The sequence below is a fragment of the Lygodium microphyllum genome, chromosome 15, assembly GCF_053477565.2.
Source record: "Lygodium microphyllum isolate KBCC chromosome 15, Lygodium_microphyllum_v1.1.10, whole genome shotgun sequence".
In the NCBI taxonomy this organism is placed as follows: domain Eukaryota; kingdom Viridiplantae; phylum Streptophyta; class Polypodiopsida; order Schizaeales; family Lygodiaceae; genus Lygodium; species Lygodium microphyllum.
Window position 1 is genome coordinate 20,219,083 of NC_141149.1, and position 72,089 is coordinate 20,291,171.

Below are 72,089 nucleotides of genomic sequence, written 5' to 3' on the forward strand. Positions count from 1 at the left end.
TCCTTAGCTTTTACCTTCTTCTTTGGTACCACCTTATTGGGGTCAATTTTTCCATCAACAGCTTTTAGAGAACCGACTTGTACATCAGGGTTAAGGACTTGCATCCCCTTATAATCTTGTTTGGGGTTTATCTCAACAAGTTTTACATTATCCTTGTTACCTTATTTAGCATTTTGGCCTCTTGTAATAGCTTGCAAATTGGAAGCCTTAATGGCATTAGCATGTACAGCTTTGATAAGGCTGACACCACTACCACTAGGCAGCTCCTCTACAGTAGTGTTTTCTCTTTGTAGTATTTGTTTTGGTCTTTCATCTCACTAAAGATTGTTCCCTTGTGCTTGATGATTTATTGCATATGGTTGGTTACTCCCTTACTAAAGAGCGCTAATCTTTCTCTAGCAAGTACTAGCTAAATAGTCGGACTTTCCACATATGTCACACTTGACATTAGGGTATTTTCTTGGAAAGTGCTAACCATTGCACCACTTACAACAAGTGAATATTGATGGACCACCCTCTTTATGGCATCGAGTTCCTATCAAGTTCTATTTTTCCCTTGCCTAGTTGCTTGTCAAATGTAGATAGGTGAGGAGGGTGCCTCTATACTAGATATCACATGAACTTCATGATCCAATAAAGATTGTCTAGTGTGTGCTTGAGCCTCTTCAACCCATCCCCTCACCTTCTCCATGATCTCCATTTGATGTCTTGGGTTAGTGATACTCCCCCATCTTATTAGTCCTCTTCTTTTTTGTTTTTATTGTAGATGTTTTGGGTTCTGCATCAGGTAATTGTAGTCTTGATGTTAATGTTGTAGCGATGTCTTATCCTTCCCTTCTACTCTCTTCTTCTTTTATTCTTTTTCTTTTTCCCAATAGATGAAACATCCATATTGCTAGGCCCATGCAATGACCCTCCGATCTGCTTGGCTTGTGCCCTAGTCATCACATTATGTTGTATGGGCATTGCATCATCATCAGAGAGTCTCTATTCCAAACAATCTTAAGGGAAGTGATGGCATGTTTGAGCCACTTTTTGATGATTTTCTTCTAGGACAATTTGCATACAAGTATGTTATGTTGCACTTAGGGCATCACAACTTAGCTTTGTCTTTGTTAGTGTGTTCTTTCTTAGGGAATCGAAAAGAACTGTGTCCAAGATGACTGCAATTCTAGGATGTCACTAGTTCATGTGTATACTACTTTCCTCCAAACCCTTGTCCTCTTCCTCTACCAAATGTTATCATTGTGATGGCCTTGTATTCCATAAGGACTAGGTTCCCTCTTCATCATATGAGATGTAGGGGTTCACATAAGGCTCCTCCTCAACGGCTTCTTCTACATAATGCACCATAGCATCTCTCTATGGAAAAGTAATTATTAGTGTTAGGGGTCCAGGTATGCCAGTTATTGCCCTTGGTGTAGCTAGTCTTTGCTCATTGAGCAACACTAGGAGAGCTAATGGAGCTTCTTGACCAAATTAGAATGGGCAATTCCTCGGTTACTATGGTTGATAAGGTTGCTAGTATAGCAAGCATCGAGAAAGCCTAAAATGGATAGCTTCATGCCTATACCTGCCATAATTAGCACAAGTCCTAGGCCTTGGTTATTCATGATACTCTACTTGCAAATGATTGCTACCACAGTGCACATATTGAATGTTTGTTCCAATAGGTCTTCACAAGGCATCTTGAAGCTTGATAATCTCTAGGTTAAGGTTAAACATATATTTGAGGGACATCCACACTCTTGCCTTTTTCCTATGCTTTGGATGTTTTTTGCTTGCTACAAATGGTGGACCTTTTACTACGAACAATGATAATTCCTATCGATTGTGTAGCTTTACTACTTCTTTTCTTTAATAGATCATCCACCCCTATGGCTTCATCAAACACATTAGCCAAAAAATCTCATTGCAAACTTGAGCTACTAGCAAAAGCCTTATATAGTTCTTCATTTTTTATCTCATTGATAAATACTGTTGACAATGCCCTTGTTGTGGGTCTCTCAAGTTCTAGGATCTTCTTACAGAGGCTTATCACATGAGTGATGTAGTCTTGGATTTCCTGTTTGTCTTTCTAGCTCACATTCATGACCTTGACGATTAGGTTATCAGAGTACCCAACCTCCAAGAAGTGCTTAATGTGAAAAAATTCTTGTGAGTATCGAAGTTGTTCTTTTCCATGTCATCGAGGCTTGTGAACCAAATTCGGCCTTTTTTCCCAAGACACAACCTAAAAAGCTTGTACTCTCTTATTGGAATCCATGTGGTTATTTTCCTCACTGACTTATTCAAATTGATCAATGAAACTATAAGGGTCATCCCCTACCCTAGACTTGTCAACTTGCTTTGTGAAGTTTAGTATCTTCATTTGGCTTCTATTTCCAAGTAGTGTTGCTCCCAAGCTAGTCAAAGCTATCATAACAACACTACCCTTTTCTATTTCTAGTTGCATCTTCATCTTCATGTGAGTATCTTCATGACAAGATTTCATTAATTGCCTTTCCTTTTAAGATATGCACTCAACTATGTTGAGTTGAGATCACTTTGATCACATGCACTTAACCATGTTCAAACAAGAGTACTTGATCACTTGCAATATGTTTATTAATTAGACTCAACACTCATTGCATATAGTCTAAGGTAGTCACCCAATGCCCTTGGTTCACTATACACATTCAATCACTTTATCTTTGTTTCAAAAGACCAAGCATACAAATGCATACTTTTCACTCCATGTGCATGTGATCTTCACCTTGATAATACTTCTGTCAAAAACTAGGGACATACAAAATGTAGTTGGGGCATGGCTTTTTATGTTGTGAGTCTACCATTCATGAATGCATGGATACTTTTACATCTTTCTACTAGCGATTAAAGTTAATTTGGTGATTTTACATTGTAAAGTATAATATTGGACTATATCATTGTAGCTATAGTATGAGCTACATTATTTTTCCAAAGGCTATATCTAATTTGATCTCCATTGTCTTCAAAGGGTCATGGGGATGTTTTGAGTCACAATACTTGTATCTATTCCCTTTAGCTCATCTAGGACCATGCAAACACATTGTCAAATTCCCTTAGGAGATTTATGAAATCATGCTCCTCCTCCTTGGTTAGGTCATCTAATATGTACACAGGTTGAGGCACGTCCTCCCCCTCCACTAGGTTGAACTCCTTAACCTTGGCTTGTCCTTCGTGTTGATAAACATGGGATCTAGAGCATGGCAGAAGCTATGGAGGATGGAAGATGAATGTACAACTCACGATGACATAGATTTAAATAAACTAATTGTTACACAAGTGAATTGGGTCCAAGATAGATTAGCTTGGACTCACAAACACATGCTTGTGTAAGATGGACAATGACACTGATAGTGACTCAAACTGATAGTTCCATTGCCTTGTTATGAGTGTCAACCAAGCACATGCCTTTATAGCTTTTTCAATAGTACCATTCTCCTCATTATGCATATGGGATTCTAAACATCTCTTCCTAGAGCATACATCATTGTCTCTCTCTCATAGAAAGCCATTTATGGGAAAGCCTCTTTTAGGCACACATCTAGCCTCTGTGGGCATACATCATTCGATTTCTCAACACCCCCCTCAAATGATGAGTCTCTACCCTCACTGGATTTTTCCTTGTAATGGTTCCATGGGATCCTCCATGGGAAACCCCCCCTTTTTAAACTAAAAAGAAATTGAAAATTTTTAAATCTCCCCCCTTGTCCTCATCAAATAGGTGGCAGGGAGGGAGACGATGTGATGACATCAAGGGGGAGGGAGCACGCGATGATGACTTACAGTCAATGATAGCATAGGGACTATGATAACGAGGAAGAGATGTTGGTGACGGAGCTGACAAAGATGGCAAGCAGGCAATCACCACGAGATGGTGATGAACTCAACGAAGCAAGGGCACACATCCGCTACCCCCCTCCCCCCACCTCTTTTCCCCCAATAATACCCCCCTTACCACTTGTAAAATCCCCCCCCCCCCCTTGCGTGTGTAGAAAGGAAAAGGGAATTACCACCTTAATCTTCCCCCCCCCCCCTTGCCATTGAGAGAGAGAGGGAGAGAGGAAGAGAGAGGGAAAGGAAGGGAGAGGTGAGAAGAGAGAAAGGAAGATAGATAAAGGAGAAGAAGAGAGGAAGAAGCAGAGGAAGAGAGAGAGAGAAGAAGAAGAAGAGAAGGAGGAGGAGGAGGAGAGAGAGCGAGAGGGAGAGAGATCTAGGGGAGAAGAAGAGAAGAAGAAGAAGGAGAGAGAGAGGGAGAGAGATCTAGGAGAGAAGAAGAAGAAGAAGAAGAAGAAGAAGAAGAAGAAGAAGAAGAAGAGGGAGACAAAGGGAGGAGGAGGAGAAGAAGAGAAGAAGAAGAGGAGGAGGAGGGAGAGATAGAGGGGGAGAGAGAGAGAGTGAGAGCGGAATTTAGGTGACGGGAAGTGCTTAAAAATAGCTAAAAATTATGAAGATCAAGGGAAAAATATCCACCGTCAAAGGCGGCGGCTCGATCTAGGACGATTTTAAGCGCCAAAGTGCTTTAAAGGCGCCCAAGCGACACTTGGTGATTTTTCATAATTTTTCAGACAGTCGTGCGGGTTGATACAAGCTACTGGCCAATGCGGGATGCTAAGTCGGATGCCCAGGATTTTTCAGAGCTCGATTCGGAGTCCGGACGGGGGAAAGGCCACAAACCGGTCAAGATTTGAAAAGGTGGACATGAGTTTGGCCAAGTGGGCATGACCCTTGGGAACCCAACTTAAAATGTCACATGAAACTTTGGGAGAGGGAGATGAAAAAAATCGTGATGAAGATGAAGAATACGTGATCAGGAATGGCGCCGATTTTTGCGCTCAATGTTGATCATGGCTCCTCCCTGCCTGCAAACAACCCCCCTATCTGACATTGGCCCTTGCCTACACTCCGTATGCTGATCATATCGCCGCCCTTCGCCCGTGGAATGGTGGCCTGGTTTGGAATTTCTGATTCTAGTCTTTCTCTCTCCTCCCTCTCTCTCTTCTAAAGGCAAGATCATGTGGGGAGAAGAAGGAAGAAGAAAGAATGATGGAGACTTGTCCGGCATGGACCGGATTGCTACACGGGCTGAGAATGGTGATTTGTGATGTTGCTGGACATGAAGTGTTGCTGTTTTCCAAATCTACAGCCATGGGTACAAAACCCGAAACACGCGTTTAAGCGGTAAACTAAAAAATTACAAAGAAAATTTAGTGTTTTATGCTTTTGATTGATGGAATGCCGTTCATATGGACTAAGATTTGATTATGTTGCTGATTCTTCTGAGTTCTTACTGTTTATAACCAGAAATTATGAAAAACATGCATTTCATGGCTCGAAATAATGTCAAGAAACCCGAAACCCATGAAAAATGGGGAAAAACAAGGGTTTTGGGCGTATAAATGGGGAAAACCGTCGATACACATCAACTAATCTTTCAATTTTGTTGCAAATGAACTAAGGGCCACAGCCCACAAACTGGTTTCAATTTTCAGCAATTTAAAAAATACAAGAAAATGAAGAAAATGGCGGGAAAATGATAAAAAAACCATGAAAAATAGGGGAAAAATACATTTGGGGCTACGAAAAATATAGAAAAATAGGATTTATGTTTGTTGATGTATAGCAAGGCTGGGGCATGAAGTTATGCTTCAGTTCAGCCTTGTTTATATGTTTTAGTGCGTGTTTCCTTCCTTTCTCCACATAAAATGACAAGGAAACCCTAAAAGAAATGAATGCAATGATGCACTATCAACGGGGAAGGGTAGAGTTGTGGAAAAATGGTTAAATGCCGCTGAGCATGAGGAATAATTTGCTGATTTTATATGCATTGCATCTAGGACGGAATAATAATGATAAAAAATTAAACCCTAGTAGCTCGAAGATCACTTCGGTGCTAGGTGTTGCAGCGAAGCACAAAGCGGTTAGAAAGAAAAGCATGAAAGAGATGTTTTGCACTTGCACGCTGCTGGTTTTCAAAATGTTTGAGCACTAGGCATCCACCTCTTTGCATGATCATTTAGAGGAAATTAAAAGTATCAGAGTTAGCTCCTAGATATGCATAGCAATTGTTTTCAGTAGGCCTGTGACCCACCGTTGAGAGCGTGAGGTTCCTATGCTGTAGGCTAGTCGTGGGATCATAAAGGGGAAGTCAAGTGAGGGAATGGTACATTCCTGGATACGTTTATTTGGTACCTTGAGCGACGTTTGTGCGAAATGTTTAAATGTTGAGCGACGCATCGAGGGGCCAATCCCCAAGGTGTAGGAGAGTCGCAGAGGGTTGACGGCATTCAGCCGTAGGAGGAACCCCATGTGTATGTGATTCGAGCCTTTTGGCTATGTGGAAGGGACTCCCTCTGAGGAGCAATATTGGGTTAGGATCAGTTGGACTACAACGTATTACAAATGCAATGTTTAGGAAGGCAGAGATTTTGATAGACGCTCCTGGCCGCGAGGCCGAGGGGTTGTCTTGCGCATAGTGACGAGGTCCGGCTAGTGCATGAGCCAGTGCCGGCCCGTTTTTAGGTCCATCAGTGGTGCGTCTGCCGGGAGCTGCTTAAAAGTGGCGGTTCTCGAATCCTGGTTGTTTAAGGACCAACTAGCAGTTTATGCCAGAGGATACTGAGCTTGACCCGTTATTTATTGATAAGCATCGTCTAGCAGAAATCCAAAAGCAAGAAAGAGACGAAAGAGCTAGGCGACGTGCTGAAATTTTTAGGAGATATTCCCCTAAGCGTAGCGGTGCTGAACCCTTACGAGGGAGTGGATCTAGTGGTCTTAGGACCACAAGCAGTAAGTTAGGAGAAGGTGGAAGCTCTAGTGCTCCCCTTCCTTCCATAAGCCAGTCCACGTCAATTGCGGGAGGTGTAACCCCACCGTTCCCTATTCCTAGTGCAAATCCAATCCTCGTCATGGCGCAGCCTATTGCAATTCCAGCAGGAACGACGGATTTGCCGGCTCTAGGTTACCCGCTACCCATTTTTAATGGGCTAGTTGAGGAAGATGCGGAACTCCACATTAGGGAGTTTCAAAAGCTGATGTTTAACTGTCGCATTCAAGAAGAAGGGCATTTAATGATGTTCTTCAACATGACTCTCAAAGGAAGAGCTGCTATATGGTATCACGGTTTAGAAGCCGGAACCATATTGAACATTGATGCATTTTATGGAGCTTTTCGAAGGGAGTTTGCCCCTGAAAGGGGTGGGCAATATTGGTTGCGTGTACTCAACGTGACCCGCCAAGATCCACACGAGGATATTCGTGCTTATGCGAAGAAGATAAAAGAGGTCTTCCGTAAGTTGGACACCTCTATTCCTATCCCCGCAGCTGCCCAATTGCAATATTTCCTACATGGTTTGGACTTTAATATCCAATTGCAGTTGAGTAGTGTCCCCTTGGGGGATATAGATACTGCCATTACACGAGCACAAGAGGTGGAATCCCGACTACAAGCAGCCTATGCTTCTAGAGGCAATTCGAACATGGGTTTAGTATTGGGAAACAATATGGCAATAGCCAATGGCAGTAGTGGCCAAGGGATAGCGATGGCTAACCCTAATGGGAGAGGGAACATGATACAGAATGTCCCTTTATTACCAGCTCCCCCTAGCATGTCGATGCCTACGGGCAGTCAAATGGCTCCAAATGGTGGAGGCCAGGCGGTCAATTCTAATACCATGCCTGTGGCTCAACAACCAGTGCCTAATCAAATTGTTAGGCCGATGGAGCGACATGGTAATGACCAAGGCTATGAGTCGAGTTCTTCCAATGTTCTTGGCGAGGTTAAGGACATGATGAAGCATTATACCGACATGATTACGGAACAGTATCGACAAATAGCCGTTGATGTCAACTTCCTTAAAAAACAACAAAATTTGATAGGAAGTAGATACCCAGAGGAGGGTGCGCCGTCGAGGTTTAGTTGCAAATGGTGTGGTGGGCAGCACTATCCAAGGAATTGCCCAAATGTTAAGTGCGACATTTGCGGAAAATCTGGCCATTTAGCAGCTACTTGCTGGAGTAAGATCAGTTCCCTCCAACGAGGAAGTCGGCAACCAGGGCCTGTCAATCATCGTGGCCAAGGAAATGATTCCCAGCCAGAAAATGGGCCTAAACAAATACTTCAACGACCAAAGACTACAGTGGAGGAGCTACCAAGTGGTAGTGGGGTTAGTTTGATTGAGGTTGTACGCGTTAATGATGCTGAAACCTCTAATCTACGAGCTGTCCTTACAAGAGGTAAAAAGGGTAGAGAAGCCGACATGGATAAGCCTGTCGACGGGAACCCTAAACAAGGCGACAAAGGAACGCAAGTTTTGGATCCTGCCCTAGAAGGGGGACCTTTGAAGCCCGTAGAGAGTAAAGTCGATAAGGAACCACCAAAGAAGAAGGTGAAAGTTAAGAAAGAGGCAATAAAGCCAGTTCAGCGACCTAAAGAGCGGATGGTTTGGCGTGAAAAGCGAGCTCTATCGAACTATCATGAATTCGATTTGGCAAGCTCTCTTTGCGAAGTCAAGCCGGATGTGAACCTCTTACAGCTTATTAAGCTTTCCCCAGGAGTACGCAAGGAATTTAGAAAGATCCTACGTACCGGGTATATTGTAGAACCTTTGGGTATTGCGCGAGTTGGTGATGACTGGTTCGAGCATGCTGAGAAGCATTGCCCAAGGGTTGCAGCCTATGTCGATGGGATATTAGTAGATTATGCCATTGTCGACACGGGATCATCTGTTAACATTATGAGTTCTGAACTGATGGAAAGGTTGGGTCTTGCGATTCAGAAAGATACTTCCACAATTCTCAGAATGGCAGATGACAGTTTGAGACAGCCGGAAGGCTGCATTACTAAGGTCCATGTCACTGTTGCAAATGTAGAATGCATGTTGGACTTTAGGGTGATTCGTTTTGCAGGGCGGCCAAGTTACCAAGTATTACTTGGACGACCTTGGATCTTGCAAGCGGATTGCCAAGTGGATATACCCGCCGGTCGATTGATATTCGGCAGAGGTGCCCAGCGTGTGGTGGTTGATGCTTATCCTGAGTCCCCGCTGAGTGAGAGAGCTCCTCTACCTTCTACAGAATTGGAGACATTAGAAGATTTATCTGGCAGTGAGACATCATCGAGTGATGAGTCCAAGGAAGGATCCACCACAGAGGACATCTATCAGATCACTTTGAACGAGCCGATAGAGGCCCAAGATCGTATAAGAGATGCAGATGTTATCGAGCTAGACCTTGGTACGCTTGATGATTCGCGGCCAATCAAATTAGGCTCTATGCTCAGCACAGCAGAAAGGGAGGACTATGTGGCCTTGATCCAGGAATTCCGGGATATCTTTGCCTGGAGTTATGATGAGTTGAGAGGCATCCCTCCTAGTCTTGCTGTTCATACAATTCCGTTGAAAGAGGGCAGTCGTCCTGTACGGCAGAAAGTAAGGCGTATGCCTTTCGAATTGAGGGACGGGCTGTTTGAGGAGTTAGAGAAGCTTCGAAAAGCGGGTTTGATTTTTCCTGTGCAACACACGGAATGGTGTTCGCCAGTTGTGATTAGAAAGAAGAAGAATAATCAGATCCATTTATGTGTAGACTTTAGGGAGCTGAATAAGCAGACAGTTAAGGACTACTACCCGTTGCCATTTATTGACCAGATTTTGGATCAATTAGCGGGTAGGGAGATATATTCATTTATGGATTGCTTTGCAGGATACAACCAAATGGCAATCGCAGAAGAGGACAAGTTGAAAACAACTTTCATCACTGTATTTGGTACTTTTGCGTACCATGTGATGGCCTTTGGTTTATGCAATGCGCCTGGTTCGTGGCAACGAACAGCAGATAAGACATTCGGTGACATATCCCCTGAAGAGTTGAGGGTGTTTATTGATGACTTAGGGGCCGCCACCGTGAGAGAAAGGCAGTTGATCATTTTGAGAAAATGCTTTGAGCGCTGTAGACAATTTTGCATCGCCCTAAACCCACGGAAGTGTGCTTTTGGAGTACCTTATGGGCTATTGCTGGGCCATGTGGTCAGTTCGGTAGGAATTGCGACAGACCCCGAGAAGGTCAAAGTTATAGTTGCCATGGGTCCACCACGCACTCCGAAAGAAGTTCATAGCTTTCTGTCTTCGGTTGGTTACTACCGTAGATTCATTAACGCCTTAGCAGAAAGAATGTTGCCGCTTACAAATTTATTGTCCTTTAGCTGTTCGTTTGATTGGGGTGACCCTTGTAAGGTAGCATTCGAGGATGTGAAACAAGAGCTAGCAAGAGCGCCCGTTTTAAAAGCACCTAAAAGAGGTGAGGTGTTCTATATATTTTCAGCAGCCACCATGTATAGTATCAGCTGCTGTTTAGCCCAAATTTGGGAAGAGAAGTGGTACCACCCGATTGCTTTTGCTAGTCGGAAGCTGGGGGTATCCGAAATCAATTACACCTACATGGAGAAGCTGTGTCTAGCGATGGTCTTTGGGACCAAGAAATTTAGGCATTACATTCTGTATGAGAAAGTCATACTTTATACGAAGGCGGAGGGACTTCGACTATTGATGAATAAGCTACAGCCGCCTGACCGTCTAGCGAAGTGGTTAATCACTTTGCAGGAATTTGATTATGAAATCAAGAGTAAGCCACCAAGGTTGCAAGGCATCGTGGAATGTCTAGTGGACTTTGGGGAGCCGAAAGAATTTGTGGCTGAAGGTAGTGACATGGAGATGATATTTAAAATAGATACGGCATCTATTCCCTCCTGGTATGCTGCAATAACGCATTATTTATCAACGGGGGAGGCGGGCTCCGAATTATCTAAGGCTGAGAAAAGGAAAATTAAGCAGCAAGCGTTAAAGTTTGCCTTGATCGCAGGTACATTATATCGGCAAGGGGTTGATGACATCTATCGCCGGTGTGTGATGCCTGACGAGGTGCCATTCATTTTGGAAGAGTGCCATGATTCTGCTTGCGGTGGCCATTTTGCTGGACGGCTTACAGCACAGAAGGCTTTAAGAGTAGGTTATTGGTGGCCTGCCATCTTCCAGGATGCGTTTGCGTATGTTAAGCGATGCGATATTTGCCAACGACATGATAGTCGAGAGAATAGGAAACGACCACTCACCCCTATTATGGCGATACTTCCATTTGAGAAGTGGGGAATAGACTTTGTGGGTCCTATTACTCCGTCGTCGACTACGCAAAAGAGGTACATCATTGTAGCAACTGACTACTTCACAAAGTGGTTAGAAGCACGTGCAACAAGGAAAGATGATGCTAAAGAAACTGCTAGTTTCCTTCTAGAGCAGATAATATGCCGGTTTGGTCCGCCGAAAGAATTAGTGTCGGACCGCGGAACCCATTTCCTGAATAAGGTGATCAAAGGTTTGACAGAGTTGTGGAACATCAAGCATAACAAGACAACCCCATATAATCCGCAAGCCAATGGGCAAGTTGAAAGCACCAACAAGCAGCTTGTAGGCATCCTGTCCAAAATTGTGTCGGAAAAGAAACGGGATTGGGATAAAAAGTTATACGTGGCAGTGTGGGCTTATAATACGACCTTCAAACGAGCCACTGGCCATACCCCGTTCAAGTTAGTATATGGGGAGGAGTGTGTCTTGCCTCTAGAGATTGAGCTGCCGACTATTCGGTTTGCCATCAATCATTCTTTGAGCGATGAAGACGCTCTTTTTGAGCGCTTGACGACACTGGCACATTTAGATGAGCTTAAGTTGCAGAGCTTATTGCACCAAGAAGTGGCGAAGCGCCGAATGAAGAAGCTACACGACCTCAAAGCCAAGAAATACACCTTCAAGAAAGGACAGCTTGTTCTGTATTATGACGCACGACGAGAATTATTCCCAGGCAAGCTAGAACCCAAATGGGATGGGCCCTATAGGATCGTTAGGATAGGAAAGAATAAATCCACAGTTTTGTTAGCTGACCTTGAGGGGATAGAATTTAAAAATAAGGTTAATCTTAATAAGATTAAACCTTATTATTTCTGATTGCACTAATGCTATGACTGCCTTGCAGGTCTAGGCACGATCGATCCAACATCTGCAAGGAAATCGGGATAGAGGTTGATGGGTCGTCTGATCCCTTATTTAGAACACCCATATTTGGAACAGAGGTATCATCAGGGAAAGCTCATTTGGTGGAGCAAAGGATACAAGGTGATTGAGCAAGAAGGCGGGACATTTATTTGGGAGATCAAGGTCTTCTGCCATCACTGCCTACAAATTTTGTCGAGCATCCCTGTTGCATTCAATGATGATGGAGGGATGGAGCCTACAGTCCACCCGTTGAATATGCTGAATTTCGATTACCATAATTACGCGTAGAGTCCAGGATGGCAGGATATGTAAACCCTTTATGGACGTACACCTTGTACTTTGATGGGGCGTCCAGGGGTGCATGCAAAAAAGGAAGTGTAGGAGTTGTCATCCGAGACCCCCGACGACGCATTGTCATGAAGTTAGCTGCTTATCTCGGGGCGAATTTCACTAATAATATGGCCGAATACAAAGCCCTGATCATGGGTTTGAATATTGCAAAGAAGGGTGGTATCCGCCAGTTGTTGGTGAAAGGGGACTCTCAGTTGGTTTTAAATCAACTCAATGGGACGTACATGGTGCGGAACCCGATCCTTTGTATGTACCATCATACTGCCATAGCCCTGCTAGACGAATTCGATCGAGTGGCTTTTCAGCTGATTCCACGAAATTGGAACCAGTTTGCCGATTCATTGGCTAATCTTGCGTATGAAGAGGACCTCTTCTTTAATTGTGGCCCTTGTCCCGATATATCTATTGATGGTGAGACAGGACCTGGTCGTTTGTGGGGTATGCTTTCTGAACATGCCCTCTTTGGCAGACGATGGTTGATTTGGGTGATGCAGAGGGTAAGCGAGACTCATCTACCTTTATTATCTCAGACTCATAGACTGATTAGACGACATGTGATGCGAACACCTCTTGCGATATACGCAGGAGGGATAGGTCATAATTTAATGCACCTAGTTTAGGGCTACAAGCCCTGTTTCCCTGGGAATAGTATGCTTTGCTGTCTATCATAATTGTTTCCAGGAGGATGTTATGCATAGTATTGTTTGATTTCATTAGGCCAAGAGGGCCGATTCAGTTTTGTAGCAAAGTCATGTCTGATTTCATTAGGCCAAGAGGGCCATTTCCCTGTCTAGTGCGGGTGCGTTTAATTGGGTTTTTGTTTTAGTGTTGTGCTGGACAGGTTTTGCGGGTTGTGGAATTTTGTGGAGCCTGGAGGAGCCTTTGCTGCGATGGAAGCTTCTTTTTGGGCCAATCCAGGTGATATTTCTCCTTTACGAGTACCTTTCTTTCCTGTTATATGTGTATTTGTACTTGTTGAGGGGATACTTTTTGTTGGGGACCGGCGACCAAGGCATGAAGTCCCAGGTTTAGGCTAAGTATGTTTGAGGGAGGTCGGAGTAGTCATTGCCTCCTGTAAAGACATTGTTAGACATTGAAAGATCTGTTTTAGAAGGAAGCCCTAGTGGCTCTGTTCTGCTAGCCTGCTAGGCAGCCGTTCTAGGAGTTCTTGTTAGTAGTGAGGCAGTTAGAGAGGCCTGCCCGAAGATAATAATGATGATGCCAAGGAACCCTGAACATCCCAAACGATGAATATAAATACGAAGGTGTGTAAAAAGGGGTTCTAACCCCTCTCTAAGAAATGAAAAGATATAAGCAGTTGATCATTGCCTTGCGAGGGCCTGGTAGGTTCCTGGGGACGAGTCAGACCCGGGGCCGATACCTTGTCTTCCTAGGGGTGGCTTCTTGCTGGAAAAAATAATATCAAAACCAGGAAGGTTGGAGCGAAAATAAAAGTGAGCGTTAGAAAAGGATTCAGTGTCGCCTTGCGAGGGCTTGGTAGGTTCTTGGGTGCCGAGACAGGTTCTGAGGCCGATGCCCTGTTCTCCTTGGGTCACTACGCTCAGCTCCCTCCTTTTTACATGCCCAAGTCTGTTCATCCAATAAAAACCCTAAAAGAAGAAATATACTGGATGAAAATATTCCTTTGCTCAGGCTATAGGAGTCCTCGCCTTGTAGGAGCTCCTAGTTGTGTTGTCTTTAGTTGGTCAGTAGTTCAGACTACCACTTAGGGCAACCTCTTTGGCAGTTCTTTTTAGTTTGGCTGTGTTGGAGCAGCTGGTTAGTGACTCACTTCGGATCTTCTATTAGATGATGCTAGGCCTACTCCTTGTGGATGTCATGCCTTGGTTCTGTCCAGGGGTAGGGGGAGCATTGTGCTGAGTTTTATGATGATAATTGTTTTGTATCAGTTTGATGCTTCTTTGGTTGTTTATGTGCAGATATGTTCGTGTATTCGACGGGCTGAGTCGCCCTATCCCGTGGTCGCCAATGAGAGCGGAATTTAGGTGACGGGAAGTGCTTAAAAATAGCTAAAAATTATGAAGATCAAGGGAAAAATATCCACCGTCAAAGGCGGCGGCTCGATCTAGGACGATTTTAAGCGCCAAAGTGCTTTAAAGGCGCCCAAGCGACACTTGGTGATTTTTCATAATTTTTCAGACAGTCGTGCGGGTTGACACAAGCTACTGGCCAATGCGGGATGCTAAGTCGGACGCCCAGGATTTTTCAGAGCTCGATTCGGAGTCCGGACGGGGGAAAGGCCACAAACCGGTCAAGATTTGAAAAGGTGGACATGAGTTTGGCCAAGTGGGCATGACCCTTGGGAGCCCAACTTAAAATGTCACATGAAACTTTGGGAGAGGGAGATGAAAAAAATCGTGATGAAGATGAAGAATACGTGATCAGGAATGGCGCCGATTTTTGCGCTCAATGTTGATCATGGCTCCTCCCTGCCTGCAAACAACCCCCCTATCTGACATTGGCCCTTGCCTACACTCCGTATGCTGATCATATCGCCGCCCTTCGCCCGTGGAATGGTGGCCTGGTTTGGAATTTCTGATTCTAGTCTTTCTCTCTCCTCCCTCTCTCTCTTCTAAAGGCAAGATCATGTGGGGAGAAGAAGGAAGAAGAAAGAATGATGGAGACTTGTCCGGCATGGACCGGATTGCTACACGGGCTGAGAATGGTGATTTGTGATGTTGCTGGACATGAAGTGTTGCTGTTTTCCAAATCTACAGCCATGGGTACAAAACCCGAAACACGCGTTTAAGCGGTAAACTAAAAAATTACAAAGAAAATTTAGTGTTTTATGCTTTTGATTGATGGAATGCCGTTCATATGGACTAAGATTTGATTATGTTGCTGATTCTTCTGAGTTCTTACTGTTTATAACTAGAAATTATGAAAAACATGCATTTCATGGCTCGAAATAATGTCAAGAAACCCGAAACCCATGAAAAATGGGGAAAAACAAGGGTTTTGGGCATATAAATGGGGAAAACCGTCGATACACATCAACTAATCTTTCAATTTTGTTGCAAATGAACTAAGGGCCACAGCCCACAAACTGGTTTCAATTTTCAGCAATTTAAAAAATACAAGAAAATGAAGAAAATGGCGGGAAAATGATAAAAAAACCATGAAAAATAGGGGAAAAATACATTTGGGGCTACGAAAAATATAGAAAAATAGGATTTATGTTTGTTGATGTATAGCAAGGCTGGGGCATGAAGTTATGCTTCAGTTCAGCCTTGTTTATATGTTTTAGTGCGTGTTTCCTTCCTTTCTCCACATAAAATGACAAGGAAACCCTAAAAGAAATGAATGCAATGATGCACTATCAACGGGGAAGGGTAGAGTTGTGGAAAAATGGTTAAATGCCGCTGAGCATGAGGAATAATTTGCTGATTTTATATGCATTGCATCTAGGACGGAATAATAATGATAAAAAATTAAACCCTAGTAGCTCGAAGATCACTTCGGTGCTAGGTGTTGCAGCGAAGCACAAAGCGGTTAGAAAGAAAAGCATGAAAGAGATGTTTTGCACTTGCACGCTGCTGGTTTTCAAAATGTTTGAGCACTAGGCATCCACCTCTTTGCATGATCATTTAGAGGAAATTAAAAGTATCAGAGTTAGCTCCTAGATATGCATAGCAATTGTTTTCAGTAGGCCTGTGACCCACCGTTGAGAGCGTGAGGTTCCTATGCTGTAGGCTAGTCGTGGGATCATAAAGGGGAAGTCAAGTGAGGGAATGGTACATTCCTGGATACGTTTATTTGGTACCTTGAGCGACGTTTGTGCGAAATGTTTAAATGTTGAGCGACGCATCGAGGGGCCAATCCCCAAGGTGTAGGAGAGTCGCAGAGGGTTGACGGCATTCAGCCGTAGGAGGAACCCCATGTGTATGTGATTCGAGCCTTTTGGCTATGTGGAAGGGACTCCCTCTGAGGAGCAATATTGGGTTAGGATCAGTTGGACTACAACGTATTACAAATGCAATGTTTAGGAAGGCAGAGATTTTGATAGACGCTCCTGGCCGCGAGGCCAAGGGGTTGTCTTGCGCATAGTGACGAGGTCCGGCTAGTGCATGAGCCAGTGCCGGCCCGTTTTTAGGTCCATCAGAGAGAGAGAGACTCTTTGAAGGATCCCATTCCCCTTCCCCTCCTTAGAGGGTGACTACATGCAATTACCTATAGTCTCATCTCTGCAAGTTTATCTCTGCCCCCTTTTTTGCAATAGAAGTGAGTAGCTTGGACACGCCATTCTCTCTGACAAGGGAGAGGGAGAGGGAGATTTGTAGGCTAAAGGTATGGCTCCCAAACAAAGGGAGAGTAGCCCAAACACGCCATTCTCTCTGACAAGGGAGAGGGAGAGAGAGATTTATAGGCTAAAGGTATGGCTCCCAAACAAAGGGAGACGTGCACCAACAACAATCCCACATCAAACAATGGAGCCACTGATCAGGGCATTACCACTAATGTGAATACAATCTTGGGTACATATAATTCATCTCCAAATACCCATGTATTAATTGCCATCTTCTCTATTCATGAGTCATAGGCTATATCGCTTTGTTATGCACATGAAGTCATGTAAGGGAGTAACTTGAATTTATCTCTATTGTTATGATTTGGCATTTTGATTGTTCCTTTTAACCTAACTTGGTTGCATACGACTTATTTGATGATAGGGAAACTATGAGGAAGAATTAGCCAAGGGAGAAAATTAGCATAATTACCTTAAAAAATAATAATTAAGAATCGTGAATAGGAAAGTCCCAATTTAAAGTTTAGATACTCCAAAGTACTTAGCCTAAGAGCCCAAATAACAAGGAACCCAAGATTCTAGTCCAATGCAAGGCATGTTAGATTCCAGTTACCTGAGATTATCTAGCACTTATCTTATCAAGTGTTTACACATTATTCCCATAACATGTTTGATATATGGAAATATTTTCCTATTGCTTCATGGATTGAATAGGGGCTAGTACAAGAAAAGAATCATAAGGTTTGAAACTAAGGTGCCTTAAGACCCGTCTATTAACTATGACTACCATCAATCCAAGTCAAGGTTGGATTATCGATCAATTTAAGTGACCTATAGAACTTACTTTGCATAGAATGTTTGAACCCTTAACCTATGCCTTAGCCGAGGGAAGGAAATGTTTAAAAACATTTTGCATAGTATCATCCTTTGATCCCAAGGGGGAGAGCAAATGTGCTAAGGAAATGTTATCACATCTATTCTTGAAATTTCAGAAAAGAATACCATTGCTTTATTGATTGATCAAATAACGTCCTAAATGCTTTTGCATTAAAATGACTATTGGGATGTGATTTGGATGATTATTCCAAGTGCTAGTGCTTGATGGTAAATGCATGGTAGGGGCCTGTGATGACAAAGTCACCATGGGAATAAAGGAATGTTTTCTTGGAAGATGATATTAGGTTGATTGCCTTGATTGTGCTTGAATCCTTAATTGGATTAATTAAGGAAGGATATTTTGTGCAGGTGGATCATCTCCAAGGTCACGTTACGTTTCAACCCAAGAGGGCACTGCTCGATTCACAGGCCGAAGGTCGAGTGGTGAAAAGGCCAACCTTGAAAGTAGTGTCTCACTCCTAGGTCACTTGGGGTCAGTGGAACTCTAAACACCCCTTGCTTAGTTCAAAACAAAGATGTAGACCACCGTGAACTCAACATCCGAGGCATTGGAAGATCGGATTCTAGATACTAGATGGAAATTATGGTGCCATGTGATTTGGACCGTGTACTTCTGTTGGACAGAAGGGATAAATAATTTCTCATATATGGATATGAGACAAAGATTAATGTGAAGATATGTTAAGGAATTTGTTTGAACTTGTTTGTCAAAGGATTGCTTGTTCTGTATTTGTGTTTGTGCTATAAATTACGCGAATGAACCTTGCTCCCTAAAGGCTTAATTAAGGAAGCTAGTTTTAAATGGCACACGTAATTGTCATAGGACCTAATTAGAAAACTAAAGCTATCAAGGGAAGCAGGTGGACAGAACCCCGATGACTCTGGTCCCAAATAATTGGGAGGCTTCTCACAAGGTTTAAACATCATTCCTACTTTAGGTATTGTTAATCTAGAACCCAATTCATGCCGTTTTAGGGGACCAGAATGGGACTATGCCCTAAGGGTAGAGAGGTTGAGCAGCGCATCCCTCTCATTTTCCATTCTCTTTAAACCAAGTGCAGTATGAATCTACTTCGGCTTGAGTATCTCTGTGTAAAGTAGGATGTCAAGAACCTGACGCTAGAATGTTGTTAGGAGACCTTGACCCATAGGAACCCATATTTCAGGTCGATCCTAGTGGGTTTCGGTCACAAACATTCTATTGTGAGGTGGACTCGGGAAACCCCAAGCGAAAAACCCTAGAACATTCCATGGGAGTTGTGGGCAGTGACATTTAGATTTGTTTCTTAATGGACTGCTAAAATGTGCTTGGATAGCCGATATGTGGGCACGTTACAGTTGGTATCAGAGTGATACTTTATAATGATGCGTGATTGATTAGCGTATGGTTCATAGGCATATCCTAAATAGAATAACCTAAAAGGTATGGCTTGATTGTCATGCACCTTTTGCACCCGCGAATGCTGACATTCAAGATAAAAAATTCATTCTCAAGCAAATTAAGGCACCCAAGTTTGGTGGAAAAGGAATAGATGTCGCAGCTAAGGCAAAGATATGGATTGTGTCAATGGATGATTTTTTCTATGCTTCGAGAACTGCCTCCACAAATCAAGCAATGATAGCCAAACTTAAGTTAGTTGGCCAGGATCAGTTATGATGGAAGAAATGCTGCAAAGATCAGGGTATTTCTAAAGTAGTAGTCACTTGGGCTCAGCTGAAAGATGTTGTATGCAGACGATACCTTCCGCCAACCTACCAAAATTTGAAAATGAATAAATTATTCAATCTCAAGCAGTTGGAATTAATATTGGAAGCCTACTACTCGAATTTTGTAACCCTTCTAAAATATGCACCACCTATGGATATTGCACAAAAAATATCCAAGTTTTGCCATAGCCTGAACACTCCTCTAAACCACTATCTTGAAGCAATGCGTGTTGAGATGACAAGCTCAACACATGCAGACATTAATGATGGACCGCCTGGTTGGATCGGTCCACACGTCTACACTTAGCACGTCGGTGGTCATTATGACTCTCACATGGCCACTGATTCATTACTTATTATATTCAGGTTGTTACACCTATTTACAGCTGGCATAGTTATAGCACCAGTTGACTAGTGTAGTCTGTTATGCACCAGTTGACTTAGTAGGCCACTTTCCTTTATGTTGTATCTTATCTATACTTTGTGTACATTGTAAAGAGTGTGAAAGAAGAAGAAGAAACCAGTAAGAAAACGTTTTGGCCTCCATCTCTCTTCTTGTCTCTTAAGTGAGCTTCTTCTTGTGCATTGTGTGTGTGTTTGGCATCGCAACTCAAGCAAGTCCCCCCACCACACGATTCTTCATATGGTATTACAGTCGCGCCACTAAGAGAGGCTGATTTCAAAGGCTGAAGTGAAGGAGAAGAAGCAAGGTTCAAGCAAGCAAGCCATGGGTAAGAAGCTCTCCCATTCTTCCACTCTTTCTCTTGGATAGTGCCTATGGAGGCACCAGAAGCAGGGCAGAGCAAAAATCTCAGATTGTAGTGAGATTTAGTGTGCACGAAGAGTGTTGTGTATTCTACAGACAAGCCCTTTAGGGCTTATACCGCTGCTATTTTGGCTATCCGAGGTCATTTCAGGCCCCATTTTAGAGCCGCAAGGTTGCGGACAGCAATTCGAGATACCCTGCAATTTCAGTTGTGTCTATCGTATACAGGTGCACATGTTACAAATTTTAGATTTGTAAGTTCAAATGTGTTTATCAACGAATAAATACAAGGTTTATCTGCAAACTGGTTGCAGATTGCATGTATTGTTGAGTAGATAGTGAAAAAGGATGTCTGGTGTATTGCTGTGCACTACAGGTTGAGGGTTGCAGAAAATTTGCTTGCTGTTTGGTATTAGTTTTGTGATAATGGCAGAGAATAGTGGAAATCCCATCATTGAGAAGCTCGACAAGAACAACTACCCTTCATGGAGGTTCCGTGTCACGAACTTCCTTATTGGAAAAGGCCTCTACAAGTTTGTTTCATGTGAAGAAAAGGAGCCGGAGGTGAGTGATCCTCCAACTGCAGAAGAGACAGAGGCAAGAAAAGAATGGAATGCAAAAGACAAAAAGGTCATGTATTGGTTGTCTGTAGTAATTACAATAATATGTTGGGACATATTAGAAATGCAGAGAATTCATATGCAGCTTGGACCATACTTGAAAGTATGTTTTCCGTAAATACAAAGGTACGAAAGATTCAACTCAAGCAAGAGTTAAATAAATTGAAGAAAGGGAAGATGTCTATCAATGAGTATGCACTGAAGGTAAGGAGCATTGTAGATGCCTTGGCAGCGATTGATGCAGTGCTCGATGATGATGATTTGGTATCGTCTACCTTGGGTGGACTTAACAATGAAAAGGCTTGGAAGTCTTTTGTAACTTCCGTATATGTGAGAAAGCCATTTCCAGATTTCGATGAGTTTGTCTCCCTTATGATCATTGAAGAGATCAACATGCAAAGTGAGACATCTGAAAGAAGTGGTGAACAGGTCCAAGCTTTCTACTCCAATTTAGGAAGGGGACGTGGTAGGTTCTTTTCAAGAGGCCGTGGTACAAGACCTGGTAGTGACAACCAACAAAATAGATTGAATCAGCAATTTGGCGATATGCAGGTTTCAGGAGGTCATGGTAACTTTAGAGGAAGGGGGAGCTTTAGAGGAAGAGGTGGATGGCAGAACAGAGGTTCTAACAACTCTGGTATTGCGTGTCACTACTATGGCAAAATAGGTCATATTGCAGCCCAATGTTATGCTAAAAAAGATGATATTTGTAGTGGTAAGTTGCAGCAAGAAAACTATGCATCATCTTCGTGACAAAATGAAGACAAAAATGAATATATGTTTGCTATGCAGCATATGGTAAATGCTGTTACAAGAAAGGAACACATAATGATGTTTGGTATGTTGATTCAGGTGCATCCAATCATATGACCAGCCATGCAAGAAGGTTTGGAGAGATGTAGGATTTGCAAAATGCAGGTTATGTGCAGACGGGTGATGATTCATGCCACCCAATTTCACACATTGGAAAAGTTTCCTTGTCCTTGCATGATGGTAAGACAAAGAGTCTTTCAAATGTATTACATGTTCCATCTATTGCAAATAACTTGGTGTCAGTCGATCAGATGGTAGAGCCAGGGCTGCAAGTTAGATTTAATGCAAATGGTTGCTTTGTAGAAGACTTCAATGACAAGTGTAGGTTGTTTGCAAAGGGAAGTAGAGTTGGACATATGTTTACTCTAGATGTTGGAATTCCTACTATGAATGCTAAAGGAAAAGGTGTTGTTGCAAATATTGAAATTTAGCACAAATGCATTGGACATACAAATGTACAAAGGTTGAAATTAATGCAATCCAAAGGGTTGGGTTATAGGTTTGCCTACATTTAGAGTTGCAAAATTTCATAAGGTATGCGAAGCATGTCAGTTTCGTAAGCAGGCAAGACAACCTTTTTCACATGACAGAGATGTAAGCAGAAATATCCTTGATGTTGTGCATACAGATATTTGGGGGCCTACACAAAATGTATCTCTTGGAGACTATTCATACTTTGTCACATTCATTGATGATTGTTCTAGAAAGTTGTGGGTATACTTTATGAAGGAAAAGAGTGAAGCATTTGAGCACTTTAGAACTTTCAAGGCTACAGTTGAAAGAGAAACAAGCTTGAAAGTAAAGTGCTTGAGGTCAGATGGAGGGGGAGAATACCTCTCAAATGAGTTCAGTGATTTTCTGAGGTCTCATGGGATAAAGAGATAGTTCACATGTAGGTATACCCCACAGCAAAATGGGGTTGCAGAAAGGAAAAACATGCATATTGCAGAAGTTGCATGCACCTTGGTGGCTGAAAAGAATATGCCTAAGCATTTTTGGTCTGAGGCTATTCATACTGTTGTTTATATTATGAACAAAACTCCCATAGCTGTAGTTCATGGGATGAATCCTAAAGAATGCTTTACTGGCAAGAAGCCTGATGTATCACACTTGAAGGTATTTAGTTGTATTGCATATGTTCATGTACCAGATGATCTACAGAAGAAGCTTGATTCAAAGGGAAAAAAATGTGTCTTTATTGGATACTCTTTAGAGCAAAAAGGGTATCGCTGTTATAACCCTGTCACATGTAAGTTCAAAGTGAGAAGGGATGTTAAATTTGATGAAATGAGTAGTTGGTATGCATCTAGTGGTGATGCATTGGATGATGATAATGATCATGACACTCATATGCAGGCTCAAAAGTAAGAATTACGGACTCTTAGTGGACCAGAGACATCATCTGGTAGTCCTTGGCCTTGGAGACTAAGGAGTAGCTCTACATCTTCATGTGTTGAGATATCGAGCTCTACTGGTGATATGCCATGGTGACCGTTGTGTATTTATGTCATCGACTTGTCAGTTGCAGATGCGGTTGGTACACCACCCATGAATAATAGCTAGATGATATCTATCCTTATCTACTCTAGTTCGTGGATCAGTTAGTATGCCACCTTAGCTAGTTGAGTTTGGTTTGAGACCCATATATAGGGTTCTTCTATTTCTATGTACTAGAGTTCTTTTTGGCTTACACAACTAAGAAGAGGAAAACTTTTTTCAACCTCCACCTTTGTGTGTATTCCCCCATTGTGCAAGCAAGAAAGCTACAAGTGAGACTCCTTCCTTCTCTCCCACAATCTTGACATGCTATCAGAGCCTTGTTCGTGGTAAGGAGCTCAAGAAAGCAGACCAAGTTCGTGGTGTTCTAATAAGAGGACCTGTATTGCTTTTATTTTTCTGGTTTGGGAGAAAGTCTCTGCAGGTAGCACAATCGAAAAGTGTAAGAGTGCATTATCTCAGGTTGAGACGCCCTTCTCGGTGAAGCAAGAGGGCAGTATATGCTGCGGGTAAGGGCTTTAGCCCTTAGTGACCCTGTTTTTTTTATTTGAGGCCATTTCGAGGCCTATTTTGGAGGCGGAAGTTTTTTGCACGCACTCGAGAAAAGGCCCAGTTTTATGCTGTGCGACCACTGTTCTATAGGTCGGTGAAAAGTTACTGTAGAAGTTGCATCGTATGCTTGTGCGCAGAGACATTGGGAGTTACAGAATCATCCTTATTACCTGTTGATGCAAAATCATTACTAGGAAGTGACTGTGTGGTCAAGTACCACTTTCATCAGTTTTGCAGATTTGCCCTTGTGAGGGTGAAGCTGTGTTCTTTGCAGTGACACAATTTTTTGCAGTGTTCTGTAATGGCGTCAGATTCTCTTTCACAGATTGTCACTGAAAATCTTGACAAGAATAACTTTCAAGCATGGAAGTTTAGAATGACGAATTTCCTTATGGGAAAAGGATATTGGGAATTTGTTGTAGGAAATGAAGAAGGACCCGTTCTTCCTGATGTTCCCAATCAACAGCAAATGCAAGCATTTAAAGCATGGCATGCGAGAGCCAGAAAAGTTATGTACTGGCTGCCTATCAGTATTTCAGACTCTATGATTGTGCATATTCACGATGCAAGTATGCCAAAGGAGGCATGGGATACTCTGCCAAAAATGTATAGCACAAATACGCAAGCCAGGAAAATGCAGCTCAAGCAAGAGTTGCACAATGTGCAAAGAGAAAGTATGAGCATCAATGACTACCACATGAAGGTGAAGAAGATCGCAGATGCACTTGCTTCCATTGAGTCACCAGTGGAAGATGATGATTTAGTTTCCATGACCTTGAATGGTCTAGGAAAGGATTATACACAGTTTCGAACATCCATTTCCATCCGTGAAAGATTTCCTGATTTTGAGGAGTTGATTGCTCTTCTAATTTCTGAGGAGCAGAGAAATGGTGGTGCATCTTCTTCAGGAGGAACTTCAAAAGAAGCTGTCTTCTACTCAAATACTGGAAGAGGTAGAGGTAGAAGTAGAGGAGGCCGATCTAGAGGCCGTGGTAGAAATCAGAATATGCAGCAAACTCAAGAAAACCAGTCCTATGGAGGAGGACGTGGTAACTCTAGAGGCAGGGGGAGCCAAAGAGGTCGTGGTGGATGCCAAAGAGACCAAAATCCAAACAGTAATATTGAATGCTACTACTGTGGTAAAATGGGTCATATGGCTAAACGCTGCTATAAAAAGCAGAATGACATCATGAATGGAAAACTGCAACAAGGGAATTATGCATCTTCTAGTAGACAGGGTGATGATAGAAATGAGCATTTGTTTATGGTGCAGCACATGAACAATTCTGTGACAAGTGCAAAAGAAAGAAACGATGTATGGTATGTTGACTCAGGTGCATCAAACCACATGACAGGTCATGCAGAATGGATGGAGGATGCATGGAAAATGGAAAAACCAGGATTTGTGGACACTGGTGATGATACTGCACATCCTATTGTGCAGATTGGAAAAATTTCTTTGTCTATTCAGGATGGGAAAAAGAAATACATGTCCAATGTATTTCATGTCCCAAATATCATCAAGAATCTGGTTTTTGTTGGTCAAATGGTTGAGCAGGGCTTGCAGGTCAGATTTAATCCTCATGGATGCTTTGTTGAGGATATGAAAAATAAAGGTCGCTTGATAGCAAAAGGAAAGAAGAAGGGCAGAATGTTTACATTGGATGCAGACATGCCTGAATTGAGTGCAGCAATGTTTGCACATGGGACCGGTGTAGTTGCAGATATTGATATCTGGCATAAACACATTGGTCATGTTAATGTACGCGACCTAAATCAATGTAGGCCAAAAATATTGTTGCAGGATTGCCTAAATTCAAGGTTGCAAAAATGCATAAGGTATGTGAAGCCTGTCAATTTGGAAAACAGGCAAGGAAACCATTTCCTAGACATGTTCAAGAGAGTAAGAAGCCATTGGAATTAATCCACTCTGATGTGTGGACTACTAAAGCTGCATCTCTTGGAGGCTGTCATTATTTTGTCACTTTTATTGATGACTATAGCAGAAAAGTTTGGGTTTATTTCATGAAAAAGAAAAGTGAGGTTTTTGGGCATTTCAAAACTCTTAAAGCTATGCTTGAAAAAGAAACAGGCCTGCAAATAAAATGCCTAAGGTCAGATGGAGGGGGAGAGTACCTCTCAAATGAGTTTGCAAGGTTCTTGCAGGAGCATGGTATAAAGCAGCAATATTCATGTAGTCATACCCCACAGCAAAATGGAATTGCAGAAAGAAAAAATAGGCATATTGGAGAGGTATCTCGTGCCATGCTCAATGAAAAAGACCTGCCAGTATTGGGATGAGACAGTTGCTACAGCAGTCTACATAATGAACATGACTCCCACTGCAGCAATACATGGCATGACTCCAGAGGAGAGGTATACTGGTAGGAAACCAGATATTTCTCATTTGAAATTTTTTGGTTGCATTTCCTATGTTCATGTGCCAGATGAGTTGAGATCCAAGTTGGATCCAAAAGCTGAGAAGTGCATCTTTATTGGTTATTCTCTACATCAAAAAGGGTATAGATGCTATAAACCTTATACTCGTAAGTTTATAGTGAGTAGAGATGTTGTTTTTGATGAGATGAGTAGCTGGTATAAACCAGTAAATGTGATTGATAATGTAGATGCACAAAATGGTAATGCTGCACAAAATTCACAGCAGCAGTCACAAGATATTAGTGGACCTGGAGTGTCCTCTAACAGTGGTTCACATTCTTTGCCATGGACAGGCAAATTGAGATCAGGAGAATCTTCTCAAAGCAATGTAGATAGTGGTATGCAGGTATCACGAAAAGGAAAAGAGAAGGTAGATCAGCCCATGTTTGATGTGAATGCAGGTCACTCTTATGTGGATCCAGTGGCTCAGAACAGAGCATTGATAATGAGTTGGGTATTCCTTCTATTGTTACACTTGGAGTAAGGAAGACCAGGGATGTTTTGAGAGCACCTGGGAGTGAACCTACTTTGCGCAAGTCTACCAGAGTTAGGTATCCTATGGATAGGCTGAAATATGATGGATTTACAGCCATTCACTATGCATATATGGTCAAAGTGATACAGGAACCAGAACCCACTTCTTTTGAGCAAGCCATGGGAAAATAAAAATGGGAGAAAGCCATGGATGAAGAAATTGATGCCTTGGAAGCAAATGCTACATGGGAATTGGTACCTTTGCCTAAAGGTAAGAATGCAATTGGCTGTAAGTGGGTTTATAAGGTGAAGCACAATGCAGATGGTTCTGTGAACAGATACAAGGAAAGATTAGTAGTCAAAGGATATGCACAAACATATGGCATTGATTATGAAGAAACATTCAGTCTGGTTGCAAGCATGGCAAGTGTAAGAGCAGCCATTGCTATGGCTACATCAAAGGAATGGTCTTTACATCAAATGGATGTAAAGAATGCCTTCTTGCATGGTGATTTGCAAGAAGAGGTCTATATGGAGCAGCCACCAGGTTATGTGCATGCTATTTATCCTGAGTTTGTTTGCAGGTTGAAGAAAGCCTTGTATGGCTTGAAGCAAGCACCTAAAGCATGGTCTGACAAGATAGGACAGTATCTTATCACTATTAGCTTTCAGATTTCCAAGGCAGATTTCTCACTTTATGTGAGAAAAATAGAGAAAGGTATTATGCTGCTTGTCATTTATGTTGATGATTTGATTATCACAGGTGACAGTGATGAAAATATCCTTCATGTGAAAATGCTATTGAAGCAGAAGTTTGAGATGAAGGATTTGGGAGAGCTACGTTATTTCTTGAGCATTGAGGTGATTAGATCACCAAGTGGGATACAGCTCTTGTAGAGGCAGTATGGATTGGACATGCTGTCCAAATATGGGATGACAAGCTGTAAGTCTATTTCAGTTCCTTTGGAGCAGAATGTGAAGCTGAGCGCAGATGCAGGTGAGCTTTTGGAAGACCCTACTATGTATAGACGCATAGTAGGAAGTTTGATTTATATGACTATTACCAGGCCAGATTTGAGCTATGCTGTTGGATTGGTAAGTCAGTTTATGCAGGCTCCAAGGAAACCGCATTTGGATGAGGCTAGATGCATACTCAGGTATGTAAATTCCACATTGCAGTATGGACTACTTTATGACACTGGGGTTCAGATACAGTTGCATGGATACACTGCTACTGATTGGGCTTGTAGTATTTCTGATAGACGATCTACTAGTGGATATGTGTTCTCTTTTGGGAGTGCTGCAGTCACTTGGAGCAGCAAGAAATAGCCGCGTGGCTCAGTTAGTATGCCACCTTAGTTAGTTGAGTTTGGTTTGAGACCCACATATAGGGTTCTTCTATTTCTATGTACTAGAGTTCTTTTTGGCTTACACAACTAAGAAGAGGAACACTGTTTTCAACCTCCACCTTTGTGTGTATTCCCCCATTGTGCAAGCAAGAAAGCTACAAGTGAAACTCCTTCCTTCTCTCCCACAATCTTGACATTAGGTGCATCTAGTAGCACTACGGGTAAAGACAAAGGAAAGAATAAAGTTTTATATGGCATTGATGTAGTTCTTGATGGAGACTCTAGTGGCTCAAAGAGCTTGGATGATGAGCTTGGTATTCCTCCTGTCAGAACACCAGGTTTACAGAGAGCTCATAGTAATGTAAAGGCTCCATTGAGTGATCCGGTGGTATGCAGATCTAGCAGGGTCAGATACCATGTTAAAAGATTTGGTTTTGAAGGTTATATAGCTTACCATTATGCTTATATGGTGAAACTAGTTGAGGATGTTGAGCCCACATGTTTTGAGGAGGCTGTTGGTCATGCTCATTGGGATGCAGCAATGGATGAGGAGATGGCTACGTTAGAGGCCAATAAGACTTGGGATCTAGTATCATTGTCGAAGGGCAAGAAAGCTATTGGATGTAAGTGGGTTTATAAGATTAAGCAGAATGCAGGTGGTTCTATTAGTAGGTACAAAGCTAGGCTGGTTGCAAAAGGCTATGCATAGACATATGGCATAGATTATGAAGAAACCTTCAGTCCAATTTCTAGGATGGCAACTGTTAGATGTGTGATTGCTTTGGCAGCAGCCAAAGGTTGGAGGTTGCAGCAAATGGATGTGAAGAATGCCTTCTTGTATGGTGATTTGTAGGAAGAAGTGTATATGGATCAGCCAGCAGGTTATGAAGATTTAGAGCATCCCATGTATGTGTGCAGGTTGAAGAAGGCGCTCTATGGGCTCAAGTAAGCACCTAGAGCATGGTCTAACAAGATCATAGAGTATCTTGTCAATATTGGATTTTATGTTTCTGATGTCGATCACTCACTTTATGTGAGAAAGGGAGATGCAGGTTTGGTCATCATAGTCATCTATGTGGATGACTTGATTATTACAAGTGATAGTGATAGTGGGATTGCTGAAGTCAAGAACTTTTTGAAGAAGAAGTTTGAGATGAAGGATTTAGGTGAGCTAATGTACTTCCTTGGCATTGAGGTGATCAGATGTGATGATGGTATATGGCTGTCCCAAAGACAATATGGCTTGGATATATTGTCCAAGTATGGTATGACAGCATGCAAACCACTTTCAGTCCTGTTGGAGCAGAATGTAAAGTGGAGTGCTAATGTTGGGGATGAGATAGAAGACCCTACTATGTTTAGGAGGATAGTGGGGAGTTTGATCTACATGACTATTACAAGGCCAGACTTGAGCTACGTTGTTGGTCTTGTGAGTCAGTTTATGCAAGTACCTAGAAAGCCACATTTGGATGCAATAGGACACATATTGAGATATATGAAGTCCACATTACATTATGGACTTTTCTATGAGGCAGGTACAGATCTACAGGTATTTGGATACACAAATGCAGACTAGGATGTCTGATAGAAGATCTACCAGTGGATACATGTTCTCTCTTGGTAGTGCAGCTGTTACTTGGAGCACAAAAAAGCAATCTACAGTTGCTTTGTTGAGTACAGAGGCTGAGTATAGAGGTGCTGTTGTTGCAACATGTGAGGTAGTATGGCTGCAAAAGTTATTGGTTGACTTAGATGTGCAAGTGGAAGGTCTAGTTGTCATTTATTGTGACAACATGAGCAGTATACAGCTGGCTAGGAACCCTGTGTTCCATGACAGAACAAAACATATTGAGGTACACTACCACTTTGTGAGAGAGAAGATACTAGCAGGTGAGATTGACTTGGTGTATGTCAGCACATATGATCAAATAGCTGACATCTTCATGAAGGCATTGGGTAGAGAGAAGCTTCAAAAGTTTTGAAGCTTACTTGGAGTAGCAGAGATGCAATTGAGCTTGAGGGGGAGTGTTGAGATGACAAGCTCAATACATGCAGACATTAATGATGGACCGCTTGGATAGATGGGTTCACACATCTACACTTAGCACGTCGGTGGTCATTATGACTCTTACATAGCCACTGACTCATTACTTATTATATTCAGGTTGTTACACCTATTTACAGCTGGCATAGTTATAGCGCAAGTCGACTAGTGTAGTCTGTTATGCATTGTTTGACTTATAGGCCACTTTCCTTTATGTTGTATCTTATCTATACTTTGTGTAGATTGTAAAGAGTGTGGAAGAAGAAGAAGAAACCAGCAAGAAAATGTTTTGGCCTCCATCTCTCTTCTTGTCTCTTGAGTGAGCTTGTCCTTGTGCATTTTGTGTGTGTTTGGTGCCACAGCTCAAGCAAGTCCCCCCACCACATGATTCTTGACAATGCATCCGTCGGACTTGCAAGATGCATTACTTTGAGCAAAGAAAATCATCCAAGAGCTTAATTCGGGCAATTGTGACAAGGATGATTCCCGAGACTAGGGGTAAGAGATGGCATACATGTGGAGAGATTGGCACATCCATAGGAGATGTCCCTACCATCAATGCTTTCATTGTAATGAGCTAGGACACATCCAAGCAGACTTCCTTGACCTAAGTCCAGAAGACATTGATCCTCCAAGAAAATGAAGCTACACATGCACAATCTATGGATATATAGAGGAATCAGATGAAGATGAATACTTAAAGCAGCCTATTACATCTCTTCAGGACGATTAGAAAATCCTGGGAGTTTTATCAACATGTAATGCAACTTGTATTGGAAATAAATCCTACTCTTGTACCTATGGTTAATTGCAATAATATGAGTTTCACTACGTGAGTCATTATGAGCGGCGCAACAGACACATGGTGGGTCTTAACCCACAAGCGTTAAGCCCCATTAATGCTTGTCTTCCCTAGTTCTTCCGAGATAAGGACATCTTGAGTTCTCTAAGGGGGAGAGGATATAATGGTTCTGCAAGATTCCACATGGGAAACCCCCCCCCCCCCCCTTTTAAACTAAAAAGAAATTGAAAATTTTAAATATCCCCCCTCCCTTGTCATCACTGAACAAGTGGTGGGGAGGAAGACAATGCGATGACGTCAAGGGGAAGGAAGCATGCAATGATGATGGACAGTCGATGACGGCATGGAGATGATGATAAAGAGGAAGAGGTGTTAGTGGCAAAGCTAACAAAGATGGCAAGTTGATGATTACCACTAGATGGTGACGAACTCAACACGGGGGAGGGCACACGTATGCTACCTTCCCACCTCCCCCCTTCTCCCCCTGTGTAGAAAAGAAAAGGGAATTACCACCTTAATCTTCCCCCCCTTGCCATTGAGAGAGAGAGAGAGAGAGAGAGAGAGAGAGAGAGGGAGAGGGAGAAGAAGAAGAAGAAGAAGAAGAAGAAGAAGAAGAGGGAGAGGGAGAGGGAGAGGGAGAGAAGAGAAGAAGAGAAGAAGAAGAAGAAGTGAAAGGTGAGAAGAATCAGAGCTTGCTTGGAAGTGAGCTATGGCACAGAGCAAGAGCAAGAAGAGAGAGACACACAAATGGGAACTCCAACAGTCACAATGTGTGATCGGGCCTTCCTTTATTCAAACTGTCACTAAAATAATAAAGAATAGAGTGATGGTGATGGGCGCCTACCACCTGCAGTGTGCAGTGGTGGGTACAAACAGTGTAGTAATATACGGGCGGCTAGGCAGAGGCACCTTTACCCCCAACAACCTTACACTTAAAGGTGAATCTACCCCCAGTGAGGAGTGAAAAGAAAAAGAAAAGATGATACAATGTACACATGTACAACCGGATGAGGAAAAATGTCATCTCATCCAACGCCCATCAATCTCTTGAGGAAGGCAAAGCGCTCAGTAGTGAGGCTTTTTGTGAGTAGATCTGCAAGATTTTTGTGAGTGGAGATCTTGGCAAGGTCAATAGACTTGTCCTCCACAACCCCACATATAAAGTGATACCTCACCTCAATGTGTTTTGTCTTCGCATTGAAGATCGGCGGATTCTTGGCTAGCTGAATAGAACTCATAAAATCCGAATGTAGCATATATATAGTATTAATCCCAAGGTCATGAACCAAATGGCCCAATCATATGGCTCCTTGCAAGCCTCAGTGGCCGCAACATACTTGGCCTCAGTGTTAGAGAGAGCCGTACACTTCTGAACCCTGGACATCCAAGAAACAGCACCTCCAGCATAGGTAAAGACATAGCCAGGAAGTGGATTTCCTACTATCTGCATGTCCTGCATAATTGGAGTCTATGTAGCTCACAACTCCTGTATCATAGCTACCATAGCAAATACACATATCTATTGTGCGCTTCAGGTATCTCATGATACCCTTTATAGCATCCCAATGGTTTTTGCCAAGTGTAGCCATATAGCATGCCACAACACCAACGGCAAAGGCAATATCTGGACGAGTGGCTATCATGGCATACATCAAATTTCCCATGGCTAATGCATAAGGGATCTTGACCATCTCGGCCCTCTACTCATCCGTCTGTGAATAATCGACTTGTGAAACCTTCACATAAGAAGGTAATGGTGGACAACCAATAGACTTTACGTCCTGCATGTAGAAACGCTCAAGCACTTTATGAATGTACTCCCTCTTTGAGAGGTAGAGTAGTCCCTGATGCTTGTCACACTTAATGCGCATACCAAGAATGTGAGAGGCTTGTTCCAAATCCTTCATCTCAAAGCTCTTCTTCAGCTAAGATTTAAGAGTATCCAACTCATCATGAGGTTTCTCTACTATTAGCATATCATCCACATAAAGTACCAAAATAAGCAATGAGCCATCACGGGCTTTCTTCGTTAAAGACATGGATCTGTAGCACTTCTCTTGTAGCCTTGTGATTGCATAAAGACATCAAAATTATGATACCACTCCCTAGGTGTGTGCTTCAAGCCATAAAGACTTTTCTTCAACTTGCACACTAGGTGCTCCCTACCAGGTTCTACAAAGCCCTTAGTCTGCTCCATGTATATCTCATCATGCAAATCCCTATGCAAGAATGCAATCTTGACATCCATTTGGTATAAGTACAAGTCAAGCTGTGCAACTAAGGTCAAAACCAAGTGTAGGGTGGTCATCTTGACCACATGAGAAAAGACTTCATCAAAGTCAACTCCATGCTCCTGTTTATAACCCTTAGCAACAAGTCTTGCCTTATAAGCTGGCTTGGGATTTCCAAGGGTACTTTTCAGCTTGTACACCCATTTTCATGGCAAAGCCTTCTTGCCTTGAGGTAGTGCAACCAAATCCCAAGTCATATTCTTGTGCAGGGAGTTTATGTCAGACTACATAGCCCTCTCCTAGGAGTGACTGTCACCCCTGCGCATAGCCTCATCATAGGTGAGAGGCTCTCCTACATCTAAGACCAATACATAATGCATCGAAGGCTCAAATCTATCGGGTGGACATCTATCTCTAGTAGAGTGTCTCACAGTAAGCTCTGTAGTCGGTCCAACACCTTGGCCATGTGTACCAACTGCTATTGCAGGCTGTCCAACTGGATGTGCAGGAGCACATGGCTCCTCTTGGAATATAACCTTACGTATCTCTACCATCTTCTCAGGCTGCCTATGCATCTTGTCTTTATCATGAAAGACTACAACATGGCTACGGATGACTTTCCACACATGTTAACCCTAGAGGCGATAACCCATCTCGCCTACATCCCCATAGCCAAGGAAAATGCATTTGACACTCTTAGGATCCAACTTAGTATGCTTTTATTTGGGCACATGGCAGAATGCATCGCATAAGACATGTAGATGTGCATAATGGAGGTTTCCAAGTTCATACCTCCTCTATAACCTAGAAATCCAAACCATTAGAAGGTGATCTATTTATGACATGCATAGCTGTACTGACTGCCTCAACCCAAAAGCTCTGTGGTAAGCTTGCATGGATAAGTATACTGTGTACATGCTCCTGGATGGTTTCATTCCTCTGCTCAGCCAAACGATTTTGGGATGGGGTATAAGGAGCGGTCAATTGACACTTAATACCCCTCTCGTCACATAGTTGCTCAAAAGCACATGACACATATTCTCCCCCATTGTCAGTCCTAAGGCATTTCAACCTATCCCCAGTTTGGTTTTCAACAAATGCAAGCCAGCTTTGAAATACAACCAAGACATCAGACTTAATCTTAATGGGAAAAGCCCAAACTTTACACAAAAAATCGTCAATGAACGTCACAAAATACTTTGCACCACCCATAGTTTGACAAGGCATGGGCCCATAGACATCTGAATGTACCGATGCCAAGGGCTCACTCATGCGTGTCCTACCAAACTTCTTATGTGTATTCTTAGTCTATCTACCATAAAGACAATGCTCACATGAATCAAAACATGCGTAGTCAAGGGGCGATAAGTACTGCAAACCAAAAAGAAATTTCATTCCCTTCAAGGACATATGGCCCAAACGGGCATGCCAAAGAGATACATGTGGGATGGAACCCACTAACAAAACATGGTCAATAGATGCCCCATCAACTACAAGAGGATAGAGGCTGCCAGCTTTGGCAACTCTAGCAAGCACAAGTCTGCCACATGTGATCTTCCAGGAAGAATCTCCAAATGAAACATGAAACCCAGCATCATCAAGCTACCCTGCAAAATAAGACTGCATATAAGCGCATGTACATGACATACATCCTGTCACAGAAAAGTACTGCTAGTAGAGAATTGCAGCTGTATATCCCCAATGCCAACAATAGCAAGTGACATGCCATTACCCAAGAAGACTGAACCAGAGTGCAGTAGGAGTGGAACCACTCATGGCATGGTGTAATATGAAATGAAGCACCAGAATCCAAAAGCCAGCACTGTGCATACATAGAGTGAACATTGGTCAACAATGTAGCATCACAAGAACTAGCTGCAATTATGTACTCCTCATCGGAGTCATCAGTCTGCATGACATTTATATCCTCAATTTTCACACTAGATTTTGCAGGTATAATGCTGCGATTAGAGGACTTTTCTTGTACTTTTTCTTTCCCCTTCTCTTTTTGCTTCTCATTGTGCAACTCATGACATTGTGGATGTATATGACCCTTTTGCAATGATGACATGTCACATTAGCATTTCTCCCACGAGACTTGTTGCGCGACTTACTACATGACTTAGACCTAGACTTCTACGAGTCTCTGCCACGGCCATTCCCACAATCATTCTTGCCATTACTATCTCTGCCTCTAACAGTCAAAGCATGCGACACACAAGAGGCATCCAAGTTCTTACAATTGATCTCTTCCTACAGAAGAGCACTCTCTACATCATGCAAGTTCAAAATAGTAGCAGGACCATATAAGGCAGTGTAGAATACATCCCATGACTCACTTAGAGTCCCAACCAAAACAATGGAGTAACCTCATCATTATAGGTAATACCCTACGAAGTTAAGTTCTTGAGAATAGCATGGAACTGGCTCAAATGAACAGACATTATCATATTCTCCTTCATGCGCAGGTCCATAAGCTGCTTCAGCCAATACATCTAACTTGCTGGACTTTTCTTCTCATAGAGGTTCTTAATTTTATCTCAAAACTACCAAGCACTCTGTGCTTCCTCAACCACATTGTAATGCACCTGTTTAGTGAGAGACAAGATGAGGGTGGACTTGCATAACTCATCAAGCTCATCCCATTTGTCATCAATCATAGTTTTAGGTTGCTCGCCATGCATCCTTAGTGGCTTTATCTGCGATTTCTACACCAATACCTGCCAAACTTGGCTCTTCCAATAGGCATAATTCGTACCGTCAAGCTTAGTGATGTTGAAGATAGAATTGCCAATGGAAGAAGAACCCATAATGCAGTCCAAAACAGTGCAGATAATTCAAAATTGCTTGTTATTTTTTGCTGTAAACAACCAAAAATACCACCAAATCCAAGGAAAAATGACCACAAACTGATAGCTAATGATGCTGCCCAACCACGAAGTACCATCAAAAGTACATAAAATTAGGATGATTCAGCATGAAAGTTCCACATCAGTCTATACATAACTGCTTGCTGTAATAAATTATAGCCAGGTACAATGAGAGCAAACTGTATGCAAAATCAATGGACCAAGTCAACCACTGACTGTCAAAGCATAACCAGCATCAAGCGGGCATAAATAAGCTATGGACATCGAGCAAACACCCAAGCATGTCAAACAAATCCACCGTTAGTAAGCCGGCACACCCCTTGTGTAATAGAGCAAAGTGTACACAACACTAGCAAGACCTAACACAAAGATATATATGCTTAGGGAGTGTGAATCCCAAATCAGCCCAAGTACATATATGCAGACCATAGCATATCAACCATGCAACATCCAAGTGAAGAAGATCCCAGTCTCAGAAGACTTAAAGCTCAATAGTATAAACCACATGCTCAATGTCTGTCAAATATCCAACAATGCTCCCACTAGCACAAAAGCCATATGGATCAAACCAAGAATCTCAAGAAGGGCATATGAGAGCACCAGTGATGAAAGATCCAAGACCAGATATCAATAAGACATCATGAGCATATAGGCTTTGTACCTCCAATTAGAGCATCCATAGACATCAAATGTATCCCAAATACAACTTTGGCAAGCCAAGACATATCCCAAGTAAGTTCTTGGAAGCCAAATGCAAGCCAAGACAAGGCACTAGCAGCAATCGACTCCAAACAATGTAAGTAGCATGTAGTAGTGGCATAGGCCAAGCATGTCAAGACCGATTAGACATAGGTAACATACATGCCATATGTACATCCAAGATGGAGCATTAAATGCATTTCACATCCAAGCTCGAGCTCAAATGAAGATCCAAAACCAAAGACAAGCTTGATGTCGTACCCCGAAGGTCAATACTTCATTGCATATCCCAAAGACATAGCATGAAACCAATAGGCATAACCAAATTGGAGGTAAAATAACCTCTAAAACAAGGTAGCATAAATCCCAACCAACAACAAAGTGTCCGCATCCAAATCAAGGCTCAATAGCTCTCAAATAGCATATCTGGGCATAAACCATGATGACCAAGCATCAATACATCCAACATGACACCTGAATGTCAACAAAGAGCATTATGCATAAGACATCACTGATAAAACCTTGGTGCCCAAAAAATGTACAGTAGTAAATCCCTACATAAATCGAGCTATGGAAGCTCAAACCAAGTCCCAAAGTATCTAGGCATCAAATACCAAGCCTCGTGAGCATCACATAAGCTAAGAGCATGACATTTTCTTGTTGTAAATCAACTTAGATCTGTTGAAAAAAATGATGTCATAAAAATTTGGCAGATCTGACATTGCCATTGCATCCAAAGCATTCCAAAACCCCAAGTTAGACTCTTACCTTGCCTAAATCAGGTTTTGGATTCCCAAGATATAAGAAAAAATGGGATTTTTGAGCCAGATTTTGAAACATGCGCAAAGAAAATGTGAGCTGATTATGGGACCTGTTGGTTATGCTGAGGATAAGGGGCATACAAGGTGCCCAATGAAGCTAAGGAACACTTGCAAAGATCCTATGAGGGCCGGGGAGAGGCGAGAGATGAAATATTACCTGGAGGAGAAGAAGCCATGGCTAGCATTGAAGCTCCAAGCTCTAGGTACTCAATCCGGGCTGAAGTGACCAAGCTCCATGATCAAGCTCTAATCCAAAGCTCTGATACCAATTGAAATGTGAGAACAATCAAAGCTTGCTTGGAAGTGAGCTCTGGCGGAGAGCAAGAGCAAGAAGAGAGAGAGAGACACAAATGGGAACTCCAACAGTCACAATGTGTGACCCGACCTTCTTTATTCAAACTGTCACTAAAAGAATAAAGAATAAAGTGATGGTGAGGGGCGCCCGCCACCTACAATGTGCAGTGGCAGGTAGTGTCAGTGTAGTAATACATGGGCGGCTAGGCAGAGGTACCTTTACCCCCAACAAGAAGAAGAGGGAGAAAAAGAGAGGAGAAGAAGAAGAGAAGAAGAAGAAGAAGATGAGGGAGAGAGAGAGAGAGAGAGGGAGAGAGAGAGAGACTCTCTGAAGGATCCCATTCCCCTTCCCCTCCTTAGAGGGTGGCCACACGCGATTACCCATTGTCTCATCTCCACGATTTTTTCTCTGTCCCCCTTTTCTGCAATAGAAGAAAGTCACCTGGACACGCTATTCTCTTTGACGAGGGAGAGGGAGAGAGAGATTTATAGGTTGAAGGTATGGCTCCCAAACGGAGGGAGACGTGCACCAACAAGAATCCCACATCAAACAATGGAGCCACCTGTCATGGAATTACCGCTAATGCAAATACAATGTTGGATACTGATAATTCATCTTCGAATACCCAGATATTAATTGCCATCTTCTCTATTCATGAGTCATAGGCTATATTGCTTCATTATGTGCATGAATTCATGTAAGGGAGTAGCTTGAATTTATCCCTATTGTTATGATTTAGCATTTTGACTATTCCTTTTAACCCAACTTAGTTACATATGGATTATTTGATGATAGGGCAACTACGAGGAAGAATAAGCCAAGGGAATCAAGTAGCGTAATTGCTTTAAAAAATAAGTCATTAAGAGTCGTGAATAGGAAAGTCCCAGTTTAAAGTTTGGATACTTCAAAAGTACTCAGCCTAAGAGCCCAAATAACAAGGAACCCACTCTTTGTGATACCAAGTACAAACAAAAAATTGAGAAGCATGAAATTTGAACCATCTGTAAGAGTAGTCATGACTTAATTAATGCCATATACATCATAGTTGTTGTTGGTCACACACGTAACATGCTTCCTTGCAAGGGTTGAATGCAAATATGTAAAGGGACACTTCTTGGAAGTGATAAGCCTAGAGACCCCACTATCAAAATACAACAAAACTACATTTCAGTATCATTAAATGCTAAATCAGTCATTTAAGAATCACAATTGCATGTTAAAAATGCAAAATCCTCCTCCACAAAATTGGTTGTAGCATGATCATCAGAAGATTTACTAGCCAATGTCTCCTAGATAGCCAAACTAGAGTCTTTCTTCTTTCCCTTGGCTAGTTTCTTCTTGTATTCATCAATATAATGACCAAGCTTTTTGCAATAATAACATTTTCCCTTTTCCTTTGACTTTTTTGTGTCTTGGGTAGCCTTGTTTGATGATTGTTCCACATTAGCCTTTTGTTGATTTTTCACATTCCACTTTACTTTCCCCTTCTCTTTGTACTTCCAGAGCATGGCTATATCACACTTGAATGCATTTCAACATTCTTTCAAGTTTTTTCCTATTGTAATAGGAAGCTTTCTAGTTCTACAAATGTAAGCGGCTACTACCCCCCCAAAGAAAATATTAATGAGGTATGGAATCTAAGATATGACTCAGAAGGTGAGTTCAATGTAATATTCACCATTTTTGCATACTAAATGAGCTCGTCAACATTCAATAGCTATTTGCGCAAATCTTGTATGTGTGTGAGGTGATCAATCATACTGACACCCTTATCCATATTTTCATTAACCAATTCTCTATGTAGATAAGATATCATGGATTCATTACATGCTACAAAAATAAGTTTTACTAACATAAGGCAATCAATGATAGGGCCTATGTATCCTCTGAGTCCCACCTTAGTTGATCCTTTGTAGGAGGAGGAGGGGGTGTAGCAATAGCAATGTGGGCAATCTATACTCTAGCATTATGCTAAGGTGTCTGAGGTGCAAGACCTCCTAATCGCTACAAATGACTAGTGACATAGTCCCATAAATCGTTGCCATAAGAAGATTACACACCATAAATCCCCACAAAGGGTAGTTGGTGCCATCAAGCTTGTCCTCCTAAGTGAGAATACTAAGGATGATGCTCTAGTCATTATGCCCCTCACATGCCATGCTACTTGTGATGCACAAAAATTAGTAGCCAAATACTTCACATTGGAGTATAAAATGTGCTTTGTTGAGTACTTAAAATCCCTATACGGGATTGGAATGCAAGTACCAAACTATCAAACTGTCACATTTCTTGAAAAATGTGTCCAAAATTGCACAAATCAGCACTCATCCTACAATTTATAGTGATAAAATGATGTATTGTACTTGCCTCTACATGCATATCCAAAACACTTTACATCAATTTAATGCTCAAAATTTTCACTTTTAATTGAAATTTCCAAAAATTTACTTTCAAATTTGACATTTCCACCAAGATAATATTGTGTAACACATGTTTCTTATTTTTGAATATGTATTAAGAAAATGCCTCAAATTTCTTCTCAAAAGTTTTGAGAAATTGAAGAAATTTATACCTTACAATTTGAAATTTTGTCAAAATGCTATCTTGGGACACATGTTTACAATCATAGTTGTAAAGCACCTCGTGATGTGTCTCAGAGTTAAAATATTGAAAAGCCACAATTTTTTCCATGATACCACCTCATTGGGATGTGTGTTAGATAGATGTTGGTGGCTCAGTAGTAGTAGTAGTTGATGGTACCATTGTAGGAAGGTGGCACAGACATGGTTGGAAGGAGGTGTATGTGGAAATAGGACTAGGAGTGTAGGTGGCTATGCAATGGAGCAAGCATTAATTACAATGAATAGGGTGGTCACTAGGCAACTAGGGAATTGGTGCAAGAGATGGAAGAGTGGATATTGGTGGCACTTACAAGAGGTGGCTTGGACAAAGCTACCAATAGCAAGACCAAGTGGTTGTGTTGGTGATTAATGCTGGTAGTTAGTGACAATAGCAAATAGGCTAGTGGTGCTAGTGTAGGCAGTGTGCATGGTAGGGAAAATGGTGTTGGAGGTAGCTTCTCAAACTTCAGTAGCCCCTCCTTCTCTTTCTCACATGAACAAATCTAATGGTAGTAGGACCTTGGGCAGAGTTGCACTCACTGAAGATGGGTAAGTGAAATATGTGCATAGAAGTTTCTCTAATACCAAATGTGAGAAATGGCACTAGCTATGGAGGAGAGATATTCTAGAGACAATGATAGTGTGTGAGCTAAAGTAAGAGAGTATAGTGTACTTTTTCAATTAAAAGATAGAGTGAAATTACAACCGATGTTTAGGTCAAGAGTTGACCTAACAAGTCTTTCACCAACCAACTAGAATTAGGTTTATTTACTCTAGAGACTATTGTCACTACTTTAATTTCCTAAGTCACTATGTGTACACACCCTCCATTGACACTTCAATAGGTATCCACACCACATGAATTACATTGGGCACTTCTCAAAATGGTAAAATTCTTAAATGAAGTGCATATTGGACTAGAACCTTCTTGTATGTGCCCTATTTTTAAGAGAAACAAGAATTTGGGAAGCCTTATCTAGAATTCAAATATCTTAGGCTTTCTAGTCAAGATGTATCAAAAATTCTTCGTTGACTTAAATTGCATCTATCCTAGTCCTACATTATAGAACCCTTCCTCTTTGGCTTAGACTTATTTCACTACTTATCTAGCTTCCATGTTGGAATTTTCTTATGCTCAAATGGGAAATTTGTATGCTTATATTGGAATTCTTCAGTGGAAAAAATGTCTGGGTTCTCTAAGGAATTGCTATTGGATAATACATGTTTATGTTCATGTTTTTTTTAATATGTTACGTCTTTTAGAATGTCTAGTCATTGTAAAGTAATAAACTACAATATCATTAATGTAAACAATGGAGAAAAAGCTTGAGCTCTTTCTTTCATTTTTAGATTTGTATACATGGGGTTCTCATCTAACCTTAGCATATCATTTGTCCATTGCAATACCCAGCTCTAGGCCTAGGCCTTCAGGACATGCCCATGGCCTTTTGTAATGTGGGCCAAACTCTCAAATTTTACATTATATCCATTCTCCTGCTTCTAAAACTCAAAAGATTTGCATTTGTGGAGTTCAAAGTAGCTCAAAAATTATCTAATGGCCACCATAATTGAGACAAAAGTATTTTCTATGCATTAGAGTTTCCATCAAAGCCTCCTCTTGTGACTTCTACATATGCTTAGGACCTTTTACATAATGTGCTCACAAACACACCTTCTCAATAATCCATCTTTGCATAGGTAGCGTAATTGTCTAATAATTATCTAATAGGGTTATGTCTTTGAGGATCAAGTGACAAAGCTATGCCTTCTTGAGGGTTATGTCTTTGAGGGTTATTATCTAGTAGGGTTATGTCTTTGAGGGTCAAGTGACAAAGCTATGCCTTCTTGATTGATCAATTAGGTATCCTTTTTCATACAACTCTTTAATATCATTGGCCCAATATAGAGTAAGGTACTTTATATAGATCCTCTTCTTGGGAAAACTTAAATAGAAGTGCATCAAGAAGATCATCAATAATGCCATTTTTTAATGGTTCTCCATTAGATATTCCTAAATAACAAATGATTAGCCATGTATCATGGTTTTTTTCTCTCACAATCACCAATAAATTAAATTCAAGCAAGAGCTCTAAAAAGTAACCACATGGCTATGCACCCACTTACACAAGGTTTTTTTACCAAATAAAGAAACTCTTGATGGTCAACAAAAAACGTGAATGACAGCAAATACCATTGATAAACCACATCTCTCGATAGTGGAGTAGCCATTTCAATATCTATGAGCTAATCACTATCAATGCTCACTAGGTAATCTAAATTATGTTCTCTAGACTCTAGGTTGGCATAACTTTACTATTATGGTAAATTTTGAAGTGTCACTATGCATATGGAAGGTCATGTTCTAGTTTAGAGCTTAGAGATATTATTAGAGTCTTTATTAATGTCTCATAAGCACATTGACATTCCTCAATCCACTCAAAGATTATCAACAACTTGTATAATGGTTAAGCAATTACTTCCTAGTTCAATCATTTTTCCATAATACCCTATGTGGTAGAGAAGACATTGAATTCATTAAATTCTCTTGGTGGAAATAGGTAAAAAATAACCTTGAGTTTTGAGAAGTCAGTGGCAATGCTATTCTACGAAACAATGTATCCTAAGATTTAATAAGCATGTTTAATCCAAAATTGAAACTTCAAGGGTTCAATGAGAGACAATATTACGTATTATGCTCAAAGATTGTCTAGAGTGTTTTTAGATGTTCTTAACAATTGGTGTGCATGCAAAGATTTTCCATGACATTTCCAACAACTTTTAGACAATTTCCTGGAAGATTTCCCATATAAGCTACGAAAAGATAGTAGGTGATGGGACCTAAAATGGGCTAGCACTGGCTATGGCACTAGCCAGACCTCATGCATACAACAGACAACCCCACCACACGGCCTCACGGGCCAGGAGTGTCTAAAACTCACTTTGCACTAAATGCTCATGACGATTTTTCATTTGTATCCAATATGTAGTCCAACGTTCCTCTTCCTTCTCCTCAAAGGGAGATCCCATAACATATAGGCATAATGCCTCATAATACACACATAGGGATCCCTGTCACGTGACGAAAAAAATGGTCCCTCCCCACACTCATAAAAATTTTGGGGGGACTCCCTTGAGGGAGCCCCCAAAGGTCATGATCTTTAGCCTTTCTAAAGTCCATTTTCACTTGGCATTTTGGGCTTGGCCTGCCAGGCACTCCCTTTTCCATGTCCGGTGTTCGATTCTTGGTCTGAAAAATCCTAGGCATCCATCTTGAAGTCCTCCACTACCATGCATCTCCCAGGGTCTTTTCTCGCACATCAAAAAATTATGAAAATTCACCAACTATCATCAAGTGAGTCTTTTAAGCCTTTCTGAGGCATTGCCGCTTAAAATCATATTGATTGCTACTGCTGCCTTCGACGAAGTCTATTTTTCCCTAGATATTCGTAACTTTTGGCTATTTTTAAGCACTTCTCAACATAAAAAATCATCTGTCAGTAGGGGTATTAGTTAGGATAAAGGGTGTGACTACGTAGGCACGTAGCGATTGTCCATGAACATTTCCAACCTCTTTTAGAGCATGTCCTTGAAGATTGCCCATATAAGCCATTGAAAGTTAGTAAGGATATTAGTTAGGTTAAAGGGCATGACAATGTAGACAAACACTTCTCATTATCTAACAAATGCTTTCTTGTACATATCATTTGGATGAACTTGCACCTGATAAAAGCCCAGATTTCCATCAAGGAAGCTATGACTCTTTACAACATGTGTGATGTAGAGCAACATGTCTCTTGTTATTTATCATACCATTGAGCTTTTTGTAGTTGACACACAATCTAATATTTTCATTTATTTTTCATTTAATAATTCTCTATTAGCCTCAACAATGCTTCTATTCTCCTATTTTGCCACACCATTGTATTATGGTGTATAGACACATGAAACCTATCTTTGTATGCCACGATATCCCAAGTACATAGTAAATTTCTTGGACATGTATTCTAGCCCTCTATCTTAATAGATGTTAATAAATATCTGATATGTTCAACTACTAGCAATGAAATGTTCAATAGAAAATCACTCCATTTCTATATTGACTCTATCTCATTCCCTTATTGTGCACACTATTCTCTTATCTACAAGTTCCTCGTTTTCACTACACCTTTCATGTAACCCCTCATAGAAGAGTGGTTTCACTTCTATCGCAATATGACTGGATTTGTCTGTTTGGGTAGTGACCTAGCACTGGAGATAGTTGGTATCGATGATGTCGAGCTACAATTATATGAAGGTTTGAAGTTTTAATAAGCATAGCTAAAGTATCCCTCTTTTCTTTGGGCATACTTGCACTTACCTTGAACATGTAGCCAAACCATGCATCGATTCTAGTGCAAATATTACGTGATTGCATGTGAATACTTAAGTATTAATTGGAATGTAGCCATTCTAGTTCCTCGTAGCAGTGATGTTGCTGATTGAAATTGCACTTGAAGAAGATTTTCAATACATCATTAGTATGCTAAATAAGATGTATTGCAATTAAATGGATTGAGAATAAAGGTCTTTAAGAGTTGTAGCTACTTCTAGTGAGATTGAAGAGAATGGTCTTCTCTTTTAGTGATTTTCTACCTTGCTTTATTGGTGGGATTGATGTGATACAAAGAAGGAAATGTGCAAATGTCTCAGGGTGATAGTCTAGGCAAGGCATGCTTATTAGGTAATTTGGGCCCTTTAGTATGCCCTAAGTAAGTGTAGCAGTAAATGAACAAAAGGGCTAGAGAATTAGAGATGGAGATGGTTAAGAAAGGCCATCAAACATACCCAATTTGAGAACCCCTAGGTGCAATACAATGATTGTGCATGCATTTTTATAAAAAAATGATTTCTTTTTATTTTTTCTTTTTATTTTTCAATTTTAATAATACAAAAAAAAATCAGTGAGGCTTTCAGCCTTACAAGAGAGATCAAAGGGACCATGAAGATTTGGAAGGATGAGAAGGATTACACATTGAATAAGAGGTGTTTGATCCTTAAGATGTGATTTGACATTATAAAGAACTTGTTGTTGCTGGAGATCTTGAAGTTTGAGAGATGATTGAACACCTTGGTAGCCATTGCACTTCATGTTGTAATGGTGGAGAGCTTGAGGTAGTAGGTGAGGTTTGCCAGACAAAATTACCTCCTTGATGTCCAATTTCTTATTGCATTCCCTTGGAATTTGTTTAGAATCCCACATGTCCATGTGTTTAGTATTTCTTGTGTCCATGAGATATTCCATAGTTTACTAACTTGTTGCTCCTTTGTTGTTTGCTTAAGCATATCATTCACAACATGTTTATCTACACATTCACTTGATAAAAATTGAGAGCACATATAGTTGTGTTCAGTGAGACTTTTTTTTAAAGAATGGTTGTTTAACATTACTTACCAATTCATATTCCTTCCCACACAAAAAATATTGCATTGCTTTCAAGTATTGCAAAGATACTAATAGTGTGGTGTGCATGGATTTTTTATATTTTTGCTAAAAAAATATAAAATTTTATTATGTACAAGTGTTATGGATTATGGCACAATGTCACTCTACCAAGTTGTGAGCCATTGAAAGAAGTCAAGATTGTGTCAGGGAATATAGCATATGTTTCAAGAAGTTGTGGCAATCGTACAAATAGAAGTAGATATTTTTCAACATCAAGTTTCATACCTCCTTGATTTAATCAACGCACAACATGGACTCTTCTTCTATGAGGATTGTGTTAAGCAAGGGATGGTCTAAGAGCATTCTAGCTAGCATCACTCCTCATATAATGACAAGTAATCAGAGAAAAGTGGAAGTTATGTACTATAGAGATTACACGGCACACTTAACAGAATCTAAGCTAGGAGTAGAGAACACACAACAAATATGAAAAGGACAGACACTACTTTAATTTCAAATGAACTAATACAAAGATTGCGCTATCCACCCATGTGCTTTCACTGTGAAGCTTAGATGGATATCCAAATAGGCGAAGAGCTTAAGGATAGTTGGAAGAACTCTGACTAGGTGAAATATTTATTCATAATGGATTTGGAGCGATCTTCTTTTTATTGCGTGGGAAGGTAGTCTAGTTTTTTGCCCCTGAAAGGGGTAGTCAATATTGGCTACATGTACTAAATGTGACAGGTCAAGACCCACATGAGGATATCTGAGCATATGCCAAGAAGTTAAAAGAGGTATTTTGCAAATTGCAAGCCTCTATCCCTATCCCAATAGTTGCCCATTTGTAATTTTTTTGCATGGTCTGGATTTCAACATTCAGGTGTAGTTGAGCAATGTCACTTTGCAGGATATAGACATTGCCATTAAATGAGCACAAGAAGTAGAATCCCGACTAAAGCGGCCTATGCCTCTCAAACCAATCTTAATATGGGTCTAATTTCGGGGAATAATTTAGCATTGACCAATGGCAATGGAAGTCAAGGGATAGCTATGACTAACCCAAATGTGAGGGGAAGCATGGTCCAAAATGTGCCTTTATTGCCAACTCCTCCCACTGTGACTATGCCTATAGCTAGTCAGATGGCTCCACCAAATGTTGGAGGCCAAGCATCAAACCCTAATGTTTTTCATGTGAGTTAGTAACCAATGCCCAATCAAATTGTCACGCCAATAGAACGACAGATAGACGATCGTGACTATGACTTAAGTGCATCGGATGTCCTTGGAAAAGTTAAGGATATGATGAAGCACTACACTGATATGATTTCCAAACAATATCGGCAAATATCTGTCAATGTCAATTTCCTTTAAAAACAATAGAATTTGATAGGAAGTAGACACCCTGAAGAGGGTGCACCCTCAAGATTTAGTTGTAAATAGTGTGGCGGACAACACTACCCTAGAAATTGTCCAAATGTCAAATGCGATATTTGTGGGAAGTCTGTTGGCCATTTGGCTACCAAATGTTGGAGTAAGATTAGCTCTGTTTAGCAAGGTAGCAAGCAGCCAGGTCCAGTTAACCATCGTGCACAAGGGAACAATCTTTAGCCAGATGATAGACCAAAACAAATACTTCAAAGAGGTAAGGCTACTGTAGAGGAGCTACCCAGTGGTAGTGGAGTTATCCTCATTGAGGCTGTACGGGTTAATGGCACTGAAGCTTCTAATCTGCGGACCATTACGAGAGGTCAAAAGGGCAGATAATATGACAGAGATAATGTGAAACCTATCGATGGAAACCCTAAGCAAGAGGACAAAGTGATGCAAGTCCTTAACCCCAACATGGAAGGGGGACCTTTAAAACCCGTAGGGAGTAAGGCTATCACCAAGAAGGATAAAGAATTACCAAGGAGAAAGGAAAAAGCTAAGAAGGAAGCACCAAAGCCAATTCAATGACCAAAAGAGAGAATGGTCTGGCAAGAGAAGAGAGCTCTAGCAAATTATCACGAATTCGATTTGGCAAACTCCCTTTGTGAAGTTAAACCAGACCTAAATCTCTTGCATAGCTGATTAAGCTATCTCCAGGACTACATAAGGAATTTAAAAAGATCCTATGTACTGGGTATATCATGGAACCTTTGGGCATAATGCGAGTAGGAAATGATTGGTGGGAGCATGCTGAAAGACGTTGCCCAAGGGTTGCACCTTACATTGATGGAATACTAGTAGATCATGCTATCGTAGATATAGGATCATATGTTAACGTCATGAGTTCAAATTTTCTAGAGAGGCCAGGTCTAGGAGTCCAAAAAGACACCTCCATAATTCTACAAATGGCTAATGACAGTTTAAGACAAAGTGAAGGTTGTATTACCAAAGTCCTTGTGACCGTTGCTACTGTGGACTACAATGTGGACTTTAGGGTTATTAGGTTTGCAAAATAGCAAAGCTATCACATATTGTTAGAAAGGCCATGGATCTTACAATCCTACTATCAACTGGATATACCTGTTGGCCTCTTGATATTTGGCAGACGTGCCAATCATGTGGTAGTAGATGCATATCCTGAGTCTCCTCAAAGTGAGAGAGCTCCTCTATCCTCTATGGAATTAGAGACATTAGAAGATGTATCCACCAATGAGACTTCATCAAGCAATGAATCAAAAGAAGGATCCACTACAAAGGGCATCTATAAAATAACTTTGAATGAGCCAATAGAGCCTCAAGATTAAATAAGAGACACGGATGTGATTGAGCTGGATCTTGGTACGCCAAATGATCCGCAGCCAATTAAATTACGGTCTATGCTCAGTCCAAAAGAAAAGGAGGACTATGTGTCCCTTATCCAAGAGTTTTGGGACATTTTTGCCTAGAGTTATGATGAGTTGAGAGATATTCCTCCTAGCTTGGCTATCCATACCATTCCTTTAAAGAAAGGTAGCCAACCTGTGCATCAGGAAGTAAGGCGTATGCCTTTTGAACTGAGGGACATAGCTATTCGAGGAGTTACAAAAATTGCGACAAGCTAGTTTGATGTTCCATGTTCAACACACTAAATGGTGTTCACCTGTTATTATTAGGAAGAAGAAAAATAGTCAAATCCGGCTTTGTATAGACTTTAGAGAGCTGAATAAGTAGATATTTAAGGACTACTACCCGTTACCCTTCATTGACCATATTTTGGACCAGTTAAATAACATATAGGGAAATATATTCTTTTATGGATTGCTTCATAGGATACAACCAGATGGAAATTGCAGAAGAAGATAAGCTAAAAACAACTTTCATTACTGTCTTTGGCAGCTTTTTGTACCATGTGATGGCCTTTGGTTTATGCAACGCACCTGGTTCATGGCAATGAACAATAGACAAGACCTTTGGTGACATCTCCCTAGAGGAGTTGAAAGTATTTATCGATGACCTAGGGATAGCCACCATAAGAGAACACCACTTGATTATTTTAAGAAAGTGTTTTGAGTGCTGTAGAAAATTTTGAATAGCTCTTAACCCATGGAAGTGCATCTTTGGGGTGCCTTATGGGTTGTGCTAGGCCATGTGGTCAATTTAGTGGGGATCGTGACCCTGAAAAGATCAAGGCCATAGTTTCCATGAGTCTGCCACACTCTCCGAAAGAAGTACACAGCTTTCTATCATCCGTAGGGTACTATAGAGGTTCATAAATGCCTCAATAGAAAGAATGTTGCCACTAACGAGTCTATTATCCTTTAGCTATTTATTTGAATGGAGTGACCCTTCTAAGGTAGCTTTTGATGATGTGAAACAGGAGCTAGTAAAAGCACTATTTTGAAAAGCACCCAAAAGAGGTGAAACATTCTACATATTTTAAGCAGCCACAATGCATAATATTAGATGTTTTTTATACCAAATCTGGGAGGAAAAATGGTATCATTTGATTGCTTTTGCTAGTCAGAAGTTGAACATATCAAAAATCAATTACACCTACATGGATAAGTTGTGCCTTGCAATGGTGTTTACAACTAAAAAATTCGGACACTATATTCTCTATGAGAAGGTAGTTTACTATACAAAGGTGGAGGGGTGTAGAATGCTAATGAACAAGCTACAACTGGCTACTGATCATTTAGCAAAGTGGTTAATCAGTTTTTAGGAATTTGATTATGAGATTGGAAGTAAGCCACCAAAGCTACAGGGTATTGTGGAATCCCATGTGCTTTTTGGGGAGCCGAAAGGAACTTTAGTTTAAGTGATATCAAGGAAATGTTGAAAATTGAAAAAAGCCTCTATCCCATCTTGGTATGCTGCTATCACGCATTGCCTATCAACAAGAGAGGCTAGAGCCAAAGAAAGGATCGAGCCAGTTTATCAAAACCAAAAAGGAGGAAAAATTAGATAGCAGCGTTGAAATTTTCCTTGATCATAGGAACACTATATTGGTAGGGGGTTGATGATATTTATCGCCAATGTGTGATGCCAAACCAGGTTCCATCCATTTTGGAAGAGTGCCATGGCTCGGCTTGCATCGGCTGACTATCCAAAAAGCTTTAGAGCCAGTTATTGGTGGTCGTCCATTTTCCAAGATGCATTCGAGTATGTTAAGAGATGCGATACTTGTCAATGACATGACAATAGGGAGAATAGGAAGCAACCACTTACTTTGATTATGGCTATACTTCCATTTGAGAAGCGGGGCATCAACCTTGTGGGTCTTATTACCACGTCATCTTCTACATAGAAGAGATATATCATAGTGGCGAGATTGACTATTTTACAAAGTGGTCAGAAGCACGAGCGACAAGGAAGGATGACGCAAAGGAGACTACTAATTTCCTACTAGAGTAGATTATATGTCGATTTGGTCTGCCAAAAGAATTAGTATCAGATCGTGGAACCCATTTTCTAAACAAGGTGATTAAAAGCATGATTGATGCATGGCAAATTAAGCACAATAAGATGACTCCTTATAACCCACAGGAAAATGGACAGGTTGAAAGTATACAAGAAGCTTGTTGGTATTTTATTGAAAATAGTGTCCAAAAAGAAGCAGGAATAGGATAAGAAAATATATGTGGTAATTGGGCGTATAATATGACATTTAAACAATCCACTAGCCACATTCCATTCAAGTTAGTGTATCAAGAGAAGTGTGTTTTTCCCTTAGAGATTGAGTTGTCAACTATAAGATTCACAATCAATCATTATTTGGGTGACGAGGATGCCCTCTTCGAGCGCTTTACGACTCTGGTCCACTTGGATGAGCTCAAATTGTAGAGTCTATTGCACCAAGAAGTGGCTAAGCATCGGATGAAACAGCTGCATGATTTAAAATCAAAGAAGTATACCTTTAAGAATGGACAATTAGTTCTATATTATGATGCATATAGAGAACTATTTCCAAAAAAACTTAAGTCCAAATGGGATGGTCCCTACAAGATTGTAAGATTAGGAAAAAATAAGTCCATGGTATTACTAGCAGATCAATCCATAGCATTACTAGCAGATCTTGAGGGAATGGAGCTTAAAAATAAGGTTAATCTTATTTTGATTAAACCTTATTATCTCTAAATGCACTAACAAAATAAATACCTTGTAGGTCAATGCGGGGTTAATAAAAAACGTGCAAGAGAAAATATTGGTTGATGGGGTAGCTTATTGCTTACATGGAGCACCCATACTTGGAGCAATGATATCATCAGGGGAAGCTTATATGGTGGAGCAAAGGATATAAAGTGATTGAGCAAGAGGATGGATCATTTTTTGGGAAAATAAAAGTCTTCTGTCATCACTGCTTACTAATTCTAACAAGCATCCTTGTTGTATTCAATGAAGAAGGTCGAATGCAGCCTTCATTACATCCTTTGAAAATGCTAAACTTTGATTATCATAATTACGAGTAGAGGTGACGATGGATGGCTCTTTGAACCCATCGTGGATATACAATACTTTGATGGAGCGTCCAAGGGTCCCAACAAGAAATGGAGTATATGGGTAGTTATTAGAGATCCCCGAGGTAGAGTTGTGATGAAGTTAGTTGTTTATCTCGGGGTTGGATTTATCAATAACATGGCGGAATACAAAGCTTTAATCATGAAACTGAATATTGCTAAGAGAGGCGGTATCCGTTAGTTGTTAGTAAAAGGGGATTACCAATTGGTGTTGAACCAACAAAATCCCATTCTTACTATGTATTATCGCACTGCTATGACCATGCTTGACGAGTTTGAGAGAGTATCTTTTCAATGGGTTCCACGTTATTGGAATCAATTTTCCAACTTGTTAGCAAACTTTGCTCATGAAGAAGACCTTTTCTTCAACTGTGGTCTTGGTTTGGATATCTCTATTCATGATGAGATAGGACCCAGTCGATTATGGGGGCTTTTATCAGAACATGCCCTATATGGTAGGTGATGGTTAGTATGGGTGATGCAAAGAGTGGTCAAGACCTATTTGCCTTTGTTATCTTGGACCCATAGGTTGGTCAGACGACACATTATGGGTACACCTCTTGCTATTTATGCAGGAGGTATGGGTCACAATCTGATGCATTTAGTCTAGGGCAAGAGCCCTATTTCCTCCTTGGGACGAAGCATCTTGTTGTATATTAGCTAGACTTCAAAAGGGGGAATACATACAACATTTTTTGTTTGATTCCATTAGGCCAAGAGGGCCAATTTTTATCGATTTTAAATGCTTTATTTCTTTAGGCCAAGAGGGACAGTTTTGTGAGGTGTGAACTATGATATTCCTTTAGGAAAAGAGAGCCATATGTCTATTTGGTGCAGGTATGTTTAATGGTTTTCTATCTTAGTGATTGCATGACACAGGTTGACGAAAAAATTGGAGGGAGCCTTTGCTATGGAGGAGCTTCTTGTGGCCATTCCAGGTGGTATCATCCCCTTTCCAAGGTTTTTCCTTGGGCAAATAATGTTATATGTGTATGTAGGGGTTAATTTCTTTTCATATCTTGGGAACTGGCAATCAAGGCAAGAATTCCTAGGTTTAGGTTAGGTATATCTAGGGGAGATCTAAGTAGTTTTCTACCTCTTGTTGGGACATTTTCAAGAAATAAAGACATGTGATAGAGGGTAGTCCTTGTGGCCATGTCCTTTCTGCTTGCTAGGTAGTTATCCTAAGAGTCCTTGTTAGTGTGAGGCAGTTAAAGAAGCCTGCTAATATATCAAGGAGAAAGTTTTGAATCTATCTAAAAATAAAATTACAAAGGTGTGTAAAAAGGGGTTCTAACCCCTCAATAAAGAAAGGAAAAGAAAACGGAAGAACATTCCAATAAGCAGTTGATTATTGCCTTGCGGAGGCTCGATAGGTTCCTGAGAACAAGTCAGTATACCCAGGGCCATGCCTTATCTTCCTAGGGGTAGCAGCTAGCCAAAAAGAAAAGAAAGAAAGGTTGGAGTGAAAATGAAAGTGAGCATTAAAAAAATTTTAAGTGTCGCCTCGCGAGGGCTTGGTAGGTTCTTGGGTACCGATTCAGGACACCTAAGACAGTGATGTCCTATTCTCCTTGGGTCACTCTACGCTCAACTCCCTCATTTTTACACACATGAGTATGAAACCTTAAACGAAAAGTGTGTTACAAGAAAAATATGATGACCTAGCTATAGAAGTCCTCGCCTAGTAGGAGATCTTGGTCCAAATGTCCTAAGCTAGGTAGGTAGTTCAGACCACCACTAGGATGACCTCTTTGATAGGCTTTTTAGCCAATCCATGTTCGACCAGTTGGTTAGAGACTCACTCTATATTTTTGTCAAATTATGTTGGGCCTATCCCTTGTGGATTTTCATGCCTCGATTTTGTCAAGAGGTAGGGTGAGAGTTGTGATGTGTTTTGTTGTGTATTTTTTGTATTAGCTTGATGCTCTTTATGGTTATGCATGTGCAAATCTATTCATGGGACTCAATGGGCTAAGTTGACCTATCCCATGGTCGCCAATGAGAGCTAGATTTTAGGAGTCAATTTTGAGCCATACTTGAAGACTTTGAGGCCGTTTTTGGAGCAAAAAATGCCTGGGAAGCGCCAAAGACCAAATCTTCATGAAAAATAAAACGGTGGTGGATGGCCGAACTAGAGTTTTCTTAGATGCATTTCGACGTCAAGAATCCAACACAAGTCTCAGTTTGTCGATTGGATGTCGTTTGGCCCCCCATTTAATCCCTACAAGGTTTGGCGTTATTAAGCAACTACTAGATATAGGAGCCAAAAAATGTGCAACGAAGGCCAAGTTGATAGATTTCAATGCTGCAGAGGCACTTATCCAAATGGATCTTGAATCGGAGTCCATTTGCCTACTCAAAACCAAAATATCCACTTAGGGATAATGTAAACACAAAAAAAACAAATTGGTTATTTTGAAGTTAATAACCTTAGGCTTATTAAAAGCCTCAAAAAACACTAAAAAACTGATGGGGGGGGGGGGGGGGGGGGGGGGTGCAAATTTTTTGCACCCTTCCAAATCTCATTAATGACGCTTCAATCGTGATCATTCTAAAGAGAGAGATACATATATTCTTGATCAGAGCAAGGAGAGGAAGGAGATGTGTGTGATTTTTTTGAATTTCATAGAGTATTAAGAATTCTAAAAATTCAATATTTCCCTCTCCTCTCTCCTCTCTCCTCTCTTCTCTCTCCTCTTTGCGGTTGTTCGTATGCATCAATTCAAGAGAGAAGAGGGAGGGTTGTGATGAAGAATTTGAAGCAAATGATGATGCTCGAGTGATGATGGAGGACGTAGATCAGGTTGAGAGAGTGCGTCAACAGCAAAGAAGAAGCATCAGTAGCCTCCCATCTATGAGATATGAGCCTCGGAATCATAGTTTCTATGCATAAGTGAGTGGTTTTTTTGTTTTACGAAAAATGGTTGAAGAAAGTGCTTGATTTTGTTTGTTCTTGATTTCGCATGTTGCATTCTCTCTGAAATATGAAAGAAAACTAGAAAATACAATGATATAATATTTGCGCAAAACACACAAAACCTGCAAGTTGCGCTTTTTATAAAAATAATAGAATTTTGGATTTTTGTTGAGTATTTTGGGGTCATATGGGCTAGAAATGGATATGAAAATGATGTTGAGTGCCCTTGATTAGTAAGGACTCATAATTTTGGAATATCTCATTTTTGAAATAAATGAAAAAAATAGAAAAAATAAGGAAATTTTTAGTTTTTACTCCTAAAAATTTAGAAAAAAATGCATTTTATGTCCATGAGCATATAACAAAGTTGAAGCATGAGGATTAAGCCGCAATCAAGCCTTGTTTCAATGTTATAGTGTGTTTTTATTGATTTTTACATGAAAATATGCATTAAAATGAACCCTACACCTATCCAACGAATGCAAAACCTAACTGTAGGGAATAGGGTTTGTGAGAGTGGTTAATTGCTGAAAGTAATTCAAATGATGATCTATTTGTGTATGCACAACATATAGGAAATATTATCATTTGAATTAAGGAGACTAGTAGCACGAAGAAATTCGGTGCTAGTCTCTATCATCATATATACGATTAGTTGGAAAATCATTGAAGGGTTGTTTTTGCAATCCATCTAGCTGGTTTCTAATTATAAAAATCTTGAGCACAATGGTCATCCACACTTTCATTGAACATAACATGGTATCAAACTTGGATGCATTACAATTGTTTGCCAAATATTAATCTACATGGAATGTGTAAGAAAACCTGAATTGTAGGGTAGATGAACGGTTACTTGGGAAAAAGCTTGGTAGGAAAAAGCTTTGGCAAGAAACTATCAAATATTCTAGATTGTGCAAAATATATAAGAGTCAAGATTTTTTGTATGTTCTTTATGTTAGAGCAGCGCATCGAGGGGCCAATCCTCTTAGTGTAGGAGAGCTACAGTGGGGCCACGGCATTTAGCTGGAGGGGTTGCCTCCTTTATGTTTGTGTTACATGGTATATTATACCAAGATGTGTGGGATCTCCCTCTAAGGAGTAAGGAAGAGCAATCATTGAACTATGTTTTGCTACAAACCCAATATCTATAGTAGTGATTAGGGTAGTGTGTCCCTTAGATGATCCTAGTGGTGAGGCCGTGTGGGGTTGCCTTGAGAGTTATAGAGGCCCAGCTAGTGCCTATGTCGGGCTTGTTTTGGATCCTGACAAGTTCAATTATGAGATTAGGAGTAAGCCATCAAAGCTATAGTCCCTTCTTGGTATGCAGCTATAACGCATTATCTATCTATAGGAGAGATTGGGGCTGCTCTATCAAAGTCTGAGAAGAGAAAGATTAAGCAGCACATGCACTACGCTTTTTGATTATAGTGAGTGTCTTATATTGAAAAGGTGTGGACGAGATTTATTGCCAATGCATAGTACGTGATGAGGTGCCAGTTATTCTTAAGGAATGTCATGATTCAACATGTGGGGGACATTTTGCTAGATAGCTTACTGCTTGGAAAAAGTGCTCCATGCTGGATATTGGTGGTGGCCATCAATTTTTGAGGATGCTTTCAATTATGTTAAGGGTTGTCATATCTATCAAAGACACAATGCCAAGGAGAATTGTAAGCGAGTGCTAAACCATATTTTAGTTACATTACCCTTCGAAAAATGGGGTATCGGTTTTGTTGGACCAATATACCCTCAATCAAATAGAAAGAGTCATTCCTTATCTTGAGCATCCATATTTAGAGCAACATTACCATCAAGGTCGAGTGATTTGGTGGAGTAAAGGTTATCAAGTTATTGAGTGGCAAGATTGATCTTTCACGTGGGATATTAAGGTCTACTACAACCATTCTCAAAGGATTCTTACGAGTATTCTCATTGAGTTTAGCAAGGAAGCAGGTATTGTCCCTATCATACATCCTCTCTCTCAGCTTGAGTTTGATTATCATAAGTATAAGTGAGCTAATCAATATGGTGTGGCCTATCTCGTTCTATACTTTGTATTTTGACAAAGCTTCTAGAGGGCCCATTAAGCATGCGAGTATTGGTGTGGTCATCATTAAAGATCCCCTTGTTATGAAAATGGGAGTATATTTAGGACACTCTTTTACTAATAATATGGCATAATACAAGGCCTTGATTATGGGGCTTAATGTAGCCCAATGTGGTCGTATCTGTCGGTTATTGGTGAAAGGTGAATTGCAATTAGTGAATCCCATCTTGTGGATGTACCATCGTGCAGCCTTGGATATGTTGCATATTTTTGAGATGGTGACTTGTCAGCAATGGAATTGCTTTGCGGCCTGGCCAATTATGCTTTTGCTAAATATGTCTTTTTCAATTGTGGTCCAGGTGAGATCTTACAATCACCTTCTAACATTAGCTTGGGACTATTTTGGGGTCTTCTTATTGCTGACACGTCCTATTTTGGCCTCGATGCTAGTTTGGGTTATGAGTCAAGCGGAAATTGAGCATCTTTCTATTTTGTCATGGATTTATAGAATTTTTTATCATCATATTCATGGGACACCCCTTGGTATTTATGTAGGGGGCTAGCCAATAATTTGATGTACTTAGTGTAGGGCCTAAGGATCCCTTATCCTTAGTTAATCTTGTGCTTCAGTGGTGGAGTTATGTCAGGACCAAGGGTTATTTTCAACAGTACGTGACTAAATGGTCGTTTTGTGGAATTGTTAGGCCAAGAGAACCAGTCATTCTGTAGTGAAATGTCACATTTCATCAGGCCAAGAGGACCATGTGTCTGTTTAGTGTAGGTGTGGTTAATGGGTTTTGTTGTAGTGATGTGCTAGATAAATTTAACAGAACTTGGAGGGAGCCCCTTGTTGTGTAGAAGCTTCTAGTGACCAAGTATAGGTGATGTTCTTCCTTTATGGTTACTTTTTTTAAATGTTATATGTGTTTAAATACTTAGGGAGAACTGTTCTTTTGTTAAGGATTAGCAATCAAGGCATAAAGTCCTAAGGTTACATTAAGTATATTTGGGGGAGGTTCAAGTAGTTGTATACCTCCTGTAAAGACATTGTCAGGTATTGAAATACTTATTTTTAGAAGGTAGTCCTAGTGACCCTATTCTACTAGCCTACTAGGTGGATGTTCTAGGAGTCCTTGCTAGTGTGAGGCAGTTAGAGAAGCCTACTGAAATAAAAAGAAAAGAAAGTTTTGAATACACTTGAAATAAAAAAAATATAGAGGTGTGTAAAAAGGGGTTCTAACCCCTAAAATAGAAAAACTAAGAAAGAAAAATCTTAAGAGCAGTCAATCATTGCCTTGTGGAGGCCTAATAACTTCTTAGGGATGAGTCGTCACTTGGGGCCGATGCCTTGTCTTCCTAAAGGTGGCATCTAGCTAGAAAAATACTAAGAAAATTTGGAGCGAAAATAAAAGTGAGCACAAAGAAAATATTTAAGTGTCACCTTGCAAGAGCTTGGTAGATTCTTGGGTACCGAGTCAGGAGACTTAAGGCCAATGCCCTTTTCTCCTTGGGTCACTACACTCAACTCCCTCCTTTTTACATGCCCGAGTATGGAAGCTTGAAGAAACAATATCATAAAAAGAAAATGTATGATGACAAAGCTATAGGAGTCCTCACCTAGTAGGGGTTCTTGGTCTAGTTGTCCCTAGGTAGGTAGGTAGTTTGGGCCACCACCTAGAATGACTTCTTTGATGGTTTTTTTTAGCCAGGACAGTTGGTTGGCAACTAGCTTTGAACTTTTGTCAGATCATGCTAGGCCTATCCCTCATGGGTCTCATGCCTTTATTTCTCAGGTGCTAGGGTGAGAGATGTGATGTGTTTTGTTGAGTATCTTTCTTGTATCAGCTTGATGCTTTTTATGGTTATTGTTTGTGCATATCAATTCATGGGATTCAACAGGCTAAGTCACCCTATCCTGTGGTTGCCAATGAGAGTAGAATTTAAATACCCAGGAAGTGTTGGAAAGGGCAGGATGACACAAATTTTACATGGGAATTCAAAGCAAATGGAAGTAAAAGATGTGGATTTAATGATTATAAGAGACCGTGGAAGATGGGAATGTAAATTTCAACCGTTATGGTGGTTGGGGATTTTTCATTATTTTTCTAACTGTGGATTGAAGCAATACTACTTCTCAGCCACTCTAGACCTCAAGCCCAAATGCACAGGATTTTTTGGATTCTCAACAGACAAAGGAATTGCGGGAGGCCACAGACATCTAAAGGGTCAAATATTGACTAAGATTATGAAAGAAATGGGCATGGGCCTTTTTGGGGGGCTTGGGCCCCTATATTTTTTATGAATTGATGTGACGATTTAGAGAGAGAGAGAGAGAGAGAGAGAGAGAGAGAGAGAGAGAGAGATTTGGGCCTACAAAAGTGAACCAAGCCATGGACTCCTTGAATTTTTTGACCTCCATCACTAGTTGTCTCATGCAAAATGGTTGCGCGAACAAAATTTGGATTTTTAGTCTTTCTTTCTCCTCTCTCCTCTTGATATGTATTTTTATGCTTTAATCTATGAGACAAGAGGGTGGGCTAAGATGCAAGATATGGATCATGGGATGATGTTGGAGCGTGAAGAAGCATAGATCTAGGTTTGGAGGAGTGTCAATGATTGTTGGGAAGCGTGAGTGGCCTTCCAATCATGAGATCCATATGAGATAAAGCATGGTTTTATGAGTAAGTCATAAATTTCATCATTTTATGATAAATTTCAATTGCAAATGGAAAATGGTTGTTCTTCATTGTCAATGCTGTGATCTACCAGAAATGCTAAGAAAACCAAGAAAAATCAGTCACCCAATAATTTTTCCATAAACACGTAAAATCGGCAACATTGCGATTTTAAGGAAAATCATGGGTTTTTGGGGTTTTGCTGTGTATATGGTGTTTTTATAGAATAGAATGTGATATAAAAATAATTCTCAACAAGCCTAATCAATTTGAATTATTAATTAAAAATTTATCGATATCAATTAATAAGTAAATAGAAAAAAATAAAAAATAAGAAAAATAGATTTTTTCATATTAAAAAATAGAAAAAACTCAAAATTTGCATTTGTGAATGTATAATAAGGCTAAGACATGAGGGTGAGCTCAATTCAACCCTATCTTTATGAAAAATTGGGTATTTACTGCTTTTATGAAGAAAAATACATTAAAATGCTCTCTAAACCTACCATTGAATGCATAACATTAAGCGGTAGCGAGAAGGGGGGTGTGCAAAGGGCTGATAATTGTTGAGATATCGAGCTCCACTCGTGATATGCCAGGGTGACTGTTGTGCATTTATGTCACCGACGTGTCAGTTGCAGATGCGGTTGGTATACCACCGATGAATAATAGTTACATGACAGCTATCCTTATCTACTCTAGTTCGTGGCTCAGTTAGTATGCCACCTTAGTTAGTTGAGTTTGGTTTGATACCCATATATAGGGTTCTTCTATTTCTTTGTATTAGAGCTCTTTTGGCTTACACAACTAAGAAGAGGAAAACTGTTTTCAGCCGCCACCCTTGTGTGTATTCCCCCATTGTGCAAGCAAGAAAGCTACAAGTGAGACTCCTTCCTTCTCTCCCACAATCTTGACATGGTATTAGAGCCTTGTTCGTGGTAAGGAGCTCAAGAAAGCAAGCCAAGCTCGCGGTGTTCTGGTAAGAGGAGCAGTGTTGCTTTCATTTTCTGTTTTGGGAGCAGATCTCTACAGGTAGCACAGCCGGAAATTGCAAGAGTGCATTGTCTCAGGTTGTGACCCTGTTTTATTATTTGAGGCAATTTCGGGGCCTGTTTTGGAGGCGGAAGTTTTCTGCATGCACTCAGGAAAAGGCCCAGTTTTATGCTGTGCAGCCACCACTGTTCTATAGGTCAGTGAAAAGTTACTGTAGAAATTGCATCATATGCCTATGCGTAGAGACATTGGGAGTTACAGAATCATCCTTGTTGCCTATTGATGCAAAATCGTCACTAGGAAGTGACTGTGTGGTCAAATACCACTTTCGTCAGTTTTGCAGATTTGCCCTTGTGAGGCTGAAGCTGTGTTCTTTGCAGTGACAGAATTTTTTGCAATGTTCTGTAATGGCATCTGATTCTCTTTCACAGATTGTCACTGAAAAGCTTGACAAGAACAACTTCCAAGCATGGAAGTTTAGAATGACGAATTTCCTTATGGGAAAAGGATATTGGGAATTTGTTGCAAGAAATGAAGAAGAACCAGTTCTTCCTGATGTTCCCAATCAACAGCAAATGCAGGCATTTAAAGCATGGCATGAGAGAGCCAGGAAAGTTATGTATTGGCTGTCTATCAGCATTTCAGACTCTATGATTATGCATATTCAAGATGCAAGTACGCCAAAGGAGGCATGGGATACTTTCTCAAAAATGTATAGTATAAATACGCAAGCCAGGAAAATGCAGCTCAAGCAAGAGTTGCATAATGTGCAAAGAGAAAACATGAGCATCAATGACTACCACATGAAGGTGAAGAAGATTGCAGATGCACTTGCTTCCATTGGGTTGCCAGTGGAAGATGATGATTTAGTTTCTGAGACCTTGAATGGTTTAGGAAAGGATTATGCACAGTTTCGAACATCCATTTCCGTTCGTGAAAGATTTCCTGATTTTGAGGAGCTGATTGCTCTTCTAATTTCTGAGGAGCAGAGAAATGGTGGTGCATCTTCTTCAGGAGGAACTTCAAAAGAAGCTATCTTCTACTCAAATGCTGGAAGAGGTAGAGGCAGAGGTAGAGGAGGCCAATCTGGAGGCCGTGGTAGAAATCAGAATATGCAGCAAACTCAAGAAAACTAGTCCTATGGAGAAGGACATGGTAACTCTAGAGGCAGGGGGAGCCAAAGAGGTCATGGTGGATGGCAAAGAGGCCAAAATGCAAACAACAATGTTGAATGCTACTACTGTGGTAAAATGGGTCATATGGCTAAAGACTGCTATAAAAAGCAAAATGACATCATGAATGGAAAACTGCAACAAGGGAATTATGCATCTTCTAGTAGACAGGGTGATGACAGAAATGAGCATTTGTTTATGGTGCAGCACATGAACAATTCTATGACAAGTGCAGAAGAAAGCAACGATGTGTGGTATGTTGACTCAGGTGCGTCAAACCACATGACAGGTCATGCAGAATGGATGGAGGATGCAAGGAAAATGGAAAAACCAGGATTTGTGGAGACTGGTGATGATACTGCACATCCTATTGTACAGATTGGAAAAATTCATTTGTCTATGCAGGATGGGAAAAAGAAATACCTGTCCGATGAATTCCCGAATATCACCAAGAATCTGGTTTCTGTTGGTCAAATAGTTGACCAGGGCTTGCAGGTCAGATTTAATCCTCATGGGTGCTTTGTTGAGGATATGAAAAATAAAGGTCGCTTGATAGCAAAAGGAAAGAAGAAGGCCAGAATGTTTACGTTGGATGCAAACATGTCTGAATTGAGTGCATCAATGTTTGCATTTGGAAAACAGGCAAGGAAACCATTTCCTAGACATGTTCAAGAGAGTGAGAAGCCATTGGAATTAATCCATTCTGATGTGTGGACTACTAAAGCTGCATCTCTTAGAGGCTGTCATTATTTTGTCACTTTTATTGATGACTATAGCAGAAAAGTTTGGGTGTATTTTATGAAAAAGAAAAGTGAAGTTTTTGGGCATTTCAAAACTCTTAAAGCTATGGTTGAAAAAGAAACAGGCCTGCAAATAAAATGCCTAAGGTCAGATGGAGGGGGAGAGTACCTCTCAAATGAGTTTGCAAGGTTCTTGCAGGAGCATGGCATAAAGCAGCAATATTCATGCAGTCATACCCCACAACAAAATGGAATTGCAGAAAGAAAAAACATGCATATTGGAGAGGTATCTCGTGCCATGCTCAATGAAAAAGACCTGGCAGATTTTTATTGGGTTGAAGCAGTTGCTACAACAGTCTACATAATGAATAGGACTCCCACTGCAACAATACATGGGATGACTCCAGAGGAGAGGTATACTGGTAGGAAACCAGATATTTCTCATTTGAAAATTTTTGGTTGCATTGCCTATGTACATGTGCCAGATGAGTTGAGATCCAAGTTGGATCCAAAAGCTGAGAAGTGCATCTTTATTGGTTACTCTCTGCAGCAAAAACGGTATAGATGCTATAACCCTTCTACTCGTAAGTTTACGGTGAGCAGAGATGTTGTTTTTGATGAGATGAGTAGCTGGTATAAACCAGTAAATGTGATTGATGATGTAGATGCACAAAATGGTAATGCTGCACAGAATTCACAGCAGCAATCACAAAATATTAGTGGACTTGGAGCGTCCTCTAGCAGTGGTTCACATTCTTCGCCATGGACATGCAGATTGAGATCAGGAGAATCTTCTCAAAACAATGCAGATAGTGGTATGCAGGTTTCACGAAAAGGAAAAGAGAAGGTAGATCAGCCCATGTTTGATGTGAATGCAGGTCACTCTTATGTGGATGGTGAATCCAGTGGCTCAGAACAGAGCATTGATGATGAGTTGGGTATTCCTTCTATTGTTACACCTGGAGTAAGGAAGACCAGGGATGTTTTGAGAGCACCTGGGAGTGAACCTACTTTGCGCAGGTCTACCAGAGCTAGGTATCCTGTGGATAGGCTGAAATATGATGGATTTATAGCCATTCACTATGCATATATGGTCAAAGTGATACGGGAACCAGAGCCCACTTCTTTTGAGCAAGCCATGGGAAAAGAAAAATGGGAGAAAGCCATGGATGAAGAAATGGATGCCTTGGAAGCAAATGCTACATGGGAATTGGTACCTTTGCCTAAAGGTAAGAATGCAATTGGCTGTAAGTGGGTTTATAAGGTGAAGCACAATGCAGATGGTTCTGTGAATAGATACAAGGCAAGATTAGTAGTCAAGGGGTATGCACAAACATATGGCATTGACTATGAAGAAACATTCAGTCCAGTTGCAAGGATGGCAACCGTAAGAGTAGTCATTGCTATGGCTGCATCAAAGGAATGGTCTTTACATTAGATGGATGTAAAGAATGCCTTCTTGCATGGTGATTTGCAAGAAGAGGTCTATATGGAGCAGCCACCAAGTTATGTGCATGATGTTCATCCTGAGTTTGTTTGCAGGTTGAAGAAAGCCTTGTATGGCTTGAAGCAAGCACCTAGACCATGGTCTGACAAGATAGGATAGTATCTTGTCACTATTGGCTTTCAGTTTTCCAAGGCAGATTTCTCACTTTATGTGAGAAAAACAGAGAAAGGTATTATGCTACTTGTAATTTATGTTGATGATTTGATTATGACAGGTGACAGTGATGAAGACATCCTTCATGTGAAAATGCTATTGAAGCAGAAGTTTGAGATGAAGGATTGGGAGAGCTGCGTTATTTCTTGGGCATTGAGGTGATTAGATCACCAAGTGGGATATGGCTCTTGCAGAGGCAGTATGGATTGGACATGCTGTCCAAATATGGGATGACAGGCTGTAAGCCTATTTCAGTTCCTTTGGAGCAGAATGTGAAGCTGAGCGTAGATGTAGGTGAGCTTCTGGAAGATCCTACTATGTACAGATGCATAGTAGGAAGCTTGATTTATATGATTATTACCAGGCCAGATTTGAGCTATGCTATTGTATTGGTAAGTCAGTTTATGCAGGCTCCAAGGAAACCGCATTTGGATGCGGCTAGACGCATACTCAGGTATGTGAAGTCCACATTGTAGTATGGACTATTTTATGTGACTGGGGTTCAGATACAGTTGCATGGATACACTGATGCTGATTGGGTTGGTAGCATTTCTGATAGACGATCTACTAGTGGATATGTGTTCTCTTTTGGGAGTGCTGCTTTCACTTGGAGCAGCAAGAAACAGCCTATAGTTGCCTTGTCGAGCATAGAGGCTGAGGACAGGGGTGCAGCAATGGCTGCATGTGAGGTAGCTTGGTTGCATAAGCTACTTTATGATATGCATCAGCCTACAGATGGGCCAATTATCATTTATTGTGACAACATGAGTAGTATACACTTGGCAAATAACCCAGTCTATCATGCTAGAACAAAGCACATTGAGGTGCATTATCACTATGTGCAGGAGAGGGTTTTACTAGGTCTTATTGATCTAGTTTATATCAACACACAGAGGATCAGGTAGCTAACATATTTACGAAGGCATTGGGTGCAAAGAAGCTGTGCAAGTTCAAAGACCTGCTTGGTGTGCAGAAATTGGGATTGAGCTCGAGGGGGAGTGTTGAGATATCGAGCTCCACTCGTGATATGCCAGGGTGACCGTTGTGCATTTATGTCATCGACGTGTCAGTTGCAGATGCGGTTGGTACACCACCCATGAATAATAGCTACATGATAGCTATCCTTATCTACTCTAGTTCGTGGCTTAGTTAGTATGCCACCTTAGTTAGTTGAGTTTGGTTTGAGACCCATATATAGGGTTCTTCTATTTCTTTGTATTAGAGTTCTTTTGGCTTACACAACTAAGAAGAGGAGAATTGTTTTCAGCCTCCACCCTTGTGTGTATTCCCCCATTGTGCAAGCAAGAAAGCTACAAGTGAGACTCCTTCCTTCTCTCCCACAATCTTGACAATAATATGCTGAATTTTGATTTTTTTTCTGATGCATGGCATATAGACCATGTGGTTTTGAAAATTAAGAGGTCCAATAGCACAAGCATGCTTAGTACTACTATCCCTATTATGCAATGCAACAATTATGTTTAAAGGCATGAAAAAAAAATTTACACCTTCACAATACTTGTTATGATGGAAAAAAATTATTTGAGCACCATGAATCATACACAATTGCATTACATGCAACACATAGTATCATCCTCGATGTTGCATAGCAATTGCCTTCATGAACACTGACCCATGTTGAGGAGGTGAGGTTTCCTAAGCCATAGGGTTAGTGGTTTGTTTCCTTTGGAGAGTGTGAAGTAAGGAATATATTACATCTCCTAGAATGATTGTTTAAAAGAGACGAGTATATCATATGTATTCTATGTATGGGAGGTGACACATCTTGGGGCCAATCCTCAAGGTGTAGAAGAGCCATAGAAGTGAGGCTATGAGAATCAGCCAAGGGGCACTCCCTTTGTCTGTGCTTACTTAGTATATTACACCAATATGTGCAAGGACTCCCTTTGAGGAGTGTGGGAATGGTAATCTGTTGGATTACAATCCATACAAATTAAAAGTTCTACATTAGAGATTAGGGTGGTATATGTAAGAAAACATGGATCTTGACCATGGCTATAGCTATGGAGATTGGAATGTAGTAACTAGAACCATGACAACATAGGCAAATGACACTAACTGTTACTCAATTGAATTAGGTTCCAAGTTACAATGCTTGGACTTATAAACACAATCCCGAGAGTAGGACATGACAGAGACTCACAGTGAAGTACAAAGTACAATAGCATTGCATTGAAAAGTGAACCAAGTACACATCTTTATAGCTTTCTAGCTTCTCCACTCTCCTCAATGTGCTTATGGGATACAAGTCTCCTCATCTTGCAGCAAACCTCATTTGACCTATTTTCGAACACCCCCCCTCAAATGGTGAATTCCTACACTTGCTAGCTTTTGCCCCCCCTACATGATAACTTGGCACAGGAGACTAGCTCATGGGCAGCCTAGCATTAGGAAAAAAATGAACTCACAAATGGGCCTTTTAGCCCCCCCTCTCTCCTCCTTAAAACAAGGAAAAGAGGAGAGAAGAATAGTAAAATAATTCTCCTCTCTCCACTTTTCCAATCTGGTTTTGTCTTTTTTATATTATCTACAAAGATATCCTCAGATTCCTTCTCTCTCCTCATTCAAGAAGTCTTTTTCAACCAAATCTTATATTCAAAAAGGAGTTAATTACGGAAATGTGGTGCTTCGTTTTCAAATCAAAATGATTAGTAGATACGAGGTAATTGATTTTTTTAATCAAGAACAAGGAAAATGAAATTTTGGAAAGTTCCTTTTAAGATATTTTGGGGATTTTTTATATTCTAGCTTTTGGTTTTAAAGAAAACCAACTGGTCAAATTTTATGTTTTTTGGAGATGTTTTTAGAGGTAAAATAGAAATATCTAAAATACGAAAAGTCTTGGACATCCCTATCCCCTGAGCTATTTCCATATATATACTCTCTCATGGCTCTATTGTAACCTCTTCTCTGTGTTTATGCAGCCTTCATTAATAGAGTGAAATACTTACACCCTCCTTTCCCTTGACACCTTTGTGTGCCTCTCTATGCATCTCCACTCTACCTCCTGTGACAACCAAGTAGGCTCCTTGTTTCTATTAATAGTAAAATGAATACATAAAAGAAGGAGCTGCATATCGATTACCAGCGTACCAATGCCAACCATCAGGTTTTGCAGAGTTACAGACAAATGGGATTGAAACATGTGGATTTGTGAGTTGATGGGGGAACCTACCTAATTGACCCCTTAAACAATAGACCTCCAACTTTCTTAGGAATCACAAATTTTTTGAAGTATGTGTGCGAGGGTGAAAATGGGTTACTCAGTTATACTAGGCGGCTCAATGATCAGGCATTCAAAGTGTTTACAACTTGCCAAGAAACCATAAAAATTTGCCATGATGTGATTGCTGCACATCAACTTCATATACAACAGCTCATAGGACAAGTGGTACAGTTGAATGGCACTATAATTCAACAAAATAATCAAATTATTTCAATGTAGGACACTATCCATGCCATTGGTATCTCATATGAGGAGGCAAAGGCACAATTGGATGACTTGAGAAAGATCAAAAGCAAGCTGACACATGAGCGCAAAGGAAAGAAGAAGCCAATCAATGAGTTAATGGTGAATAGCGACCACTGGAAGTGACGTATTAAAGCATGTAAGGTAGCTCAGAAAGAGAACCTAGGTGAGGGTGAGGTTGGATCGTGTATTAGTAGCTTATTGCTGAAGGCAAGTACATTGGAAAACGCTTTGAGAAATCCTAAGTTTAAGGCTGTGAAGGAAAAGATGATTGAGTGCACATTAAAAGATATGTCAAATAGTTGTGGATGCACAATCTATTTGTGATAGGGCCGGTATTAGCACAATGACTTACTCAAAGATATTCAAAGGTGTGAAGGCTAGGTGGTCGTGTTCTAAAGAGAAATAGAATCATGCCTCTTCCTCAACCTTCAAAGTTAATAGAGGCCCGACGACAACTTGATACAAAGGTTTTGGAGCTAATAGGAGATCCCATGCATTTTCAATGCGTGGAAACACAAAAGGTTGGGACCAAAAATGCATATGAGGTGAAGCTCACTGAACTCAATAATTACTATTTAGATTTGTACAAGGTGCAGTCAGCAATGGTAATGTACTACAATATGTCTGTTGGGGAATGTAATGGTAAATTGTAGTTTGTTATAAAATTAGATGAAAGTGAGATCATCAAAGGAGTAAAGCTTGAAAGAGTTAGTGTAACTCTGATTAATAGAGCTTTACAATTCGACAAGAAAAACCCAAGGAACTTTAATGTTCAATTTGAGCGCCATGTGTGGTAGTTCGCTACATTTGAAGTTCCTAAGGAAACATTTGAGGTGCTCTAGCTGTTCTTTATGCACACAAGCATTCCAAGCATCATCGATTGTTAGGAACATGGTGAGATGCTCTCAGTTGAAGGGTATGGTCAATACTTGGTTGAATGGTATCTTGCAAGAGACATAAAAACTTTAAAATGCATGTGTGGAATCTCCAATGGTGCAAATACAAAGAATCCATGCCTATATTGCTTGACAGAGAGGGTGGAAGGAAAGGATGGAAAGAAGAACTAGCAAAGGGTGACAAGTGCTGCACCGACACACAATAGAGAAGATCCCACTTGGAAGCCCATCTTCGACATTCCATTGGATCATATTCACATTTTTTCATTACATGCTTTTGTCAGAATCATGGAGAAACTTGTATGTGAATACATTTTCTTTGTTTATAGGATGCAACTAGAAAAAGAAGCCATTGCAACGTGTAGGAATGTGGAGCGAGTACTATCAGAAATTGGGCTACACAAGCATCAAGTGACGATTGAAAAAGATGAGAAGAGATCGGGAAAATCTGGTAACTTTCCAAAAAATCCTTGCTTTGGAGGAGCAAAGGCTAGGAAATTTCTCTCAGCATCCATTAATGAGGAAGGAAATGTCATGGTTTGTAGGCCGCAGGACTACGATGGGTGGAAAAAGTTACATTTTGTAGTTCTTGATCAAAGTAATGGAGGAAAAACAAGATTAGCCAAAGCTAAGGTTTGGATAAGTTTTAACAAATTGGCTCCCTTACTTTGCAAGATGGTGTTTAGCAATGAAGACAAGCAAGAATTTATCAATGTTGTGCATAGCTTCTACGAAAACATGGTGGAAGCATGGGGCAAAAGCTCTATCACACATTACATGGTGCGTACTAAGTTAATATTTTAAAATTGTATGAATTGTATAAACTATTGAGCATAGTTTTACTCATGTGTGATATGTGTCTTTGTAGCATATCCTTGAGGCACATGGGCCATACTTTGTAGAAAAGGGAAGCATCGGAATTCGATCCACACAAGGGATGGAAAATTCACATTGGATAGTGTGTGGTGCATACCAAAGAAAAACTAATCATGGTGGAGGGGTGAATGGTAGCAATCCAATGATCCAATTTCTATCTTGGTGGTATAGGATTATAGTAGCTGATGAAGCTAAACTCTCACAACAAAAGAGAGCAAATGAAAGTGCTAATGAATTGGCTATAGACATGATGGAATCACGTCATGTCACTAAAAGAGTGTGTTATGAAGCCTCAAGTGCCAAAGAAAACCATGCCAAGTGGCTAGAAACAAGGATTCGACAAGGCAGTAAATGGGTTTGAAGAGATCTAAGATAGTAAGATGAAGAATGTGTTCAGTGTGAATGCAATTCATAGTTTAAGAGAGAAAGAGAGAGTGTGCATTTATGTGAATGAGTCTTACGGTTTAGGGTTATATAAAAGAGGGTTTCACTTTCTATCTTATTCATTGAGTTCTCACATCTCTTGTGCAAGAAAGATGGCTAGGTCTAAGGTAGTTGCAAATAAGCTTCCGCTCAGAGCCCCATATTGTGTTCAGTCCCTTGGAGCATCTACTAGCTCAGATACACCCCTTTCTCTACCTAACCCACATTCCTCAAGCCGCCCTCACAAGGGTCCTCCTCAGTATCCACACAAGAAACGCAAGTGGAAGCCAGGTACAGTGGCCTTGAGAGAAATTAGGAGTTATTAACGCTCTTTTGATCTTATCATTCCAAAGGCGAGCTTCTCAAGACTTGTTTGCGAGATTGTGCAAGACCTCTACTACACAGAAATAAGGAGGTGGTTTTTGGCACAAGGTCAAAGTTGACCTGATCGCCTCACAAAAGAATGTATTCATGCTCTATAGTGTGCTGCAAAGGCCTTTTTGGTTGACTTGATGTGACTGATGCTCTGATGCTCAACATTGTGCAATACATGCGAAGCACATCACTGTAACTCCGAAGGACTTCCAACCTTTAAGAAATCTTCAAGCAGTGAACGATACATTCGTTCCAATGGAATGAACATAGTTTGTAATGTTATCTTTTTTGGCATAGTATTATCCTCATGCATTGGACATATGACTATGTCCCAGTGCAAAACTATTGTATGCGCCCTTAAAATATGAATTAAAATTTTACACTTGTCCTTTGCTCTCAACTTTGACTGTGCATCTTCACTGTATTTTCAATTCTTACTTACAGATTTTGTTAGCACTGTCAATTTCAATAGGAAAAACAGGCAAAAATTTTCCATTTCTTGTTTTGCAGACTTTGCTCCTAATGCCTCTGTATAGTCTATGTGGTGCAAAGTTTCTAAGGGCCAGTAGTTGCAATGTTGATTTCTCAATTTACACGTTGCAACTACTGGCCCTTAGAAATCAACATTGAGAAATCAACATAACCTTGCTAAGGGCCAGTAGTTCATAACCCGGTTTTGGGGTTTAAATGGGTTAAAAGTTCATTCTTCTTCTCATTTTCACATCTTGCTTTCTTTGCTTCCTCCATTTTCACATCCACAACCTCTGTCTCTTCTTTGTCTTGCCCTCCTCGAGCTTGCATGGTACGCACCAAGCAAGCATGTCACCGTTTTGGCTCCGTCAAGACCTCACGCCAAGGCCCACCACCTAGAGCACAAGGTGGAGCCTCCTCTAGTGCAGCAATAGGTGCTCCCCATAGAGCACAAGGACCACCACAGAAGAAGAGGAGATGGAAACTGAGCACTGTCGCTATTCGAGAGATAAGGAGAATCTAATGCGGATACGAGCTTCTCATCCTAAAAATTTCTTTTCATAAGGTTGTTTGGGAAGTCGTGCAAGACTTGGAGTTGAAAGGGATGGGAACATTTTGGGCGCGAGTGGTGCAGGATGGCCCATAGTAGGAAGGTGGATTGCTGCAACTATGGAGGCCCTACAAACAGTTGCATAGGGATTCCTCATCGACTTGTTCAATGATACATAGCTTGCGGCCATCCATGCAAACCGTGTCACAATCATAGATAAAGACATGAACTTTATCATTCGGCTTTGATACGGCAAAGGGACTCCGCCATAGTTTACTAGATTAATGATGCAAGGTTTGTAATGAGTGTTATAGCACCAAAGCATCTTGGAAGGCCAAAAAATTTTGTATACTCTGCCACATTGGAATATTTATTTATATATACATAATATCTCATGCTATATGTATTGAATTCAAATAATTGAGTAAAGTTGTTTTATTTTATTTCTTAAAACGCATGAATCTTAACTTTTTTTAAATGTACAAACTCATCAAAAGTAGTAATATGTACGGATATAAGTTACATTATTGCTTATGCACAATTGCAAGTGCAGTACTATGCGTTGAATTATGTTAATGTATGCAGATGTGTCATTCACATACCACACATTATCATCACACTTACATAATCGCAAGTGCAGTACTACGTGTTGAATTATGTTAATATATGTGAATGTGTCATTTATGTACCACACATTATCGTCACTCTTATATGAACCACATTTTTATTTAATAAATATTTATTTATAGGGAAAAAGTAAATTATATTATATTCATCAAGAAAAATGCATGTGATGGTTGCTAGTGATGGGAGATACAAAAAGCTGATAGCCAACTAGAACTCTCAATTGTTCCTTGGCTTTTTCATCTGTGGAGAGGAGGGGCCAGCTTCTGGTGAAAATATAAGTTTCTTCTTCGCTTCAAAAATAATGCACTCCCCCTTTAGCTCTTTCTCCAGGAGAAGCGGATCTGACACTTTAGTGAGGTCACCTAATGTAGCAAGTGCACACATTGCTCCACCACACGTTTGGTCAAATAAGTAAAGAATCTTTGACTGCTTGATTAGCACCATCTTCTCCAAGCTAGATGTCACAGGTATTGCTCGAAAAGGTCCAAACAAAGCTTGAATTTTCATGATTATTTCTTGCCCTCTTGGTGAGCACTTCTTATGGAAGACCACCAAATCTTCAACAAGGTTGCCAATATACTCCTTCAGAGCTGAATCTTTCCATCGATCCGAATGTTGAGCTCCTCCTTGCCTTAATGCAAACTC